Source organism: Euleptes europaea, chromosome 6 (assembly GCF_029931775.1).
Source record: "Euleptes europaea isolate rEulEur1 chromosome 6, rEulEur1.hap1, whole genome shotgun sequence".
NCBI lineage: Eukaryota > Metazoa > Chordata > Lepidosauria > Squamata > Sphaerodactylidae > Euleptes > Euleptes europaea.
Window position 1 is genome coordinate 109,181,723 of NC_079317.1, and position 72,089 is coordinate 109,253,811.

Here is a 72,089-nt window from a genome sequence, read left to right on the forward strand (position 1 = left end):
ACTGTTATAGTCTTTGTCTTTCTGACTGGATCATTTCCCCCTCCCTCCCCCAAAGCCTTCCGAAGAGCACTGGAGACAGGCAATAGTCCCAAGGCTCATCTCTACCAAGGGTTCAGCCTCACCCCACACCTCCTACACAGCTCTAGGGAGGCAGAAGAGGGGAGAAGCTAAGGAAGGGGGAAGGAGCTCAGGCTATGGCCTAGAGGGGTTCCTTTTTTAGATGGGGAGGTCTGGCCGGGGCCTGGCCAGGCTGGCAGGAACTCGCGAGGGCTTTGCCCTTTCTTTACTATTGAAAGGTAGCAGTTCCTCAGCAGAGAACTGAGGAGCAATTTCTACCTATCTTGTCAGGTCTTATGGCTGTTCTGGTAGTCAGGAACTACCCTGGGCTTCCCCATTCCTCCCTCCCCAGTGATGGGGAATGTGAAGAGAGTGGAGGCAAGGAGGTGAGACAGAGTTGGTGGGGGAGGTGCTGAAGCCAGCAAGTAGGGTTGCCAACCTCCAGGTGATGGCTGGAGATCTCCTGCTATTACAACTGATCTCCAGGCGACAGAGATCAGTTCACCTGGAGAAAATGGCTGCTTTGGAAAGTAGCTTCTAGCTTATATCAATCAATCAATCTTTATTAAAAACAGTCATAGACTAGCACAGCTCTTCACAATTTACCTCTATGACATTGTACCTCTCTGAAGCCCCTTCACTCCCCAAACCCTGCCCTCCACAGGCTTCACCCCCAACATCTCCAGGTATTTCGCAAACTGGAGCTGGCAGCTCAGGGTAGTGGGGAGAGGAGCAACAACTGGCAGTAGGAAGGAGGCCCTCTGGAGCTGGAAGCAAATGGGGAAGATGGAGGGTAGGGGAAAATGGGGTTTCCTTTCACCTGCAAGCCCTATAGCCCTTCCTGTAAAACAATATGCTGATGAAAATGAGTCCTCACTATAAAAGAAATGGGATAACTCTGAATTTCTTTGATGAGGCTTTCAATATTAGCATGAATGGCACAGGAAGGGATAGCATGACCAAAGAAAGCTCAGGAATTCTTCAAACAGCCATCACAGGATAACAGCCATATTTCTTCTGCCCCAGGTCAGTGAGAGAGCAGAATACAATGGTTTATATAAATGAGCCCATGCCTTCTTTCCTTACAGGTATTTGTCAACATGAGGGAATACAGAGCATTAACGGACCGGTTATTGTGAAACTGAACTGGAAAGGGACAGATTTCAAAGTGGGGTCCTGGGGAAAGGATTCTGCCTTGGGGACCAAATTACAAGACCATTACTGGGTTTTCCCAGCCAACAAAGACCACCGTACACTGGAGACATTCCGCCTCTATGCCTCCTACAAAAAAATGATGCTTTATTTTCCCATTATGGAATTTAATCTTAGAGGAAAGAAAGATGAATGTGAGAACTGTGGGCAAGGGGGTGGGGTGATCTTCTATAATGGTTCCTTCTTCTACAACTGTTATGATAGCAGAGCCCTGTGCAAAATGGATCCAAACACCATGCGACTTTTGCGCAAGGATTTAGAAGCTAATGATCCTACTTCCTTTAATGACATCTTCTCCTATAAGGGTGTCAAATATCAGGACATGGACATGGCAGGGGATGAAAAGGGCTTGTGGATGATTTACGGCTCTTCAAAGGACAATGGAAATGTGGTCATTAGGAAGGTAGACCCTAACAACTTGAAAGCTGGAAGACTTTGGACTACAACACAGCCAAAGAAAGAAGCCACAAATAGTTTCATGATCTGTGGAGTGTTGTATGCCACCCGAAGAGTGAATGCAACACACGAGGAGGTATTTTACTACTATGACACTAACACAGCCCAGGAAGGCAATATGCGAATCTTCATAGAGAAATCTCTGCCTACTGTGCAGAGCTTGAATTATAATCCCAACGATGAGAACCTCTACATGTTCAATGATGCCTACTTGGTGTACTACAATGTCACATTTAAGAATCACATGCCTGTAATCAGCAGGGGAGGACAGGTTGCTGCTACTGCAGAAGGGCAGAATTCTGCAAGAATGGGGGAGCAAAATGTGGTAAACAACCAAGTGCAGGCTGATGCTAGCAAGCAAGATCAGATTACAGATTTAGTTAGTGAAGGTGGCAGCAATGCTAATAATAAGATAGGGCATAAGACAGGGCATGCTGTTGTCCGCAGATACACCAAGTGGGAGTGAGAACAAAGTGCTGCTAGTAAGGAAGGGTAGGCACAGCAAGCAATAGCAATAGCAAGGCAAGTGAGTGAGCAGGAGGGTGTTCAAAAAAGAAGCAGAGGTTTCCCCCTATTTGCTCGTTTCGGAAAAATGTGGCATATAACAAATAAAACAATTAGAAATTGCACTCCCTGAAAAATGTTGTCATATAGCAGAAGAGAATGTACGTGTTAGTGAGATGGAAAGATACTGTTACTAATACTGGGATGAAAGGCTGATCTACATCAGCGACCTAATGGGCTACATAGAAAAGAGGTGAAGAGCCTGTCTCACTCAAAATTCACTTGACAACCATTCCCAGTGCTCAGTGCTATATTGTTTAAAGCAGTGGTTCCCAACCTTTTTTTGACCAGGGACCACTAGGACTTTTTAGTTCGGTGCAGGGACCCCAAGGTTCAAAATAAAAATTCCGAGAATTTGAAAATAAACTTTAATCATAACTGTTAGTTAAACATTAAGCTTAGAATAATATTTGAATATATATTTTTATAATAGAGAACTTTTAATTGAAAATATTAATTTATTATGGGTTTATAACTTTGTTTTGTGGACCTTAATTTAGCTCTCGCGGACCCCTGGGGGTCCACGGACCCCTGGTTGGGAACCAGTGGTTTAAAGCCTTCCTTTTCCTGTTCTTTAGCCAGCATGGTGTAGTGGTTAAGAGCGGTGGTTTGGAGCGGTGAAGGCTGATCTGGAGTACCAGATTTGATTCCCCACTCCTCCATGTGAGTAGCGGAGGCTAATCTGGTGAACTGGATTTGTTTCCCCACTCCTACACATGAAGCCAGCTGGGTGACCTTGGACAAGTCACACTCCTCCAGCCCCACCTACCTCACAGGGTGTCTGTTGTGGGGAGGGGAAGGGAAGGTGATTGTAAGCCGGTTTGATTCTCCCTTAAGTGGCAGAGAAAGTTGGCATATAAAAAACAACTCTTCTTCTCCTCCTCCTCCTCCTCCTCCTCCTCTTTTGTAGAAATAGAATGATGAAAAGCATTTATCTTGAATCCAACAGTGTTCCCTCAATTTTCTCCCCAAAACAAAGTGCTACCACTAAGGCTGTTGCTTTCTAAACCATCCTGTCAGGAATAAAGCCTTCCCCTTAATTCTTCCTGAACTGATTCACTCCTTTTTTGAATTGCATTTTCCTGGCTCCAGTGAAAGAATGTTAACAGCTGTTGCTCCTGCTCCTTGAGTAAGTGAGAAAAACACAAAACACGTTTGTGCGTATAAATCACAACTCACCTACATGCTTATATGTACAAATGATCACCACAACAGCTCATCAACAGCAGATCTTGGCATTGTTTTCCATTCCTGCCCTAACTTTAGTTGACAAAGCTGGGATTGAGAGAAATTACCCCAATAGAATAGAAAAACATGGAAGAAAAGAACCCCACATTGGGATTGCTCTGATTAGCATTGCTACTGGGACTTCCATACAGGGATCACAATATTGGAGACAAAAGGAAACAGACGTTTTGCATAGTATGGGATTGGTTGCACAATGCAGCATGACCACATCAGCCCCCGGAATTCTGGCTAAAGAAAACCTTTACTGCAGAAGCAAGAGGGGAGTCACCACCTTTGTATATCTGGCCTCTGCCCTGCTTTGTTATATGTTTACAGTCAAGAGAAGCACCACAACTGTTCAAAGTACCAAGCCCTAAAAGGACATACATACAGATGTGCAGACAATTGCCTCTTTTTTGGACTTCCAGTGTTTCTAAGGTTGTGTTGCAAGCAGATATGATTGCTTTGAACACAGCTCCTGAAATACCAAAACATGCCAAACTGGGAATGGACCACATTTGTTTACATTGCATCTCTCTCAGCTTGTAGCAGCACATCACACATAGTATTTGAGGGAAAGGAAACCACTGAAAACATTTATCATGGTCCCTGCCCTACTTGTGCTTTAGGCTGTGCAGTCTGCCTAAGTGGCTGCCTTCCTCCAGCATTTCCCCAGCCCTGGGAAAATCATGTGCACAGAAGCTGCTGTCCAGCAGTTACCAGTGTGAGAAATGGGGGGGGGGGGGCGTTGTAGCTGTGTTATTGGTGCAGTTCAGCACCTGGAAGGGTCAAAGACACCGCACAGAGAATGTGACATGCTATTCTTTTCCTTCAGTCCCTATAGCGGCAAACGCAACAAGCAGGGTCCCAGCAGATGGCATGAAAAACCTCATTCTGTGCTCTGAAAAATGCCAACACATCCACGCTGTATAGGTGTGCAAAAAAAAAAAAAATCACTAATTTTCGGGTTTGGGTTTTTGGGCCCATTTTTTTGGGGGGGATACCTGAAATAAGCTGAATACTGGTAAATATGGGCATTTGACTTATTTTCGGGTTTCCTGAAAAAATTTGGCCCTGAGGGGGGTGTCATTTTTTGAGTTAGAGCCCCCAAATTCACAGCGTAGCTTGAAGAAACTCTCCTTGCATGTCCCCCAAACTTTGGTGAAGATTTGGTCAGAGGGTCCAATTTTATGGGGTTCAGAAGGGGTCGCCCCCTCCTCCATAAATTTTTTTTCAAAGTTTGCAATGATTCTCTGGGGATGGGGGGCCGACCCATTTCAGATCCCATAAAATTGAAACCCCTGACCCAATCTTCACCAAACTTTGAGGGTCATGCAAGGAGAGTCCTTTCAATCTTCGCTGTGAATTTGGGGGCTCTACCTCAAACAATGCCCCCCCCCGAGAATTTTAAAAATACTTACATTTGAGACGTAAGTAATGCCCACTGTCTGCTTCCTCCCTCAAGACACTAATTTTCCCATGGTTAATTGCAGGGTTACAATCGATCATGGGAAATTGAGTTTTCCCATGACTCTTAAGAAAGGAAGGGCCATTACAATTGTGGGAAAACTCAATTTCCCATGATCGATTGTAACCCTGCAATTAACCATGGGAAAATTAGTGTCTGGAGGGAGGAATCAGACGGTGGCCATTACTTAAAAGTAAAGGTAAAGGTCCCCTGTGCAAGCACCGGGTCATTCCTGACCCATGGGGTGACATCACATCCTGACGTTTACTAGACAGACTTAGTTTATGGGATGGTTTGCCAGTGCCTTCCCCAGTCATCTTCCCTTTACCCCCAGCAAGCTGGGTATTCATTTGACCGATCTCAGAAGGATGGAAGGCTGAGTCAACCTTGAGCCGGCTACCTGAAACCAACTTCCATTGGGATCGAACTCAGATCATGAGCAGAGCTTGGACTGCAGTACTGCAGCTTACCATTCTTCGCTACGGGGCTCTTGGCCATTACTTACAAGTCTAAAATTTAAGTATTTTTAAAATTCTCCGGGGGGGGGGCATTTTTCAAGGTAGAGCCAACAAATTCACAGCATAGCTTGAAGGGAGTCTCTTTGCATGACCCCAAAGTTTTGTGATAATTGGATCAGGGGGTCCAATTGTATGGGGCCTGGAAGGGGTCGGGCCCCCTTCCTCCATAGAGAAATATTGCAAAATTTGCAATGATTCTCTTTGGAGGGGGGACCCCAAAAAATCGGACCCCAATCTTCACCAGACTTTGGGGATCATGCAAGGAGAGTCCCTTCAAGCTACGCTGTGAATTTGGGGGCTCCACCTTGAAAAATGCCCCCAGGATCCGAAAAAGCCGAATAATTATTTGCCTTTTTCCGGAATTGCCTATTCAGCTTTCGATTTCTCCCCAGGTTTGTGCATTTGGTAAACCTGAACTGGAAATTTACCGAAATGGCTAATTTCAGGTTTATTTTTTATTTGGGTTTATCGACATGCACATGCTGTATAGAGAAAAAAGTGTAATAGAGACTTAACTATTAATTCCGAACACTGAAGTGGGTGGGTGAGATTGCTCCCATAACTCCCTTTGGGTTTGTGTTTTGTTTTGTTGTTTTTTTGTCTGAGATTGGGACCAGAAAGGTTGGGTGGCAAAGATCTGCTGGCAATGCTCCAAATCACATTCTTCCTTTGCTCTTCATTTTCTACAAGAGTTCACCTGCTGAAATCTCTTCCCGCAGCAGACAAGCTCTCTGGAAGGGAAAGACAGCGAAATGCAAAGGTCAAATAGGCTTCATCTCCATCCCTAGCTAACCTGGAAGGGGGTGCCAAGAGGAGAACACAAAGACACACACCTGTACACTTCAGAGAAAACAATTATCTATAGAGAGTGACTTAGTGCTGCTGTGAGCTGCATCACTAGCCCTGGTCCCTTACCTGTAGCCTGATGCACAGCAGCAGCAAAGGGGAGAAAGAGCAGGTTGGCTCCATTTTTCTTATCCCTTAATGGCACTGCTCCCCCAAGTCCCCATGTAAGTCTGTGGGGTGCTGAAACTGAGTGGACTTCATCTAAGCAGCACCTGGCTGGTCAATTTCACTCTTATGGAAGACTGGAAGGGTGTTGCATTGTTTTGGGAAAGATGGGGTAAAAATCTCCATGAATATTAGATAAATGTAGCTTCCCCCATATCCTTCAGCCCCCCTTCACTTTTATCCTTTTCAGCAGCTCCTTGTAGTAGTGGCTGAGGCCAGGTGGTGTTTCTCTTAAACCAAGTACTTGCAAGAGCAAATGCATCCCAACTTTACTCAGGGACTTGGCCAGTTCTGCTAAGTCATCCCATCCCATAAGTTCCTGGGCTAAACTCCAAGGAACAAATCTGTTAATGTTTCGTTTATTCTAAGATGAAAGTATATTCACCAGCAAAGTGCTCCCCCTAAAGAGACCAGATACAGACTGAGTGGGTACATATTGCTGCTTTTATAATTCCTTATCTACTCATCAAGAAGATTCAGCCAGCCACAGGTGAGCCAGTAATGGTGTGATGGGTAACAGTGGCCCAGAACAAAATGATCTTGACTATCTTGAGCATTGATCCGGAAGAGGATTCACTGTTGCTTTTGGGAACACCGGCACCGTGCCCACATGCATCTGTAAGTTGGTATTTTCAAAACATCCCCCCCCCATAAGGCAGAAGGTTGGGTGTGATGATAAGCAGTCTGTCTTCCACAGGTGCTTACCATTCATCCTGCTTCTGTTGGTTCCAACTCACCAGCCTCTGCCTCTTGAGCTATGCTGATCTTATCCTGCCCTTCCAAGCTGCAAGGAAGTGAGCGTAATAAACAGTGATCCTTGAAAAAACATTTTTGCTCCTCCTCCATGATGCTAGTGGAGAAAGTGAGCTTGCACATTTGGAAGGGTTCGTTTACAGCATCTATAAAGGTTGATGAGTGCACAGGCCTTTGCTCCGAGCAATATAGCAGGTGGGATTAGTGAATTTCTTGGCTTAGATCCTGAGGAATCTGTGTAAGTTTCAGTTTTCACTGGGTTGCTTTAACTGATGCCAATTCCCAAGAAAGGAGACATTAAAGATTGTAGCAACTATCAAACCATCACATTATTTCTCACACAAGTAAAATGATGCTCAAAATCTTACAGCAAAGGCTGTTACCATATTGGAGCATATGAGAGAATTTCAGAAGAAAATCAGCTTGTGTTTCATAGATTACAGCAAAGCTTTTGACTGTGTGCATCATGAAAAGCTGTGGCTGGTTTTAAAGGAAATGGGTGTGCCACTACATCTGATCGTTTTGATGCGCAACCTGTACTCTGAACAAGAAGCCACAGAACAGAATATGGAGAAACTGATTGGTTTCCAGTTGGCAAAAGTGTCAGACAAGGATGTATTTTATCTCCCTATCTCTTCAATCTATATGCAGAACATATAATTAGGAAAGCTGGATTAGATTTAGAGGAAGTTGAAGTGAAAATTGGGGCAAGGAACATTAATACTTTGAGATATGCCTATGACACTACATTATTGGCAGAAAATAGTGAAGATTTGAAATGACTACTGCTGAAAGTTAAAAGAGAAAGTGCCAAAGCTGGACTACAGCTGAACATCAAGAAAACAAAAGTAATGCCCACAGGAGAATTACACAACTTTAAGGTCGACAATGAAGAAATTGAAATTGTTCAAGACTTCCTATTTCTTGGCTCCACCATCAATGAAAAGGGAGACTGCAGCTAAGAAATCAGAAGATTGAGACTGGGAAGGGCAGTTATGAAAACATTCTTAAGTGAAAGGATGTGTCACTGCCACCAAAATTAAGTTAATTCATGCCATCGTATTCCCTATTACTATGTATGGGTGTGAGAGCTGGACATTGAAGAAAGCTGATAGGAAGAAAATAGATTCCTTTGAAATGTGGTGTTGGAGGAGAGTGTTACGGACTGCCAAAAAACCAAATCAGTGGGTTATGGATCAAATCAAGCCTGAACTGACCCAAGAAGCTAAAATGACTAAACTGAGGCTATCGTATTTTGGTCATATCATGAGACAACAAGAGTCACTGGAAAAGACAGTCATGCTAGGAAAAGTGGAGGGCAGCAGGAAAAGAGGAAGACCCGACAAGAGATGGATGGACTCAGTGAAGGAAGCCACAACCCTCAATTTGCAAGATCTGAGTAGGGCTGTTGAAAAAAAAAAATTCAGTAAAATTTGGATTCAGCAAAAATCAGCCTGTTTTGATTCAGGAAATGCTGAAGTCCGAACTCCCCTGATTCGGATCCGTTCAATTCGGCGTGAGATTCGGAGTTTGGGGGAAATTAGGCCGTTTAAAGCCATTAAAAACACATTTGTTCCAGGGGGGGGCATATTTGGAGGTAGAAATACCAAACTTTCAGCATAGCTTGAGGGGACCCTTCTTGCAAGAACCCCCAAGATTTGTGAAGATTGGGTCAGGGCCTCCTGAGATATGGGGCCCAGAAGGGGTCCCCCCATCTGCCCATTGCAATAAAGCCATTACAAACACATTCGCGGCTTTCCGTGGCTTGGGGGGGGGGCTTTTTGGAGGTAGAAGCCCCAAACTTTCAGTGTAGCTTGAGGGTACCCTTATTGCAAGAACCCCCAAGTTTGGTGCCGATTGGGGCAGGGGTCCCGAGTTATGGGGCCCGGAAGGGGTCCCCCCTCCGCCCATTGGAATGAATAGAAATAAATAGACCGTTTGGACTCAGAGTTTGCAAACCCATGCAAAGCAACACGTGACGCCACCTTGGGAGTTTGCAAAAAATGGAAAGGGACAGAGGCATGCTAGCTATGCATAAGGAGCAGGTGGGGTGGAATTTCCCCTTTTGCATCGGACTCCGGAGTCAGGACCGGGCAAATGCATTCTTTAAGTCACAATTTGAAAACCAGTTTTGAGTGAGCATCAGACCATGCAAAAATGGCCCCAGAGTATTTTCTGCCCTACAGCGAGGGTTTAATTGTGAGGGCCCTAGGCCAGACGCCGCCTAACCGATCTTATGAATGAGGGAAAACCTGAAGACACACAACTGAAGCCCCTCCTCAAACCAGGGAGAGAGAGACGCGAGAGGGCACACACACACCCAGGCAGAATGGGCGAACCCCCCCTCTCAAACCAGTACAGCTCGGCCCCAAACGGGGAAAAAACCAAGGAGGAGGAGGCGCGGTTGCCCAGCGGTGCCGGGGGGAGACTCATGTCAGGCATGGGTCTGAGAAAGGAATGTTGTGGTTTCCCCAGATGCCTACCAAGGCCAGCTCCATGTCTGTAAATAGAGTGTTTAGACTCCCAGTGTATGGGAACTCTCCTAGCACCTCCTGGCACCTCCTGCCAGCTCCAAGGAGGGGGGGTTGCTATGGTATCCAGATCTCCCCGATTTGCCCTGTGCTTTTCAATATATGCTCTATGCTGTTCCCATAGCTTTTACTAGTGTCCATTTGACTCCTGGCTTCTGCTATCTGTAGATTTTCTAATAAATCAGTTTTCTTTGGACTGCTTGTCTGCTGAAGTCTGTTTATGGGATTATCACGGAACTAGAGCTCACAGAAAGCCACACCGTCGCACTCAACCCCAGGCTATGGGCAAAAACCAAAAGCAGAGCACAGCACACACTCCCGCAGAGGGGAGCGGGCACACACCCTCTGCAGAACGGGCGAAGCCCCCCCTCAAACCAGTACGGCTCAGCTCAACCCCAAACAGGAAAAAACCAAGGAGGAGGAGGCGCGGCCCGAGTGCCGAGCGGAGAGACTCACTAGCCGCCGCACAGACTCAACTTTTAACTTTAAAACTTTAAAAGCAAACCATCCAGGCTGAAAATCTCAAACCCCTAGAATTAGTGCAATTGAAATTTTTAAGGGCACTATTTAACACCCAAAAAGGCACATCAAATGCGATATTGAGACAGGAGGCAGGACTCAATGGGTCCAAAGAGCAACAGAAAGATAAAGAATAATAGGACTGGATCCAGAACAACTTTTAGAAGTAGGATTAAAAAGAGCTAAATGTGTGGTCCACCAATGCTTTATTGATATCGAATTACAAACAGAGCATGCCATCTTACCCCTTTTTTACAACCACCTGAATCCCGGGTTCGGGTTTGGCTCCAGCTTCATACTTGGCCTATATTTCCAACCCAAACCATAGATGGGCCCTATCAAGGGCAAGATTTGATGCCTTTCCCTCCTCGCTACTATATGGCAGATTCCACCATACTCCCCGCTCCATGAGATTCTGTCCCTATTCAAGCGACTCCATAGAGACAGTTTCTCATGTATTATTTCATTGTGATTGGTATGCCTCGGAGAGAAAGTGATTAATTGAACCATTTACACACCGTTTTAACCAAACCGGAAGTTTTATATATCAACCTGAGGGTTTTTTAGTAAAATATTTCTTGGAGGACAAAAACATGGAGATTTCACGTTCAGTAGCAAAATTTTTGTTCATTGCATTTACTAAACATAAGGCAATCATAAACGATCTGGGTCCCTCACTGACTGCTAGTCATTCAGACCTTTGATGTACGAAAATTTATGTAAGGTCTCTATGTCCTATAGAATGTCAGCTATAAATGATCAGGTTATTAGTTGTGGATTTTATATATTCCTTTTAAACTTTAATGTCTTTCTGTATTTGTACATACTGTCTGGTCGCTGACCATTTTAATAAACTGACTGACTGACAGGGTATCTTTCAGGGACTTTCCTTGCATGAACCCCAAACTTTGGTGAAGATTGGGTCAGGGAGTCCAGCGTTATGGGCTCTGGAGAGGTTGCCCCTCCTCTTTCCATAGAAAAGCATCCGCGAACTCATGAAGGAAAGGAGAATCTCACTGACTCTTACCTTCCAATGCATGTCAAAGTAGGCGGGGGGGGGGAACCTCTTCCAGACCCCATAACTTCGTATCCCCTGACCCAAGCTTCACCAAATTTGTCGGTTCTTGCAAGGATATTCCCTGCAATGCATTAGCCCTCTCACAAAGCAACGGAGAATCTGACACTTACTTTCCAATGCATGTCAATGGACGCGAGAGGTGGCAACCCAGACCTCAAAACTTCGGACCCCCCAACCCAATCTTCACCAAACTTGAGTGTTCTTGCAAGGAGAGTCCCTGCAAACTACCCTGCAAGTTTGGGGGCTCTACCTCAAAAAATGCCCCCAGATCCAATTTTTTTCTGGAAACCCAAAAATAAACCAAATTCCCATATTTACTGGTGTGAGAATTCAACTTATTTCGGGTTTCCTGAAAAAACTTTGGCCCAATAAACCTGAATTTTACCAAATTGTTTTTGTTTTTTGTTTGCACACCCCTATTAGGGGAGGTAATTGTGAATTTCCTGGATTGTGCAGGGGGTTGGACTAGATGACCCTGGTGGCCCCATCCTGCTCTATGATTCTATTTGTTTACTGCAGGGTTGAAAGTATACTCTGCATTTAGTTGGAATACAAGTGTTTTTTTAAAGCAGGGTTGCAAATGTATACTCTGGTTTTAGTTGGAATATATGTTTTGTTTAATGCAGGGTTGCAACATATACACTTTAGTTGGAATACTAGATTTATTTAAATGCATGGTTGTAAAGTATACTCTGCAATTAGATGGAGTACAAGATTTATTTTAATATGAGGTTGCAACATATACTTTTGATTTAGTTAGAATACAAGATTTGTTTAAATGCAAGGTTGTAAAGTATACTCTGGATTTAGTTGGAATACAAGGTTTGTGTAAATACAAGGTTGTAAAGTATACTCTGGCCTTAGTTGGGTTCTCAGGAGTTCTCAGGAGGCCAGGAAGGGGCTGTGCCGGTGTTGGGGGCCCCCACGCTGGTGTCCAGGCCACTTATGCCACTGTAAGGGCCCCCAATGCGGATCTCCTGATACTGCTGCAGCAGCACCACCCTGGAACACCGACGGGGCCTTCCAGGGGGCATTCCAGGGGGTATTCTGGCATCCCCGGGGGCGTTCCCAGGGTGTGTGTGGGGGTGACATACCTAGTACATAACACACTTCTTTCTTTTAATTGATAAGAACACAGGTTAGACATTATGAGATGGATCTACGTTTCCTCAAACAGCAAATTCATAGACTAATATCCTTCCTCAGCAGCCCCCCTGCATCTCTAAAGACCTTCTGCTGAGGGTAAGGGAACCCCCCAAAACAATATGCCATATGGCATATTGCATCAAGATGGAAGAAACTGGCCATGAAGTAAACAAATAACTGTCTCTTTGCTGCAGCCTCTCATGTTGCATGTCGTAGCTCTGCAAGGTCCCTGAACTTCATTACTGGGTTTTCGAAAGATGCAGGGCACAGCTGAGGGAAAACAGTACAAAAATCATTTCTGTACATTCATTCCATTCATGGAAGCCTTTGGAGCCAAACCCAGTGGTTGCAGCTGTTTCTCCCTGTGTGCTGTGGGAGTCATGTACTGTGGGAAGAAGCACTCCCAGCTCTCCAGGCCATAAAGAAAAGGTTCTCTTTTTGAAGTTAATGAGCAGTTCCATTGAGAGCAGCCCTGTTCTGTTAATGGTTCCATGAAAGCAATGCTTCTTGCAATGAGTACCTCTTAGCCTGGGCAACAGAACAAGCAGTCCTTCATGCTCCCAAGATGCGTGGGGAGTTCTTTTCTTGCATGAGATATCGATTCAAGGTAGGGAATAATGAAATAACAAGCAACAATGAGCAAGAAAAGGACTCTGAATATAAAGAACCTGAGAAGAAAATTTGTTACAATATCATTTGGAACCATAAGATCTTAAGAAATGGAAGAGAACGCTGATCAGTCCCAAAAGTATAACATGACAGTGTTTGTTAACTAGGTTTCGTAGTTTGGTATTAAATATTGGTGTGAAAGTTGGACAATGAAGAAAGCTGACATGAAGAAAGTAGATTCACTTGAAATGCGTTGTTGGAGGAGAGTTTACGGATACCGTGGACTGTCAAAAATGGGTTCTAGATCAAATCAAGCCGGAACTCTCCATACAAGTTAAAATGACTAAACTGCAGCTTAGGGAGTAGCTTAGGGAGCCAGCTTTCACCATCCCCCTAGCTCCACCCATTCCCCCTCGAGCGCAGAAGGTTTGCACCTGTGGTGCTTCGGTGAGGGTCCACAGCATTACTGCTCAATTATGAGAAGACAACATTATAAGAAGACAACAATCACAGGAAAAGACAATAAAGCTAGAAAAAGTTGAAGGCAGGAAAAGAACCAACAGGACATGGATTGATTCTATTAAGGAAGCCTTGGCCCTCAGTTTGCAAGGCTGTTAACAATACATCACTTTGGAGGACATTAATTCATAGGGTCATCACGAGTCAGAAGCGATGATAGCACTTAACTAACACACATTAAATGTTGACATTTCTTTTTTCACAATATGCAACATATTTAAAGATTTATTTTAAATATTATAACATGCCTTTCATCCAACTGATGTCCAGGAAGGTTTACAATTACAAGGAATTTCCAGGTCAATTAGACTCCTTTTTTGCAGCACAATCTGGGTGGTGATGGTGGGGGAGAACACTGAAGAAGTCAACCTCAGAGATATGCTGGCATATGTAGTCTACTCTCAGAGATAGGCTGGCATATTTTCAAGAAACACCAGTGTATTACCCCACTGCTGCTGGGCAATGGTGCAGTAATGCTGTGGACCCTCACCGAAGCACCACAGGTACAAACCTTCTGTGCTTGAGGGGGAATGGGTGGAGCTAGGGGGATGGTGAGAGCTGGCTCCCTAAGCTACTCCTGCTTGGAAATGCCCCCAGAACTGACATAAAGGTACACCCACAAAAGCCATGGTGCAGTCCAATGCAGTGGGGAAGCTCAAGTGATCCCCTCAGCTGTGGTCTCATCCACAAGTCCCAGGATAATTTAAGATGCCAACTACATTGCGACCCAATCACACACCACCAGGGCCAGGCACACCCTTCCCCCTCATCCAATCATACACTCCACAGTTCTACATAAAGCCCAGCTGGGATACCCAGAGCTCAGATTTTAGGGTGCACAGCACTGCTAACATCCACTCTCTTCCCATATCTGCAAATAAAATTCTGACATCTGTATTTCTATGTGCAGGGATTTTTTTATTTTATGGCATAGAGAAGTATTCAACAACATGCACAGTACCTGCAATATAAAGCAGTAGAGTTCAGAAGCAGATTTACCACCTCATCTGCTGTTAGTAAAAAGTAGATTTTAGATAAACTACTTTAGAACCAAAGATTAGAGAGAATTAAACATTAGAGGTTCACCCCCCCCCCATCAAGTGTAGTTTCAGTACATGCAAAATTTAAGACAACATGACTGCTCTCTGAAGTCCAGTTCCCACATTTCTGCTCAAAGCTCAGCTTCTAGTAATGTTGCATGGTATGGACTAGCTCTAGGAAGACCTGGGTGTTAGAAAACTTAGCTCCTTCAACCACTAATCCAATTAACACAAACAATTTGGCCTTTTATGGTACCTTGTTCTACTTTTGGAACTCCCAGGTATTTCCTACTATTCTCTTCTTCTTTTTTCATATTTTGTTTTGTTGGTTTATTAAATGAGGGGGTTACAGAAATTAAAAAGATATATTGGGGAGGGAAAATCATAAACATAAGCAAGATAACACAACCACCTGAAGCAATATTTTTAGAGTCCCTGCTATATTTAATACTTGGATATATTCTATCATTATTAAAAATTATTACTAAACAGAAAAAAAGTTCCACTATTTTGTACCAGTTACTGCATTAGTTTGAACTTTAAGTACAATAATGTCAGAGGTGGTCTTTGGTTTCTTCTTCATGATACCTGTGTTGTCCATACTAGTCGTGGTGGAGCTGGCTCGTACAAGCAGTCAGGCTCTTGACATGAGTTAGGGCCCTGTGAGGTGTTTACATTGTTGCTCTGCTGTTCTCACTCCCGGTTCCCCACCCCCACCCTCTACCTTGTCCTTGAGCGGCTAACAAACTGCAGTCTGTTTTGGGTTGCTTCGCTCTCCTCTCTACCAGACATTGTTATCAGTCCCTTTCCTGTTATCTATCCCTTTCCCAAGCCTGTTAGTGTGCGCACCTGTGATGTAATCATGTAACCATGCCTTAAGTATTATCCTGTAACCAAGCCCGCCATTAGCAGCTTTGAAACCTGCAAGTTATCTTAGCTGTACCTGATGCTTCTACAATAAAGTTTACCTGCTGTCTGAGCGAGTGGCTTTTTGGGAATTGCCCAGGTTGGCTGGAGAGCCTGACACTAAGCTGCTAATCCACGTGCTCCGGATCTCGCTCCCATCCTAACATTGGGGTGGCTATGGCGGGAGACTGGGATGACAAAGCTGAAGGGGACAAGGCGACACCGGGTGAGCCCGATCCTAACGTCCTGAAGGAGAAGCTGGTGGGAGAAAAGCCGGCAGGTGAGAGGCCAGCCGGAACAGGCACTGGGGCCAAACAGAAGGTAACCCGTCTCAGTACCTGGCTGGACTCCCCTCCCTCCTGGGCCCCATCGGGGGTTACGATCACCCAACGGAGGCCAGCAATCTCCGGGTTGGAGGACCTGGAGGGGGATGCAGTGCGACTGGAGTCTCTTCTACGGCATGAGTGGGAAGAGGAACGTCGGCACAAACAATATGAGAGACAGGAGATGTCTGACCGAATTGATGCTATGTACGCTGCGATGCAAGACATGGCACGGGAGGTGAATGACTTGCGACAGAGACCGCCACAGCAACCCCAGCAGACCTTAGGGGTAGGCCAGCCGGTTGTGCCTGCGCCGCCCCCAGGGGACCACCCCGCTCCGGCTCTGCTGCACGGATGGAACTTGAAGATAACGTTCGATGGGTTGAGTGACCTGCTGTCTTACTTTTTGATCCAAGTGGATGGGTTCATGCGGGTGCAGGGGGACACCTTTCCCTCTGATGAAAGCCGGGTTCAGTATGTTGCTTCACTGCTGCAAGGTGAGGCCACGGCGTGGATGGTGCAGCAATATGAACTCCGCTCCCATATTTTATGTAGCCTGGATGACTTCATGGTCGCTCTCCAGAACCGGTTCGAGGATCCGCACCGGGGGGAGTGAGCCAAGACTGCTCTGCTACAACTGCACCAAGGGACTAAGTCGGTGGTGCAGTATGCAAGTGAGTTCCAGTTACTTTCCAGTAAAATCCTTGACTGGAGTGAAGCTACCCGAGTGCAATATTTCCGTGAGGGCCTCAATCCTGAGTTACAACACTGGGCCTTTATGCAAGGAAACCCCCCTGATATGGAGGGGTGGGTGCGTCATGCGGCCGACATCGAGAATCGCAGGCAACTCCTGCAGATTTCCAAGCAACGCACTGCGTGAGATGCCAAACCCCGTGGAGACAAGCCTGGGACTGTTGACTTTTGCCCTGGCCAAGGAGGGGGGCAGTCTGTGGCAGAATGCCGCAAACGTTTCGAGAGTGGGGCTTGTCTCGTTTGCAGGGGTTTAGGGCATTTCGCCACCCATTGTCCTTCCCGAGCCAAGAGACCAAGTCCTTCCCAGCCCACAGTCGGAGACACCGAGAGAGCACTCACCGAAGTTTCGTCCTGTCACCGGAGCGGCTTGCCAGGAAGGCGGAGTACACCCTCAGCACTGCAGGCACAGCTCGACTGGGACCAACCAAAAGCAACCGGCCCATCGGAGTCGCGGATTACAAATTCTGATTCCCTCTCCTCGAGTGACGGGGAGGAGGGGAGACTGCTGGCAAAAAACGCCATCGGTCTGCTGTAAAGGGAGCTCCTCAGCAGACCATACCGGACCGTGAGCAAGGGGCTCCATTTATGGTAAGCGAACAAGAGGATAATGTGTATGTTGAGGTAACCCTGACGTTGCCTAGAGGAAGACCAACAATGCGGGTGGCAGTGCTGGTCGATTTGGGCTGTGCTCGGACTTAAATGAATGAAGAGACAGCCCAGGAGTTAAAAGTGAAACGGGTTGAGCTACCCGAGCCCGTTAAATTTTCCCAGATGGATGGAAGTGACTTTAAGGGTGGTCCAGTCACTCATAGGACTGCACGGGTCGCCTTGGGTGTGGGAGAACATTTGGAACAACTCCATTTCACCACAGCTTCTATACAATCCCCCATTGTGTTGGGTATGAACTGGTTGCTTGGTCACAGTCCCATTATAAACTGGAAAGAACGCACTCTAATGTTCTCGCAAGCTCAGTGTGACAGGCATAACCGGGTCTGGGTCCTCAGAGCGTCAGCAGCTGCGGTGGTAGAGCAGCCGCTGGGGAAACCATCCCTGCTTCCTAAAAAGTATGCTCAGTTTGCCGATGTGTTTGACTTTCGCGAATGTGACGAGTTACCCCACCCACCAGGATACTGACTGTGCTATTGAAGTGGTGGGGGATGGAAAACTCTCGAAAGGAAAAATTTACCCTATGAGTCCTAATGAAAAGGCGGTTTTAAGAGACTAATTTGGCAAGAGGTTTCATACGTCCTTCCAAAGTGCCTTACTCAGCACTTGCATTCTTTGTGAAAAAAAAGACTGGTGATTTAAGACTTTGTATAGACTTCCGCAGGTTGAACGCGGTCACACAGTCTAATGCTTATCCCCTTCCTCTCATTCCAGACCTGCTTGCTCAGTTAAAGGAAGGCCGGATTTTCACTAAAATGGACTTGGTAGAAACTTACCACCGCATCAGGATTAGGGAAGGGGATGAAAGTAAAACTGCTTTTTCCTGCTGCTTTGGAATGTTTGAATATTTAGTCATGCCATTCGGATTGACGGGGGCTCCTAGTGTGTTCATGCAAATGATTAACGAAGTACTCACGACTTGCTATTCAAAGGGGTGATTGTTTATTTAGATGACATTCTTATTTACACGAAAACCATAGAGGAACATGTGGCCCTGGTCAAAGAAGTTTTAAAACGTTTGCGCGCCCATAAACTGTATGCGAAAGTATCCAAGTGTGACTTTCATCAGTCGTCTCTAACTTTCCTGGGTTACATTGTGTCACATCATGGGTTTGAGATGGATCCCGAAAAGGTTTGAGCGGTAGTGGAGTGGGAAGCTCCCACTACTAGCAAGCAGTTACAACAGTTCCTCGGGTTTGCTAATTTCTATCGGAATTTGATTCCTCATTTTGCCCAAGTTGCCTTACCCCTCACCTCTTTGCTACAAATGAAAGGGAAAGGGCCCGAAGCCCTGAGTGTCAACAGGCGTTTGATACTCTTAAGCAGTTGTTCACATCTGAACCGGTACTGCAACATCCTGATTGTGAAAAACCTTTTGTTGTGCAGGTAGACACTTCTGATGTTGCAATGGGGGGGGGGGCTAATGCAAAGAGACAGCAATGGGCATTTAAAGCTGTGCACCTATTTCTCAAAGAAGTTTTCGCAAACGGAGCTTAACTGGGTCATTTGGGAAAAGGAGGCGGCCACTGTGAAGCATGCCCTCACAATTTGGAGACATTTCTTGGAAGGGGTTGAAGTGCCCTTTGAGGTCTGGACCGCTCACAAAATCCTAGAGGCCCTTAAGGGAGCAAGAAAATTGTCAGCAAAACAAGTTCGTTGGGCTCAATTCTTTGCTAAATTTCGGTTTGTGTTAAAACATGTTGCAGGAAAAGACAATTCCTTGGCAGATGCCTTGTCTTGCCTGCCCCAATACCGTGGGCAAGTCGACTGTCCCGTGGACTCCCTCTTCACCCTGGAGCAGCGGGGGGAGGTGTCAGGGCTGGCCGTGACAACCCGGGCTCAAAGCCGGGCAAAGGATTCCATCGCATCCAGTAAGCTCCCCGAGGTTTTCAGAGTAAAACTATGCAAAGCGTTGTGCCAAGAAGAAAGCAGTCAGACCCTCCCCCAAGCTCTTACTCATCAGGGGGACTTGTGGTTTCATGGAGATCAAATGTATGTGCCTGTAACTGTCAGAAAGGACCTTTTAGAAATGGTTCATGGGGCAAAAACGGCTGGACATTTCGGGTTTGTCAAATCTTTACATCTGTTGCGTCGTCAGTTCTGGTGGCCGGGAATGAGGGCCGATGTGGATCTATTTGTGTGCAGTTGTCCAATTTGCACAACTTCAAAAAAGCTTATGGGCAAGCCCCCAGGCCTTCTCAAACCCTTGGAAACTCTGTCTGTTACCTGGGAGGTTGTAGCCATGGACTTCATTACTGACCTTCCCCCCAGTCGGGGGGAAACTGTGTTGTGGGTGGTGACGGACCTGTTTTCCAAAGAAGTACATTTTGTCCCCTGTTCAGGTTTACCATCTGCCCAAAAGTTGGCACGCATGTTCGTTACACATGTGATGAAATATCATGGGAGGCCACGTAAGGTGGTCTCCGACAGGGGCCCCCAGTTCGTGGCGCAATTTTGGAGGGCCTTCTTAAAGTTAATGGGGATAGAGCAGAGGTTGTCTTCGGCTTACCACCCTCAAACAGATGGACAGACAGAAAGAGTCAATGCTGTGATCGAACGTTATTTACAATGTTATGTGAATTACCATCAGGATGACTGGGTTGATTTGTTGCCTTTTGCTGAATATGCCTATAATAATGCTCCTCATTCGTCCACAGGATTCAGCCCCTTTCAGGTAGTGTATGGCCCTTTTGGAGTTCGGCCCTTTTGGGGACGCTTCCTTTTCCCCGGAGGGGGAGGGAGCTATGGAAATCTAAGATTGGGTGCATATAGTACAAACCACTTGGCCTTGGCTTCAAAAGAACTTGGAGCGGGCCAAGGCCAAGTATAAGGAGCAAAAACCTATGCTGAAATAGTTTAGTTATAATGATAACAACAGCACAAGGTCTCTTTATATGTATGTCACTTTACTGTGGGAGAATATAATGGAAAGAATATCATGTAGAATACTATGCAAAAACATCCAAGAATTGTATGTGGGTCGTTACCCGATCACTAGAGTGATCAATGAAGTTGCGGTCGAGCTGGCGCTCCCCAAAGCTCTTAAAGGGGTGCATCCCGTATTTCATGTAAGTCTCCTCAAGCCTCACACTGCGGCCCCCCACTTCCATCCAGAGCCGGGTCCTGAAGTTCCTACCGTGGTGGTGGTGGGGGGGGAAATGCATTTGGAAGTCGCTAAGATACTGGATTCCAAACTGAAGAGGGGGAAGTTGTTTTATCTGGTTCGATGGAAACACCTAGGACCAGCCCAGGATGAGTGGGTGGCTGCCCCACATGTCACGGCCCCCCGCTTGGTTCGCAAGTTTCATGGGTCTTACCCCCACAAGCCTCGACCGGCCACTGATGTGGGAGGGGGGCCTTAAGGGGGGCAGAATGTCAGAGGTGGTCTTTGGTTTCTTCTTCATGATGCCTGTGTTGTCCATACTAGTCGTGTGGAGCTGGCTCTTAACATGAGTTAGGGCCCTGCGAGGTGTTTACATTGTTGCTCTGCTGTTCTCACTCCCGGTTTCCCCAGCCCCCGCCCTCTACCTTGGCCTTGAGCGGCTAACAAGCTGCAGTCTGTTTTGGGTTGCTTCGCTCTCCTTTCCACCAGACATTGTTATCAGTCCCTTTCCTGTTATCTATCCCTTTCCCAAACCTGAAGTGTGCACACCTGTGATGTAATCATGTAACCATGCCTTAAGTATTATCCTGTAACCTGGCCCTGTAACAATAAAGTTTACCTGTTTCTGACTTGGCTGTCTGAGTGAGTGGCTTTTTGGGAATTGCCCAGGTTGGCTGGAGAGCCTGACAAATATCATATTATTGTCGAAGGCTTTCACGGTCAGAGTTCATTGGTTCTTGTAGGTTATCCGGGCTGTGTAACCGTGGTCTTGGAATTTTCTTTCCTGACGTTTCGCCAGCAACTGTGGCAGGCATCTTCAGAGTAGTAACACTGAAGGACAGTGTCTTTCAGTGTCAAGGGTGTAGGAAGAGTAATATATAGTCAGAAAGAGGTTGGGTTTGAGCTGAGTATTGTCCTGCAAAAGTATTGTCCTGTAAGTATCAAGATAATGTGCTAATGAGGGTATGGTATGTTAATATGGAACCATTGTATCCTGAAGTGATCTGTTAATGTGTGTAATCCAAAGCTAATCTGTATGGCTATTGTTGAATGTTGTCTTTGTCTGGAGGTTTTTCAGGGCAGGAAGCCAAGCCTTATTCATTCTTAAACTCTCCTCTTTTCTGTTAAAGTTGTGCTGATGTTTATGAATTTCAATGGCTTCTCTGTGCAATCTGACAAAATAGTTGGTAGAATTGTCCAGTCTTTCAGTGTCTTGGAATAAGACCCTGTGTCCTGTTTGTGTCAGTCCATGTTCAGCCACTGCTGATTTCTCAGGTTGGCCAAGTCTGCAGTATCTTTCATGTTCTTTTATCCTTGTTTGTATGCTGCGTTTTGTGGTCCCGATGTAAACTTCTCCACAGCTGCAAGGTATACGATATACTCCTGCAGAGGTGAGGGGGTCTCTTTTGTCTTTTGCTGATCGTAGCATTTGTTGTATTTTCTTGGTGGGTTTAAACACTGTTTGTAGGTTATGTTTTTTCAAAAGTTTCTCCATCCTATCAGTGACTCCTTTAATAAATGGCAAGAATACCTTTCCTATGGGAGACTGTTTTTCTTGAGTTTTCTGATTTTTGTTTGGTTTAATGGCCCTTCTGATTTCATTCTTGGAGTAGCCGTTTGCTAGTGTGAGAGATCCCCTCTCTCTGAGTTTGCTTCTCCAAATCAAATGTTCAGACGGTGGTAAAGAAACAAAGGATTTATTGAAGACATCAGGAGATGAGACAGGCACAGGTAGAAAGTTGCAAGTGAGGGGCTATTCGGGTTTACAGAATATATTGACTCCAGGGCACTGGGGCACTGGGGTTCACACTTATTGTTATGGGAAGTTACAAGCTTGGCATAATACAAAACATCAGACGAGTCCCAGGAAGTCTGGTGAAGCTATCACACTTCCAAGGCCGCATCGGCCTGAGGGAGTACTGACAGGAAGAACAGCGGGGGGGAAGATACATGGGGCAATCAGGCCTGGCGCCTGAGACCAGAAGGTGTGAACTGCTTTTACGAGTTCACTGATAACAAAGCAGGTGATGGGAAGCAGAGACACATAGACAGAGACCCTCACATTCTGCCCCCCTTAAGGCCCCCCTCCAGGGTCCTCGAGAGGGCGAGGCTTATCGGGATAAGCGAGGTGGAATTCTCGGATCAAGCGAGGGGCCGCCATGTGGGGTGCGGCCACCCACTCGTCGTGAGCGGACCCAAGGTTTTTCCAACGAACAAAGTAAAACAGTTTCCCTTTCTTCCATTTGGAATCTAAAACCTTGGATATTTCCAAATGGGTATCCCCCCCTACCACGGTAGGAATCTCGTGTGCGGGAGGGGGGTGGAACTGGGGAGCTGGCACATAAGGTTTGAGGAGGCTTATATGAAAGACTGGATGGACCCCCTTGAGGGTTTTTGGGAGTTCCAGTTCCACGGTAACCTCGTTGATTACTCTGGTAATGGGGAAAGGTCCCACATAACGGTCGCTCAGTTTTTTGCAGGGACGAAGAGAGCGGAGGTTTTTTGTGGACAGATAAACTTGCTCCCCCACCTTAAGTTCCCATCCCGGAGCCCGGTGTTTGTCTGCCTGTTCCTTGTACTTGCTTTTTGCCCTCTCAAGATTCTTGAGCAGCCATGGCCAGGTAGATTTGACTACCTGAATCCACTCCTGAAGATCAGGGGTGGACTGGAGATCTGGCGTGACGGGAGCGGAACCGAAAGGACCGAATTCCGTCCCGTATATTACTTGGAAGGGACTAAAGCCGGTAGAGGAATGAGGCGCATTGTTGTACGCATATTCGGCAAATGGCAGCAGGTCGACCCAGTCGTCCTGGTGGAAATTTACATAGCAACGCAAATAACATTCTACCACCGCGTTTACTCGTTCAGTTTGACCATCCGTCTGGGGGTGATAGGCGGAAGAAAGACCCTGTTCCTCCACCCCCATTAGCTTTAGGAAGGCTCGCCAAAATTTGGCAACAAACTGGACCCCCCGGTCGGAGAGGACCTTCCTCGGGATCGAGTGTAGCCTGAGGACGTGTGTGACGAACAGTTTAGCCAAGCCCTGGGCAGAAGGAAGACCTGCACATGGAACGAAATGGACCTGTTTGGAAAAGAGGTCCGTGATTACCCAGAGAACCGTCTTTCCCCGACTTGGAGGTAGGTCGGTGATGAAATCCATGGCGATGACTTCCCAGGGACGGGAGGGGTTCTCAAGCGGTCTGAGAAGCCCTGGGGGTTTTCCCATCCGTCTTTTAGCTGTGGCGCAAGTGGGGCAGCTGCGCACATACAGCTCTACATCGGATCTCATACCGGGCCACCAGAACTGCCTCCGTACCAGGTGAAGAGTTTTTATGAAACCAAAATGACCCGCCAACCTGGCACCATGTACAAGTCCCAATACCTCTTTACGGAGGGAGGATGGGACATACAGTTTTCCCCCTTGCACCCACCAGGTGTTGGTTCGTTCCAAGCCAGTGGGGAGGAGATGGTGCTCCTCCTCCTGTAAGGAGGCGTCCTGGAGCCGCTGTTGGAAGGCTTCCGGGATACCTTTGAGCGTAGGGGGGGTCTCTGGTTGTTGGGCTTGGGACCGGGTAGTGACGGCTAAGCTAGGAACCTCCCCACGCTGCTCGGGAGTGAACAGGGAGTCGACTGGGCGATCGAAATCGTTGCGATACTGGGGAAGTCGTGACAAAGCGTCGGCTAGGGCATTTTCTTTGCCAGGGACATGCTTGAGGGTGAACCGGAATTTTGCGAAGAATTGGGCCCACCGAATTTGTTTGGTGTTGAGCTTTCTAGCTCCCTTGAGAGCCTCGAGATTCTTGTGATCGGTACACACTTCAAACGGCAGTTCGGCACCTTCTAAAAAGTGCCTCCATATGGTGAGGGCATGTTTGACCGCCGCCGCCTCCTTCTCCCAAATAGCCCAGTTGATTTCGGACTGGGAAAACTTTTTGGAGAAGTAGGCGCATGGCCTCAACCGCCCCCCTTCATCCCTCTGCAATAGGGCCCCGCCCATGGCCACATCCGAGGCGTCCACTTGCACCACAAAAGGCTTGGTGCAATCCGGGTGAGCCAAAACGGGTTCGGATGAAAAAAGCAGCTTTAAACGTTCAAAAGCTTGCTGGCACTGGGGGGACCATTGCAAACGGGCTGAGGGAAGCGCGGCGCTAGCCCCCTTGTCCTTGGTACGCAACAGGGCAGTGAGAGGAAGCGCAACTTGGGCAAAGTTGGGAATGAAGTTTCGGTAAAAGTTAGCGAATCCCAAAAACTGCTGAAGCTGGCGGCGGGTAGTGGGGGGTTCCCAATCCCGCACCGCCTGGACCTTTGCGGGGTCCATTTCTAACCCTTGGTGGGAAATCACGTACCCAAGAAATGTAATGGAAGGTTGGTGGAACTCACATTTGGACACCTTAGCATACAGTTTGTGCTCCCGCAGCCGCTGGAGCACTTCTCGCACTAGGCGCACATGTTCTTCCATGGTTTCAGAGTAAATAAGGATGTCATCGAGAAATACCACCACCCCCCGGAACAGCAAATCATGTAAAACCTCATTAATCAATTGCATAAACACACTGGGAGCCCCCGAAAGTCCGAACGGCATGACTAGGTATTCAAACATTCCAAAACAGCTGGAAAAGGCCGTTTTGGGTTCGTCTCCTTCTTTAATGCGAATGCGGTGGTATGCTTCCACCAAGTCCAGTTTGGTGAAGATTCGGCCCTCCTTTAATTGTGCTAGAAGGTCGGGAATAAGAGGGAGAGGGTAAGCGTTAGACTGGGTGACCGCGTTTAGCCTACGAAAGTCAATACACAGTCTTAGATCTCCCGTTTTTTTCTTCACAAAGAAGGCTGGGGCCGAATAAGGAGCTTTGGAAGGGCGTATGAAACCCCTCGCCAAGTTGGCATCCAGATAGTCCCGTAACACCGCCTTCTTACTAGGGCTCATGGGATAGACCTTCCCTTTAGACAGCTTGCCTTCCCCCACAATTTCGATGGCACAGTCCGTCTCTCTGTGGGGAGGTAGTTCGTCACATTCTCGAACATCAAAGACATCCGCAAACTGCGAGTATTCTGTGGGCAGTTGAGGAGGAACGGAGGTTGGGGTGGGGGACCCTACCAATGCGGCGGCCGGAGTCCTGAGTACCCGTTCCTTGTCATGCAACCCACAGGGGCTTTCGGGAAACGAGAGCACCCGTTTAACCCAGTCGATGGAGGGGTTGTGTCCCCGTAGCCAGTTCATCCCTAACACCACTGGGGTTACAATAGGGGCGATGGTAAAATACAAGCGTTCCCAATGTTCTCCCACAGACATAATCACGGCTGCAGTTCTGTGAGTCACTGGGCCCCGTTTAAAATCGCTCCCGTCCATTTGGGAAAAGCGGAGGGGTCCCGGAAGCCGCTTGCGCCGGACTCCCAGTTTCTTGGCAGCTTCCTCACTAATCATGGTGCGGGCACACCCCGAGTCAACCAAAGCGGGGAATTCTAAACTGGGACCCCCTTTGGGTAGGGACAGGTGAACACGCACATACACATTGTCCTCTTGGGCGCTTACCATCGGTGGAGCTCCTTGCACAACGACAGGGACGGTCTGCTGCGGAGCCCCCTCTACAGCAGACCGACGGTGTTTTTTGCCGGCTGTTCCCACTCTTCCTCCTCGCTGGAAGAGGGGGACGGAGTGGTGGCGTTCGGGGATCCGTCCAAATCAAAAGTAGTATTTGTAATCTGGGACCCCGTTGGGCCTGTAGAGGTGGAGATCACATCCTGGGGGCGCGCATGGAGAGCGGAGGGTGCGCCGGAACGCCGGCCCGCTGGTCCGCTCCTGCGGCGGGGCTGGTCCTCAGCGGCCGCCTTCTGCGGTTCGGTCGGGGCCTGGCAAGGGAGGTTGGGACGACCCGAACGAGAGGGGCATTGCGACGCAAAGTGTCCCTTTCCCCCGCAGGTCAAGCAGACACCGGTCTCAAAACGCTTGCGGCGTTCAGCGGCCGAGGGACCCCCGCTCCCTCCCGGTCGGAAGTCTCGGCCCCGGTCACTCCGGGGTCTCGGGTCTCGTCCAACACGTTGTTTGGACAAGGTCAGGAGTTGTTTGCGATTCTCGATGTCGGCAGCGTGGTGAACCCAACCTTCCACATCCGGGGGGTTCCCTTGCATAAAAGCCCAATGTTGGAGGTCCGGGTTGAGGCCCTCCCTGAAACACTGTACCAAAGTGGCCTCACTCCAGTCCAGGATTCGGCTGGCCAGTGACTGGAACTCACTTGCATACTGCGCCACCGATTTGGTCCCTTGGCGCAGTTGCATCAGGGAGGCTTTAGCCCGCTCACCCAGAGTCGGGTCCTCAAAGCGGTTTCGGAGTGCTACCATAAACTCGTCCAGGGTTCGCAGCACCGGCGAGCGGAGTTCATACTGCAACACCATCCAGGCGGCCGCCTCTCCTTGCAGTAAGGAGGCCACGTACTGCACCCGGGACTCCTCGGAAGTGAAGGTTCGGCCTTGTTCTCGCATAAAAATGTCCACTTGGACCATGAAAAAGGTCAACTGGTCCCCGGAACCGTCATACGTGACTTTCAGGTCCCGACGGGACGGGAGGCTAGGAGGTGCGGGAGGGGCTGCCGGTGCCCCGTCCGGGAGATTGCCGGCGGGCGGTTGCACTTTCAGTGCGTCAAGGGCCGCTGCCATCTCACCCATCACACGCTGCATGGTCTCCATCTGCTCCTGCATAGCTTGGCGATCCTCCTGCCACTGCTTGCGTTCTTCCTCCATCAGGGCCTCCTTGCGTGCCGGGTCCCCTTCGAGTCCCGTGCTGGGGAAGGCTAATCGGCGATCCTTCGCCGCGGTTCGGGAGAGAGACCAACCCTTGGGGGAGTCCAGCCAATTGTTGAAAAGTCCTCGGGGACGTCCGTCCCGGCCTTGGTCGGGGATGGGATCCCTAGGTTTCTTTGGCTTGGCACCCTCCTCCTTGGGGTCCGGTTTCTCCGGCACCACCGGTTCCTTCGGTGCCACAGGGGTAGTAGGGGTATTTTCCTCGTCGCCTTGCATTCTGTCCCAAAAGGTACAGCAGCAGTCCGAGAGGCAAGGACTTGCAACTTAATGTGAGAGATCCCCTCTCTCTGAGTTTGCTTCTCCAAATCAAATGTTCAGACGGTGGTAAAGAAACAAAGGATTTATTGAAGACATCAGGAGATGAGACAGGCACAGGTAGAAAGTTGCAAGTGAGGGGCTATTCGGGTTTACAGAATATATTGACTCCAGGGCACTGGGGCACTGGGGTTCACACTTATTGTTATGGGAAGTTACAAGCTTGGCATAATACAAAACATCAGACGAGTCCCAGGAAGTCTGGTGAAGCTATCACACTTCCAAGGCCGCATCGGCCTGAGGGAGTACTGACAGGAAGAACAGCGGGGGGGAAGATACATGGGGCAATCAGGCCTGGCGCCTGAGACCAGAAGGTGTGAACTGCTTTTACGAGTTCACTGATAACAAAGCAGGTGATGGGAAGCAGAGACACATAGACAGAGACCCTCACAGCTAGCAGTGCATGATTTAGATGATTAGTTTCTTCCTTGAGAAACTGTGGTTCACAGATCCGTCTTGCACGGTCCATTAATGTTTTGATTATTCCTCTTTTCTGTCGGGGGTGGTGGTTGGAGTTTTTGTGTAAGTAGCGATCTGTGTGAGTTGGTTTCCGGTAGACCTTGTGACCTAACTGAAGGTTTGATTTACGGATGACAAGGGTATCAAGAAATGGGAGTTTACCCTCAATTTCCTTTTCCATGGTAAACTGAATGTTTGGATGGATATTATTAAGATGGTTTAGAAAGTCCATTAATTTTTCTTCACCATGGCTCCAAATGGTAAATGTATCATCTACGAACCTGAACCAGACTGTAGGTTTGTAAGGTGCTGATTCTAATGCTGTCTTTTCAAAATATTCCATGTAAAAGTTTGCTATTACTGGACTGAGTGGACTTCCCATAGCTACTCCATCAATCTGTTCATAAAATTCTTGATCCCATAGGAAATAACTTGTTGTCAAACAATGGTGAAATAAGGCTGTTATATCTTCTGGAAAGAAGATATAACAGCCTTATTTCACCATTGTTTGACAACAAGTTATTTCCTATGGGATCAAGAATTTTATGAACAGATTGATGGAGTAGCTATGGGAAGTCCACTCAGTCCAGTAATAGCAAACTTTTACATGGAATATTTTGAAAAGACAGCATTAGAATCAGCACCTTACAAACCTACAGTCTGGTTCAGGTTCGTAGATGATACATTTACCATTTGGAGCCATGGTGAAGAAAAATTAATGGACTTTCTAAACCATCTTAATAATATCCATCCAAACATTCAGTTTACCATGGAAAAGGAAATTGAGGGTAAACTCCCATTTCTTGATACCCTTGTCATCCGTAAATCAAACCTTCAGTTAGGTCACAAGGTCTACCGGAAACCAACTCACACAGATCGCTACTTACACAAAAACTCCAACCACCACCCCCGACAGAAAAGAGGAATAATCAAAACATTAATGGACCGTGCAAGACGGATCTGTGAACCACAGTTTCTCAAGGAAGAAACTAATCATCTAAATCATGCACTGCTAGCAAACGGCTACTCCAAGAATGAAATCAGAAGGGCCATTAAACCAAACAAAAATCAGAAAACTCAAGAAAAACAGTCTCCCATAGGAAAGGTATTCTTGCCATTTATTAAAGGAGTCACTGATAGGATGGAGAAACTTTTGAAAAAACATAACCTACAAACAGTGTTTAAACCCACCAAGAAAATACAACAAATGCTACGATCAGCAAAAGACAAAAGAGACCCCCTCACCTCTGCAGGAGTATATCGTATACCTTGCAGCTGTGGAGAAGTTTACATCGGGACCACAAAACGCAGCATACAAACAAGGATAAAAGAACATGAAAGATACTGCAGACTTGGCCAACCTGAGAAATCAGCAGTGGCTGAACATGGACTGACACAAACAGGACACAGGGTCTTATTCCAAGACACTGAAAGACTGGACAATTCTACCAACTATTTTGTCAGATTGCACAGAGAAGCCATTGAAATTCATAAACATCAGCACAACTTTAACAGAAAAGAGGAGAGTTTAAGAATGAATAAGGCTTGGCTTCCTGCCCTGAAAAACCTCCAGACAAAGACAACATTCAACAATAGCCATACAGATTAGCTTTGGATTACACACATTAACAGATCACTTCAGGATACAATGGTTCCATATTAACATACCATACCCTCATTAGCACATTATCTTGATACTTACAGGACAATACTTTTGCAGGACAATACTCAGCTCAAACCCAACCTCTTTCTGACTATATATTACTCTTCCTACACCCTTGACACTGAAAGACACTGTCCTTCAGTGTTACTACTCTGAAGATGCCTGCCACAGTTGCTGGCGAAACGTCAGGAAATAAAATTCCAAGACCACGGTTACACAGCCCGGATAACCTACAAGAACCAAATATCATATTATTTGAATTTTAAAAAGTTCTGCCTTTCTGCATCTATATTTGTACCTAAGTATAACAAAAATGAAGAAAGCTGATAGGAAGAAAATAGATTCCTCTGAAATGTAGTGTTGGAGGAGAGTGTTACAGATACCCTGGACAGCCCAAAAAACAAATCAGTGGGTTTTAGCTCAAATCAAGCCCAAACTGACCCTAGAAGCTAAAATGACTAACTGAGGCTGTTGTACTTTGGACATATTATGAGAAGAGAAGAGTCACTGGAAAAGACAATCATGCTAGGAAAAGTTGAAGGCAGCAGGAAAAGAGGGAAGACCTAACAAGAGGTGGATTGATTCTATAAAGGTAGCCACTGCCCTCAGTTTGCAAGATCTGAGCAAGGCTGTTAAGGATAGGACACTTTGGAGGACATTGATTCACAGGGTCACCATGAGTCGGAAATGACTTCATGGCACTTAACACACACATAACAAAAACCTTCTGCTGTACATACTGTATCTCTCATTTCAGTTTCTGTTACATATCTTTCCATAATTCATTTATTTTCTTTATTTCTTAGTAAATTCTCATTTTTATGTTGTAGTATTAATGTTACAATGTTATATTTCCTTGTTTCACCTCTATATATTACTAACATCATAATTCTCACTATTAGTATTCTCATATTGATTCTCTTAAACAAGTTATCAGTCTATGCAATCATTTAACTATAAATATAGGACAAAAGACTCCTGACTCTAATCTTCTTATCTAATAGATCACTAAACACATTACTCTGAATCTAAATAATTGTATAAAATTCTATTGGTTGATATAAGTATAATAATAACTCCATCTCTCTTGAAATTCTTCTGATTTATTAAATTTATTTATTTATTAAATTTGTCAGTTTGGCCATCAACGCATATTCCACTAACTTGTCTTTCCAGTCTTCTGCTGTTGGGATCTCTTGTTGTTTCCATCTCGATGCCAGGCAAATTCTTGCTGCAGTGGTGGCATATTTAAAAAGTTATATGGCCTGTCTTGGTAATTGAATCAGAATAGCTCCTACCTACCATTCTCTTCTTAAAGATCTGCCAAAATTTATTTTCCCCCAAGATCTTCTCCATTGGGGTGCTGGTTGTTCTGCTTTGGGGAGAACTCTGGTTCTCTCCTCTCCCCCACCTTACTCTATCAATGCAATTATTTAGTTCTGACTGCTCAGTGTGGAGTTTTGTATTCCTGTCCACCACTCCATTACCAGTATTTCAGTCAGGCTTTTAAAAACTGGCATATTTATCCATTTGATACTTTTTCACCTTAAACTGCTCTGGACAAATGGGTGGGGTTGGGGGGGTATGGCAAAGTGCCTTTGTGTTTGGCAGAGGGGCTAGTCATTCCAAACAGTCCAGTTTCTCCTAGAGACTGGAGGAATAAGTTGCTCTTGGGCTTGGTCACAATAAGTCTTATGCAGGATTCAAAATTATAAAGCACACTTACCCAGTAATATATTCCCTACAAAGAAATAAACTGGTAGATTAAACCAGTGGGACAAATTTGCCTAGATTTCACCAATAATGTAATGTTTGTGGATTGTGTATAATTGCCCAAAAATATGGTGCACAGAGCTGGCAGTGATTAATACACTTTTATTTTCAGGCTCATGTTTTGTGCCCCAAAGCCTGGCAAGGAGGTCAGGATCATGGTAGACTATGACATTCAAAATCATTCTGTGCATTCTTTTCTTTCATTGTGGTCTGAAGGGAAGCAGAGGAGGCAGAAAGCACAAGATGAGTACTTGTAGCCTACATGTACATGGTTTACTTTTATCTGATTAGATATGAACACCTCCTCTAAGAGGAACTTACATGTACAAATGAAACCAATTTTGGAAAGTTCATAACATCTAGTCCAATCCCATCTTTATGGAAATTCCACTCTGGATCGTTATGTTCCTTCCCCCGGAGCCTTCCCAGTTATAAAGTGGGTTCAAAAAAGCCCCCCACATAGACGTAGCAAGCTCCAGAAACAATGACTATGCCTTTGCTCCTACTATGCTTCATTGTAACTTCCTTGGTGAGTATATTGCTCAGAGAAGAGATGCTGTTGTGATGGTCAAGGTGAGATAAGCTCTGACTGGAAGCCAAATGCATGAAAAGATGAATGACTCTCCCTGGGCTTTGGTACAGCAAACAGGGATTTTAGGCATCATCATAATAGATGATGCCTCTACTGCTGATGGAAGCACCTACGCCTGCAGTGATATAATGAACAGAAGGGTAAGCTATGATCAGAGAACCCAGAAAAGCACAGCAAATAGAGAGGCCATGACAGGGGAAGCTGTTTCTGACATGCAGAATGTTAAAATAGGGAAATGAAAATGGAATAATATGAGTGGATATGCCCACTTTAAGGCCACAAATTCCAGGTTCCCTGCATGCAGGTGATAATTTTTCTCTGCTGCTGTGAGTGTTGAACTATATCCAGTAACTTGAAGTTGCCCTTCCTGCTGTTGATAAGAGAACTGCACCAAGTTCTTCATTGGAAGCATCCACACGTCAAATACACAATAATGACATATTTGGATATGCCATTACTGGAGGCCATATTAAGTGGTCAAGTAGTTCATTTAATGTGCTCTGGTTGTCCAAGTTATTGGTTGTGTGAAAGCTAGATGTCCAGAAGTAGGGCTGTTGAATTAAAAAAAATTCGGTATAGTTCAGATTCGGATGAATTCGGCCTGTTTAGATTCGGCATATGCCGAAGTCCGAACTCCCCCACTTCGGGTCCGTGCAATTCGGTGGGAATTCAAAGTTCGGGAAAAAAATTTGGCCGAATAAAGCCATTAAAAACACAACCGTGCCTTTCCGCGGCTCTGGGGGGGGCATTTTTGGGGTTAGAGGTCCCAAATTTCCAGCGGAGCTTCAAAGGACCCTTCTTGCCAGACCCCCCCAAGTTTTGTAAAGATTGGGTCGGGGGGGCTGAGATATGGGCCCCAAAAGGGGTCCCCCCTCCCTTAATGTGCATCTCTGAGCAGAGCTTGCCGCCCACGCACAAAGCTCCCAGCCCCGACAAACAGCTGAGAAGTTTGCAAAGCAACCCAGCTGCAAAGCAACACAAACAAGTAAAGCAACACCTTTGCAACTGTGCAAAGCATGGAAAGGGACAGAGGCAGCTAGCTATGCATAAGGAGCAGGAGGGGGTGGAATTTCCCCTTTTGCATCGGACTCGGGACCAGGCAAATGCATTCTTTAAGTCACCATTTGAAAATCAGTTTTGAGCAAGGATCAAAATAGACCTAACAAATCTTATGAATGAGGGAAAACCTGAGGATACACAACTGAAGCCCCCACTCAAATTCAAATTCAAAAACCTTTATTGGCATAACAAATTGTACAAGGTATTCCAGAATTTGGCAAATGATAAAACATCAATATTGCAATCTGCAGCAATAGATATGAATAAAATGAGGTATGCCGGAGTACAGTGGATATAAGGTATATATAGAAAACTAGTTTCTACAAGTAACCGGAATAGCAGCTATTATATTTTTTGTTTGATTTTTATCATTAGAGCTTGCTTCAAAAACATGGCTACTATTTCTGTAGTTTCTGGATCATACCCGTTCAGTAAAAGTCTGATCAGAGAGTGGGGGGGAGAGTTCCTATCCAAAATTGATGGCATTAAAAATTTAGTACGTAGGTCCGCTAGCATTTCACATTCCAATAAAATATGATAAATGGAGTCTATCTGGTTTAAGCCACAGCTACAAATTCTCTTTTCCAAAGGGGTACCATTAAATCTCCCGAATAGAACTGCCGATGGAAAGGCGTTTAGTCTAGCTAGCATAAAGGCCCTGCGGAGGGAAGGATCACTTAGAAAGTAGAAGTAATCCTGGAGGAGTCCAAAATTGGCAGAAAGACCCAATTTGGATGAAGAACAAGATAAAGGAGTTGCAGGCAAGATAGGGGTTGATAGGCTGGTTGATAGGGGATCAAATACTTATTTCCCTCATTATAATGCACATCAATCTCTGAGTTTTGTCTCCTGGGTTTCTGGGGGGTTTCCTGTTGTTATTCTGTTATTCTGTCTCTCACAGCTACAACAAACTTACCATTAGGTCATTTCTTCATCAGAGGGCAAATGGGCAAATTTAGCAGGGGATCAAATACTTTTTCCCCTCACTGTCCCTCCGTATGGGACTTAATGAGCCCCGTCTTTTTTTTAAAAAAACCTTTATGCTTGATCCAGATTAATCTACTGAAAGTTGATGATTGGTCAGACCAAGTTGGCTCCAGTTACATGACCTCTACTTCAAAAGGATTCACCATTAGGAAGACTTCTTTAGGGGCCATGTGAGAGGGCTAATGCACACAGTATATACTACGTTTATAAAAACTTGTTATCCATGTTAGATCGCACCTCAGACCTCCCATTTTGACTTGGAAATGTTTTGGAAGTGCCAAATATCCGTGTTTTCCCAAAACACCTATACCACGATGTTTTTTTTTATGTCATTTCAAAAATGGCAATCCAAGGGGTGTGTTCAGTTACATACGCTATTCAGTTCTCCTCCCCTCTTGCAATACCCAATGAAAAGCCTTTCTCCTCCCATCCCACCTTCCCCCTCCCCTCCTGTTTGCATCCACCAATCAATGAGGGGGAAGGAATGAAGGAAGGCAAGGGCTGAAAGAGCAGTGAAATTGCTGCGAGCGGCAGATGGGGGAGGGGGAAGCAGCAGGAGGAAAGAGGGAGAGAGACTGAGAGATAGAGAGAGCACCTGTGTGCACACACAAGTCAGGGTTCTCCTGCTGGCACAAAGCTCTTCCCCGCCTGTTCCTCTCTTTCTCCCGCTGCCGGGGTTAAACATGGCTCCCTGCTCTTAATTTTTTTTTTTATGTGCTTGTCCCAGTGAAAGAATGCAAGATGGTTGGACCAACATACGAAGGGATGGCAGCTCTGTAATTATCACTGTGCAAGGAATGATTCATTTGGGGGGGGGTTGGAAGAGTGCCTGCATAGGATGTGATTAGGGTTTCCCTGCTGTGCAAATGAAGCAATTTTTAATAGCATACAGTGCTCCTTCGGATCAATGATATTGCACGTGCGTGAAACAAAGAAAGGGGGGGAATATCAGCAACATCAAATGACGCAGTGCTCCCCCATGCTCCTCCTCTAAACTTTTTGGACTATTACTTTGGAGGTGCGATCTGTCTTGGGAGCAGTCTTAACAGGCACGGTGCGATATGGAATGAAGAATATGCATCCGAAACACACACACCGAGCACAATGCTATAAATTGTTGGTACGTTAGACCTCTGAGTTCTCATAATCTAGAGTTTCCAAATCTAAACCAAGAAACCTTATCAAAAGAGACTTTGATGACACATATAACATGGCTCAGTCTAGTAATAGAGGGAAATTGCTGGTTTAAGAAGGTGGTCATAGTTCTTGGCAAACCATTCTGACTTTAAAGTTTAAAGGTTGCTGATGAATTCACAAAAGAGGCCTAAACTGCCCATTTGCATTTCTGAATTCCAGGTTACTGCAGATCACATCATCTTCCATGATGCAGCAACATCAAATGATGTGAATGATGAATGTCTCTGCAGTGTGGAGCTCCCTGACACTGCCTTTCCTGCACATATGGTTGTTTTCCTGCAAGATGCCTATGGAAATTTAACCTTTGATATTGAGAATGAGGAAGAAAAGGTAAGAGGTCGTCCTGTAGCTGTTTTATGCTAGCGATGTCGGGTATGCTATAATGTCTTGCATTCCAGGGGAAATAGTTTAAGAAGGCAGGGGTTACAAGACTTAAGTTAACTATTAAAATTTTGCCATGTGACTTTATATTACAAAATCACTTATGAATTAAATCCCTGTGAGTGTATTAGATAAGTTTGCAATATTGTGACATGCTCTGTCTCCTTGTCTGAGTGGTAAGAAATTCTAGGGTCAGTACTTACTTGGGCCTGGTTCCCTTTGGAAGGGAAAGCAAGGGGGACTCAATATTTTTATGAGATCTGCTTTGCCTACAACTAAAAGCAGAGCAAAGGCCATTTCTGTACAGATTATCTGCCCTGGGTTCAATGCTGGGGGGAAGCTCGTTTTTTCTATGGGCCCCTGAATAAGGTGCCCAGCCATCTTCCATTGTTTCTTGTTGGGGAAGGGAGGGGTTCCATGTTTCTCTCCAGGGCAATGAATAGCCAAAAACACAAGTACAAGTGAACCAACCACTGGAAAGAAACCTCAGAATACAAACAGAACCAAAAAAACCCCACAGAACCAATACAGAACCAGGGATCCCAACAGAGTCATGGGGCTATGTGGCAAGCCTAACACTTCATATGTCAGAGAATCCAAGCCAAACTGATTAAACAAGGAGGGATGTACTAAAATGAATGCCAGGATTGCCCATTGAAAAAAAGGGAGATGCTGGAATGCCCACTGGATATAATGGGAGCCAGAAATGCCAACTGACTTGCATAGGCTCCATTGAAATCATTACAGCACCTAAAGGTTGCAATGAAAATGCAGAATGGATTTGCAGTGAGGGTATCTAGGCCCAGGTAGACTGATCTGGGACTAGAATGACAGCCCCTGGGAGTAGCATAAGGGCTCTGGGACTGGAATGTCAGCCCCCAGTGTGGAGTGATGGCCCCTGAGACTGGAATCAGTGTTCTGGGTCTGGAAGGACAACCTCCAGAGTGGAATGACAGTACCTGGGAGTAGCAGAAGTGTTCTGCAACTTGAATTACAGGCCCCAGAATGGAATGACAGCCCCTAAGAATAGAATCAGTGCACTGGGACTGGAATGACAGGACTCAGACTAGAATGACAGCCCCTGGAAAAAGGTTAAAACTGCTTTAGGACTGGAATGCCCAGAGCAGTTTATGTGGTTGCAGGGACCATCTTTCCACTCTGAGGTCTTTCCAGTCCTAGAATACTAAGAGGGGCTGGAGGAGGGGGAAAAACAATTTCTCCTCTCCTGATTTCCATCTTCACCATCTTCACTGTGTAGCTATTTTTCTAAGGGGGTTGTGGTGGATCAGGCTACGACTAGTCCCCCGATAAGCTGTGAGTTTGCTTTCGATCAGTATGTGGTGTAACTGTTTGACGGCTGAACAAGTTCATTGTAAAATTCATAGCTACCATAGCTTCAATTGCATTCTTTACAAAAGGATCAGAGCAAAGCAGAGGAAAACCTGAAAACAGGACAATTATATTGTGTGATGTTCCCCCCGCCAAAAAAGTGGAAGCCAAGCCAGATAAATCCCTCAGTGTGGATGCAGCCTGTAATGGGATGCTTCCCCTCCAAAGGATTTCCAAACAGAGAAAACTAGCAAGGAGCTGAACTGCTGAGCTGTCACTTGAACCCACACCCGCCCTGCAAATTCACCCCCACCTTCTATGCACATTCAAGCCCCACCTTCTATGCACATACCACCCTAGTTCTTAATCTCAGCCCATGGTTTTGACAAGATGGTTGATGAAAGAAACTTTTCATATCCTGTGAAGAGTGAAAACTGCAAATGTTTCTTACTTTTCTCTAGATTACAACAATCCATTTTAGAATTGTAGAATTTCAGGAAAAACTGGGAAACTTGTCTGATTTAATAACTAAGGTCGAAAGGAAAGGCTTTAAGGAAGACGCAGACTATCAGAAAGTTCAAGACGCTATTGATGAGTTGGACAAAATTGGCAAAGACCTGAGTACCATTCTGAATATAACTGATGTGGGGGTTGAAGATTTGCTCAACCAGGTAGGTGAAAAATATTCAGGGAATGCAATACGCCTGAATTCAAACATCACATTTAATCAAGATTCAGGTAGGATGTAATGAACCTGGCTTGTTACCAGGCTCATACTGGCATCTGGCTGCTCCATCCATATCCTTCCCAATGAGGGACTGGAGGTCTTGAATTAATATTGGGGATAGCCTCCAAGTATCTGCTTCCTGCCCTCTTCAATGTTCTGGGTGCCAATCACCAGATCCAGTTGTTTAGGCACAGGTGGCTTCTGGGCACCAGGATTATCACGCCCCCATTCTTCTCATTTTTTCCATTATTTCCTTGTTTGCTGCTCTGTTAATATAACCTTTAATTTTAAAGTTGTTTTGTCGGGCATTTGTCATGCTGTGGGTTAGGGAAGGTTGACTTGAACTCTAACAGGCTCAAGGTGGTTTATAAAACCAGTCATCTACAGGTCCTATCATGGGGGTGCCTGTTCCTTACATGGGGGCATTATTATAAAATTAATAATAAAATTAATACTAGATAGCCCCAGGCTAGCCTGACCTCACCAGATCTCAGAAGCTAAGCAGGGTCAGCCCTGGCTAGTATTTGGATGGGAGACCTCCACGGTGTACCAGGGTCGTGACGCAAAGGCAGGCAATGGCAAACCACCTCTGAACATCGCATGCCTTGAAAACTCTACAGGGTCGCCATGCGTCAGCTGTGACTTGATGGCAAAAAAATGCAATTTACAATAAAAACACTGTTATGCAATTAAAGAAATAACAGCAAGAAGGCTAGCTTAGAATTCTTCTCTTTGGCCTGTTAGTTTTCTGTATGCAAGAAAGTTTTTTAAAAAATGGTAGGGCACTGGAACTCCCCTGCTTGAAGTGGTACCATGCCGAAAAGATGTGTAATGAGCTTGATTCTCAGATTAAAAGAGGGCAAGCTAAATAAGCAGGAGGGGAGTTCCTCCCTTCACACACCAACAGACTGAGGGAAAACACCCATTGACATCCAGTAAATACATTTGTACTGACAGAATAGAAGCTACATTTATATTCACACAGCTTCCATCAGAAATGGCCCATTTTTCTTAGCTTTGTGAACCAGAATGCTTGATCTGAAGCTGCCATTCATTCAAACTCAGGTTGTCTGTATTGACACTCATGGAAAGAAGATGATATTTTACATTTATTCAGTTTATCTATTTCTTCTCTATCCTAGAAACTCTTAGATTTACAAGTGTTTTAACTGGTATCTGCTAGATTTGCAGGAGTTCTATTTAACATTTTATTCCACCCTTCCTCCTAAGAGCTTAAGGTGGCATACATGATTCTTCCTGCCTCCATTTTATCATCACTGGAAACCTAAAAGGTAGGTTAGGCTGAGGAAGTAGACACTTTACTCAACCCTTTGCTTGTGTCCAGTCACTTGTGTCCAGTATATCCAAAACATACTTTTTTGCAACTTAAGATCCCTGGAAAGAGTGGGTATAAACTTTAAGGCACTATCCCATTGTTTTGGCAAAGTAGGACAATTTAGCTCCTCATTCTATTCATTCCTGAGGCTCTGCATATCACACTTATTAATCAACCTCAATTATTTATAGACAAATATTGTTTTCTGCATTGATTCAATTAGAGTTTCCAGGAGCAAAGAGGACTCTGAGACACTTAATGCTGCAGAACCATATTTAGATACCAACAGATGTTGCAACTGTAAATATTGCCATTCCACAGTAGTTGACAAGTCATATCTAGAGCTCAGCTATGAAAATGACAAAATCATCATCATACTCTAGCAATTGGTCCAATGTAAAATTGATTCATAGGGTCGCCATGAGTCGGAAACGACTTGACGGCACTTAACACACACACATAGTTGATTTTTAAGAAGTTTTTATCGCAGTAAGATGCAAACGCTAACAAAGATCGCTTCATACCTACTCCAATATCATGCCCTGAATATCATGCCCTGAAACTGATCTCTTATCATGTTCCCATTCTGCTGTATGCAAATGGTACTTTCTGATACTAGAGTAGGTGTGTGTTAAGCGCCATCAAGTCGCTTCCGACTCATGGCAATCCTATGAATCAATGTCCTCCAAAATGTCTTATCTTTGACAGCCTTGCTCAGATTTTGCCAACTGAGGGCCGTGGCTTCCTTTATTGAGTCCAACCATCTCTTGTCGTGTCTTCCTCTTTTCCTGCTGCCCTCAACTTTACCTAGCATGACTGTCTTTTCTAGTGACTCTTGTCTTCTCATAAAGTGACCAAAATACGACTGCCTCAGTTTAGTCATTTTAGCTTCTAGGGTCAGTTCAGGCTTAATTTGATCTATAACCCACTGATCTGTGTTTTTGGCAGTCCACGGTATCTGTAACACTCTCCAACAACACCACATTTCAAAGGAATCTATTTTCTTCCTATCAGCTTTCTTCAATGTCCAGCTTTCACACCCATACATAGTAACAGGGAATATGATGGTATTAATTAATTTAATCTTGATGGCCAGTGACACATCCTTACACTTCAGAATCTTTTCTAGCTCCTTCATGGCTGTCCTTCCCAGTCTCAGTCTCCTTCTGATTTCTTGGCTGCAGTCTTTTGGTTGATGATGGAGCCAAGGAATAGAAAGACTTCAACAATTTCAATTTCTTCATTGTCAACCTTAAAGTTGTGTAATTCTCCTGTAGTCATTACTTTTGTCTTCCTGATGTTCAGCTGCAGTCCTGGTTTGGCACTTTCTCTTTTAACTTTCAGCAGTAGTCGTTCCAAGTCTTCGCTATTTTCTGCCAGTAATGAAGTATCATTGTCATATCTCAAATTGTTAATGTTCCTCCCTCCAATTTTCACTCCGCCTTCCTCTAAATCTAATCCAGCTTTCCTAATGATATGTTCTGCATACAGATTGAAGAGACAGGGAGATAAAATACATCCCTGTCTAACACCCTTGCCAAATGGAAACCATTCTGTGGCCTCTTGTCCAGAGTACAAGTAGCGCAACAAAATGATCAGATGTAGTGGCACACCCATTTCCTTTAAAACCATCCAGAGCTTTATCCTCCCAAGGCAGGGGTTCTTTTAGATTTGGAGGCAATGAGTACACTGGTAATTGAAGGAAAATCAACAGTTTAATTATGAAACTACGCATTCAGCAGGCAAAACAATACAGCATTTATACCCTGCAAGAGTGTATCTCCCCTTCAGCTGCTAGAGGCCCCGAGTAGAGCAGCAGGAGATGCCCCAGGCCGTCAGTCGATTCACACAGCATCTGGATCTTGATCTGTGTTGCTTCTTCTCTCTTCTTCACCTTGGGTTCTTTTTTATGTTTTTTATTGCTTTTATAATTAAACACAAAAAGGAAAAAAATAAACAATAACAAAATCATAATCCAATGCAACAAAAAATATAAAATACACAAAAACATAAACAGAGCACTATTACATCCATTGCTAATATAGTATTTACTATCTTTTTGAGGGGAAAAAATTCATAGTGCCCAAACCACTACCACCCACCTATGACAGTATATAAAAACCTATTATAATTAATTAAAAAACACATTAATCTATAATTCATTAACTATACCTATAAAATCCGTTTTTGCCAATTTATCCCAATATGCGGCGGCCTTTGACCATGTTTGTTTAAATTCATCCATATCTTTACCATGTAAAGAATCAGTAATTTTGGCCGCATATACATCCATAACTTTTCTCTCCACTCTTTAATTGAAGGTTTATTTATTTGCTTCCATTTCTTAGCAATTATAATTCTGGCTGCAGCAAAGCTGTATTGACATATGACTCTATCACGTTTATCTAAATCTTTTTTAGGAATACCCAATAAACAAAAGGCAGGATTTTTTTTATTTTTGAATTAATCAGATTATTAGTTTCCTTTAAAAACAATCGCCAAAATCTCCTAATTTTTTTACAAAACCACCAAATGTGCATGAATGTACCTATATCCGTTCCACATTTCCAACAAAGAGCCTCATCCTCTTTTTTCATTTTACTTAATAATACTGGGGTTTTGTACCATCTATAGAACATTTTATATAAATTTTCTCTTATTTCATTAGAAATAGTAAATTTAAATTCCTTTTCCCACAAATTTTCCCATATTTCCAAATCTATATTATAACCTAATTCCTTCATCCATTTCACCATCGCTGGTTTAATCCTTTCCTGTTCTAAATTCATTTCTATCAATAATTTATAAATCCTTCCTATCAATCCTTTATTACCCTTAGATAATATGATCTCAAATTTGGTTTGATTTAAGCCCATCCTATTATCCTTGCTAAATATATCCCTTAATTTATAGTACATAAACCAATCTTTAATTTGAAGTACTTCTCGAGTTTTCAACATCTATATCCCATCTTTGTATTCTATCATTTCTCTATATATATTACTATCCAAATTTAAATGTGCACCCCTTCTCATAAAGGCTTCTATAGGATTAATCCAACCAGGAGTTTTACTTTCAAGAAAACCTTTATATTTATTCCACATTTGTAATAAACTTTTCCTAATAATATGGGAATTAAATTCTTTATTTACTTTCTCCTTTTCATACCATAAGTATGCGTGCCAGCCGAATCGTAAATTAAATCCCTCTAATTCCAATAATTTCGGATTCTCTAAAAGAATCCAACTTTTTATCCAGGTGAAACAAGCTGCTTGATAATACATTCTCAAGTCTGGTAATCCCATCCCTCCTGTTTCTTTCAATTCTACTAGATTATTATATGCTATCCTATGTCTTTCTTTACCCCAAAGAAAGCTCTGAATATCTTTCTTCCAGTCTTTAAATATCTGTGCACCTTTCACTATTGGTAGGTTTTGAAACAAAAAAAGCATTTTAGGTAATAACATCATTTTAATTACTGAAATTCGTCCCCACAATGATAATGGTATTTTTTCCCAACTTTTTAAATCCTTTACTATCTGTTGCCATTGATTTACATAATTATTTTGAAATAAGATTATTGTTCGATATCCATATCCCTAAATATTTAATTTTATGTTCAATATTAAATTCTGTCTTTTTAGTTAATATTTGTTGTTGTGAGAGAGTCATATTTTAACCAATATCTTAGTTTTATTTTTATTAATTTTGAAACCTGAAAGCTTTCCATAAACCTCCAAAATTTTGTTCCGTCTATCAATTTGCTCAATTGGATCAGTCAAAAAGCATACTAGGTCATCTGCATATGCTTTAATTTTATAATGATTTCTCCCTATTCGTACACCAACTACTTCATCAGTTTTTCTGAGATTTTTCACTAACAATTCTAACACTAAAATAAACAACAACAGGGAGAGAGGACATCCTTGTCTTGTTCCCCTTTGAATTTCGATCTTCGGTGATGTTATTCCGTTTATCAACAAATTAGCAGTTTGTTGAGTATATACACTTTTTATGGCAGTTTTAAAATTCTCGCTAAAATCCATAAATTCTAATATCTTAATCATAATCTGCCAATTTACATTATCAAATGCTTTTTCCGCATCTAAAAATACCATGGCTATCAGAGTTGTAACCTGTTCCACAGATTCTAAAAGGTCTATTACCACCCTTACATTCTGACTAATCAATCTTCCTGGTAAAAATCCTGTTTGATCTTCATGTATTATTTGATTTAATACCCTTTTCAATCTAATAGCTAAAATTGCAACAAATAATTTGTAATCATAATTTAATAATGAAACCGGTCTGTAATTTTTGACTTCCGATATATCAGAATTTACCTTTGGTATTAATACTATGTTTGCTTGTTTCCAGTTTGAGGAATAATACCATTTGTCAAACATAATTTCATCACATCCAATAAATAGGGAATTAACTGGTCTTTAAATACTTTATAATAAAATGCAGTAAATCCATCTGGCCCTGGTGATTTGTTTAATTTACTTTTACTTATTGCTTCTTCTAATTCTTCTGTAGTTACTGGAGAATCCAGTAATTCTTTATTTTCTTGCGTTATTTTTTCCCAATCAAGTTTAGTAAGATATTCATCCACGTCTATCTCTGAAACTGAGTTTTTTCTATATAAATTTGTATAATATTCCACAAATGTTTCTATTATTTCCTCTTTAGCTCATGTTATCTTACCCTTCCTTTTAATTTGGGTTATTGGAACTTTTTTCTCTTTGTGTTTGAGTTGCCATGCTAACCTTTTGCCCGGTTTATTAGCATGTTGAAAAAATCTTTGTTTATTAAAGATGATTTTCCGTTCAATTTCATCTGCTATTAAAAATTCATATTGATATTGCCATTTCCTAATCTTGTCAAGCTGTTCCTGTTTATAAATTTTATCCTGACGTTTTCTAAGCTGTTGTTCCCCTTGTCTTATTTCATCCAATATATGTTTTTTTCTTTGCCTCCTTTTCCTTATACCATCTTGTATTTTGTTGAATTAATACTCCTCTAATTACCACCTTACTGGCATCCCAAATGATGTCTTCCCGAGTACCCCTACCTGTTAAAATAATTCTGTACATCCATTTTCAATTTATTCACTATTTTAGTATTTTTTAGAAGAAATTCATTTACTATCCAAGGTTTATACTTTCTATTTTAATTTTTACTGATACCACATTATGATCTGATAACACCTTAGGTAAAATCTCTGGATTCTCCGATCTATCTATCAAACCTTTCGAGAGCCATAACATATCTATCCTGGAATGTGTAAGATGTCTCAGTGAAAAAAAAGTATATCCCTGCTTATTACCATTTGTCAATCTCCAGACATCATAAATATCCCATTGATCTATAAGAACATCAAAAATTCCAGGTAATTTTCCTTCATTTTTTGCTTTTTTCTTTTTACCAGACCTATCTAACTTAGGTACCATTACTCCATTAAAGTCCCCCATCCATATAATTTTTCTGTGGCATATTCTGCTAATATTATTGCTAAATTATCATAAAATATTTTTGATTACCATTAAGTGCATATATTCCAACAAGTAATATCTTCTGGAACCTACAAGTTATTTCCACCAACAACATTCTTCCTTCTATATCTTGATAAATAATTTTCTGTTCTAATAATAAGGGTAAATACATAGCTATTCCATTAGTTTTTTTGTTTTCATTGCATGACGTAAAAAGTTTACCCAACCTAGGTTGTTCCAATCTAAATATATCATTTGGGAGTATATGCGTTTCCTGTAAGCAAATAATATTAGCTTTAGACTTTTGTAAATGATGAAATGTTTTCTTCTTTTTGTTGGGAGAGTTCAACCTGTTAATATTCCAAGATAAAACCTGTAAAATATTAAAATTCAGTTAGATCCATTAACTTTTCCCTAAACCAAAATTATCCCATAACCTGCCCTCCTCCCTCCCCCACAATTTTTAAGTTCTTTGTTCAGCCATCATCAGTCGGAGACTCCTCTGGTGTGTCTGTTGGTAAGCCTCCACCACCAGATGCTTCAGACGCCTTTTCTTCTTCTGTATCTTCTTTAGCTGTAGGTTGTTTAGCCGGCTTAATAGGTTTAAGCAAATCCGCATCATATCTTCGCAAAAACTGTTCAGCCTTATCAACATCTGTGATCTTGAACCTTTTGGCCTTAAAGGTAAAAGAAATGCCTTGTGGAAATTCCCATCTAAATTGTATTCCACTGAGGCTTAAACGTTGTATAATCACTGTAAAATCCTTCCTCTTCCTCAGCAACCTTGCAGGTATTTCCTTCATCAGTCTCAAAGGCTCATCTTCAACTTTAAGTGGTGACTTGTATAAGATCACGATGACTTCTTCAAAAAAGTTGAAGCAGGCAGTCCCTTGGTACTTTATTTCTAGTTGCATATGCAGAGTTTATTCTGTAAGCTGTCACAATCATCCCCTCAACAACTTCTTCCGTTTCCTGTAAAAAATCCACCAAGAGACCTGTCAGATATCCTCGCAAATCTCGTTCTTCAATGTTTTCCTTCAACCCATGTATGCGTAGTGAGGATTCTTCGATCTTAAGTTCAAGCATTGCCATTTGGTCTTCTTGCTTCTCATCCCTTTCACTTGAAGCTGCTAATGACATCTCCAAGGTGTCCACCTTTTTCTTGATTTCTTTAGTCTCTTGTGTAGTTTTAGTAAGTTTGGCTTCGACCTTGTCTTGTCTGACAGTCAGAGATGAAATTGTGTCTTGCAGAGCAGCAATTGCAACTGAATTCTGAGATGTAGTAGCTGTATTTTGGGACAACTCCTGCTTCATTTCTGTGACATCTTGATGAGTCTTGGTTAACAGTTTAAATACAGAGTTCAGTGTCACTTCAGGTTTAGGTTTTGGGGTCATCTTTGTACTTACTGATGTAGTTGCTAAGGGTGAAGTTGTCTGTTTTGACGTAGTTGTGGATACAGAGGGTCTACGTGGAGGAAGCTGTACCACTAACTTTGTGCCTTTAAGTATTTCCTTGACGTGCTTCTCTTTTTCTCCCATTTAAAGGCTACGCAGAGTCCAACATTAATCCACCAAGAGGGAAGGGGGGGCAGAGTACTTCTTTTAATTCACCATCTTAAAAAACAAAACTAATTCAGATGGATCAGTTCAGTTTGGAGAAAACACATTCATTATGACATCTCAGTTGTTGTATTTCATGTCACTATGACTGTTTTCTACTCTTTTTCTCTGTTATAAGAGTCTTCCAATACTGAAAGTAAGTTTTCAAAGTGTGTCAGTCCACTAGCAAAAAGCCAAAAACCACTTAACACAGCGTAATAAAGTTATATATGGTCTGGATTTATCTCTTTGCTTATCACCTCTGCCAAACACCCCAGTTTAAAGTTTTGAAGAAAGAAAAAAAGACTGTATGCAACTTGCTTTTAAAATGGGCTCCCTCTCCCGCATCTTCCAGCTGTCCCTTTAAGATGGTGCTCGCTCTTCAACAGCTCCCGTCAGAGCAACCACTGCCAATTTCTCGGCGGCTATCGCTCGAATGACAGGGCAGCCACCGGCTCCCGATTTTGCATCCCCTCTTTCACCGAGGGGTGCTGCTTGCCGGTTTTGACAGGGGCGAGTTGAATGCCCCTGGGCAGCGGTCAGCTGGAGCTCAGCTCCGCACTTGCAGTGGGGGGGGGGTCGTCGACCCGGAAGTCACCTTGGGTTCTTATTACTCAGGCCAGGTGCCTTAACAGGTTGATTCAATGCACCTGGCATACCAATCATGCATCCTGAAACAACTTAGGCCATCTAATCGGTCTGAGATTACACCTGGGGCACAATACTCCCTTCTGACAAGGAAGGGGAAAAAAACAAACTATGTTTACAGAGGGAATATGGGGAAAATGAGACATGCCAACCTAAACTCCTCGCCATCTTCCGCATGTTTACACTACAAGCTTTTCGTGGTCCACACAGTCAAAAGCTTTGCTGTAATCTATGAAACACAAGCTGATTTTCTTCTGAAATTCTCTCATAAGTTCCAGTAACCAATGTGCTGTATATTTGCAATATGATCTTCCTTTTCTGAATCCAGCTTGAATATCAGGCATTTCTCATTCCATATATAGTAACAGCCTTTGCTGTAAGATTTTGAGCATCACTTTAGTTGCTGCAATGATTGACATCTCCTTTCTTGGGAATTGGAATGTAAATGGATCATTTTTTGTAACAGTCTTTTCCAAAAAGGGGAATAGTGCTCAACCTGGGAATAACAGAGCAGAGGATGCAACAGGGTAATTACAGCATAGTATAGACACTGAGATAGTACAGGAATACAGCAGAATGGAGGAGGGCAAATGTGGTCCCCATCTTTAAAAAGGGGGGGGGAAGAAATCCCAAACAATTATCTCCCAAAATATTGTCGAAGGCTTTCACGGTCAGAGTTCATTGGTTCTTGTAGGTTATCCGGGCTGTGTAACCGTGGTCTTGGAATTTTCTTTCCTGACGTTTCGCCAGCAACTGTGGCAGGCATCTTCAGAGTAGTAACACTGAAGGACAGTGTCTCTCAGTGTCAAGGGTGTAGGAAGAGTAATATATAGTCAGAAAGGGGTTGGGTTTGAGCTGAGTATTGTCCTGCAAAAGTATTGTCCTGTAAGTATCAAGATAATGTGCTAATGAGGGTATGGTATGTTAATATGGAACCATTGTATCCTGAAGTGATCTGTTAATGTGTGTAATCCAAAACTAATCTGTATGGCTATTGTTGAATGTTGTCTTTGTCTGGAGGTTTTTCAGGGCAGGAAGCCAAGCCTTATTCATTCTTAAACTCTCCTCTTTTCTGTTAAAGTTGTGCTGATGTTTATGAATTTCAATGGCTTCTCTGTGCAATCTGACAAAATAGTTGGTAGAATTGTCCAGTCTTTCAGTGTCTTGGAATAAGACCCTGTGTCCTGTTTGTGTCAGTCCATGTTCAGCCACTGCTGATTTCTCAGGTTGGCCAAGTCTGCAGTATCTTTCATGTTCTTTTATCCTTGTTTGTATGCTGCGTTTTGTGGTCCCGATGTAAACTTCTCCACAGCTGCAAGGTATACGATATACTCCTGCAGAGGTGAGGGGGTCTCTTTTGTCTTTTGCTGATCGTAGCATTTGTTGTATTTTCTTGGTGGGTTTAAACACTGTTTGTAGGTTATGTTTTTTCAAAAGTTTCTCCATCCTATCAGTGACTCCTTTAATAAATGGCAAGAATACCTTTCCTATGGGAGATTGTTTTTCTTGAGTTTTCTGATTTTTGTTTGGTTCAATGGCCCTTCTGATTTCATTCTTGGAGTAGCCGTTTGCTAGCAGTGCGTGATTTAGATGGTTAGTTTCTTCCTTGAGAAACTGTGGTTCACAGATCCGTCTTGCACGGTCCATTAATGTTTTGATTAATCAAAACATTAATGGACCGTGCAAGACGGATCTGTGAACCACAGTTTCTCAAGGAAGAAACTAACCATCTAAATCACGCACTGCTAGCAAACGGCTACTCCAAGAATGAAATCAGAAGGGCCATTGAACCAAACAAAAATCAGAAAACTCAAGAAAAACAGTCTCCCATAGGAAAGGTATTCTTGCCATTTATTAAAGGAGTCACTGATAGGATGGAGAAACTTTTGAAAAAACATAACCTACAAACAGTGTTTAAACCCACCAAGAAAATACAATAAATGCTACGATCAGCAAAAGACAACAGAGACCCCCTCACCTCTGCAGGAGTATATCGTATACCTTGCAGCTGTGGAGAAGTTTACATCGAGACCACAAAACGCAGCATACAAACAAGGATAAAAGAACATGAAAGATACTGCAGACTTGGCCAACCTGAGAAATCAGCAGTGGCTGAACATGGACTGACACAAACAGGACACAGGGTCTTATTCCAAGACACTGAAAGACTGGACAATTCTACCAACTATTTTGTCAGATTGCACAGAGAAGCCATTGAAATTCATAAACATCAGCACAACTTTAACAGAAAAGAGGAGAGTTTAAGAATGAATAAGGCTTGGCTTCCTGCCCTGAAAAACCTCCAGACAAAGACAACATTCAACAATAGCCATACAGATTAGTTTTGGATTACACACATTAACAGATCACTTCAGGATACAATGGTTCCATATTAACATACCATACCCTCATTAGCACATTATCTTGATACTTACAGGACAATACTTTTGCAGGACAATACTCAGCTCAAACCCAACCCCTTTCTGACTATATATTACTCTTCCTACACCCTTGACACTGAGAGACACTGTCCTTCAGTGTTACTACTCTGAAGATGCCTGCCACAGTTGCTGGCGAAACGTCAGGAAAGAAAATTCCAAGACCACGGTTACACAGCCCGGATAACCTACAAGAACCAATTATCTCCCAGTCAGCTTGTAGAGGCAAGCATGGTGTGTTTTATTTTTAATTCATAATCATGCCAAACCAAAAGTCACATAATCAGAGGCCTATGCAGAAACTAATTTTTATCAGATATACGTAACTTGCCAATTAAATGTTTTTAATCAATGAGAATTTAAGAACCACACTCTACTTATGTGCCCTCCAACAGCATGGGGTAGAGATGCTGGTTCAAAGGATGGAAAGGTCAAAAATCCCAGCAGGGCTTGCTAGATGTACTGTAGCTCCTTTCAATTCTAGCCAAGGGCTGTAATCCATAGACTATGATGCACACACAAGTCTCCACGAAAGGCAAGATATTCCTCCATCTGATGCTGAGGAATGTTTCATGCACACAACAGAACAGAACATATGGAGCATGCCACAAATCAAGTGAACGAGGCAATCCCTCATCAGATCTCAGCACTGAAATCACTGGGGAGGGAGGCTAAAATATGTAAACAGTGGCCTGCAAAACAAAAGACGTGCTTGCCGTTTTCTATTCCCCTCTCTCAATCATCTTGGCTGTTCCCCCTCGTTTGATTAGGAAAAGACACCAAGCAAACGCTGCCAGACTAAATCCAAGTACAATAAGGTTGGATGAAACTACTGAATAAAGCTCTGCTTCTTGTTTATTTCATTATGTAAAATGCAGATCCCACACAGAGTTAGTATTTGGGCTAAACTGTGTGCAGTTGCTCAATCTGAACTGGCAACATGAAAGACTAGTCCTTGAGAAAGATAGCAGATGAACAGCACTCTGGTGTGGGTTGAGAGTTTTTAAGGTTTAATGGTAGCATCTTCAAAGGTGGTCTCTCTAGCTTGACCTTGTTAATAGGAACCAAGGCTGTGTCCACACAGCAATGATTCTCCATGTTCCTTCCATTGCCACTGAAAATGCAATGCCAACAGGGGGTCCATATAGTAGTTTGTCTCATACTCTTCTTGTTCCAGACCCCTGTGACTGCCATTTCCCTGTGCCAGCAAGGGACCTTTTATTTTTCAAAAAATCAGTAGAGTGGATCCTACTCCTCTTCTGAGAGCCAGTATGGTGTAGTGGTTAAGATTGGTGAACTCTAATCTGGAGAACTGGGTTCAATTCCCTATTCCTCTACCTGAAGGCTGCTGGGTGGTCTTGGGCCAGTCATAGCTCTCAGAACTCTCTCAGCCCCACCAACCTCATAAGGTGCCTGTTGTAGGGAGAGGATGGGATTGTGATGTTAAGCCACTTTGAGACTTCTTAAGGAAGAGAGAATCTTCTTCCTATCACTCAACTGAGCACAGTCTGAAGGCTTTCTAACCTAAAGATCCTTCCTCCAGCTTAAGTGGCTCTTCCTCCAACAGAAGAGCCACTTACGTAGGAGAAAGGTTGGAGAATGGCTTATTGGAGGATGACTGGATCTACCCCACTAGCTGCCATATCTTAATGTATGTCAATTACCATTATAAAAGCCCTGCAGTAGTATGGGTGGGATGAATGGTGGCTGTGGGGCTGGGGCAAGGACAATGGGGCTGGTGTGGGTGAGAAAACATGTATTGTCTTGTCCATACAGCACACAAAGGCTGTAATTGGTTGCAATTTCCCCTGGAAGTCCGTACCAACCCAGATTTCAGAAAGATCACAATAAAGTGGAAGAAGCCATAAACCTGGATTCTCAAAAAAAGACCCCCCCATTTTAAGTGAAAACCAGAGCAACATACACCCTGTGAGGTTGGTGGGGCTGAGAGAGCTCTAAGAGAGCTGTGACTTGCCCAAGGTCACCCAGCAGGCTTCATGTGTAGGAGAGGGGAAACCAACCCAGTTTGCCAGATTAGTGTCCGCCGCTCATGTGGAGGAGTGGGGAATCAAACCCGGTTAGAGTCCACCACTCCAAACCACCGCTCTTAATCACTACACCACGCTGGCTCTCAATAACAGTCCTGCATGACTGGCATTTGTGTTTGGCAGTAATAAGAGCAGATGTGAAGCATCCCCCCACAACATTCTTAAGGCGATCCTATGCCCACACACCTCACTGAAAAGAGGTTCTGTCGTTCAATCTGCATCATAGAATCATAGAGTTGGAAGGGACCACCAGGGCCAACAAGTCCAACCCCCTGCACAATGCAGGAAATTCACAACTACCTCCCCCCTCCACTCCCCTAGTGACCAGAAGATGGCCAAGATGCCCTCCCTCTCATCATCTGCTTAAGGTCACAGAATCAGCATTGCTGACAGATGGCCATCTAACCTCTTCTTAAAAACCTCCAGGGAAGGAGAGCTTACCCCCTCCCAAAAAAGCCTGTTCCACTGAGGAACCGCTCTAACTGTTAGAAAATTCTTCCTAATGTCTAGATGGAAACTCTTTTGATTTAATTTCAACCCATTGGTTCTGGTCCAACTTTCTTGAGCAACAGAAAACAACTCAGCACCCTCCTCTATATGACAGCCCTTCAAGTACTTGAACATGGTTATCATATCCCCTCTCAGTCTTCTCCTCTTCAGGCTAAACATACCCAGCTCCTTCAACCTTTCCTCATAGGACTTGGTCTCCAGACCCCTCACCATCTTTGTTGCCCTTCTCTGGACACGTTCCAGCTTGTCTACATCTTTCTTAAATTGTGGTGCCCAAAACTGAACACAGTACTCTAGCTGAGGTCTAACCAGAGCAAAGCGATACCATCACTTCGCGTGATCTGGACACTATGCTTCTGTTGATGCAGCCCAAGACTGCATTTGCCTTTTAAGTTACAGCATCACACTGCTGAATCATGTTCAGTGTTTGGTCTACTAAGACCCCAAGATCCTTTTCACACACACTACTGCTCAAACAAGTCTCCCCCATCCTATAATTATGCATTTGATTTTTCCTACCTAAATGCAGAACTTTACATTTGTCTTTGTTGAAGTGCATTTTATTAGTTCTAGCCCATTTCTCCAGCCTGTCAAGATCATCCTGCATCTTGGCTCTGACTTCTACCATATTTGCTACCCCTCCCAATTTAGTATCATCTGCAAATTTAATAAGCATCCCCTCTATTCCTTCATCAAAATCATTTATAAAGATGTTGAACAACACAGGGCCCAGCACAGATCCCTGAGGAACTCCACTAGTCACTTCTCTCCAAGTGGACCAGGAACCATTAACTAGAACTCTTTGGGTGCGATCTGTCAACCAGTTGCAGTTCCATCTAACAATAGCATGGTTGTTATTCATCAATTGAAAATCAAGAAGGTGGCATTGGTTTTCAGAAAGTGGCTGCTTAAATCTGTTTCCCAGCTCCACTCCCAATGACTTCTGGCAGCTAGGAACTGCTTGAGGTTTTCCATGATCTGCTGTGGTGGAAAGGTGGTTGGGGCTGTTCTAAAAAATATGTGCCATATGTTACAGGTCAACAATGTCTCCAGCATGGTGTGGCAGTTGGAAACTTTTGATTCAAACAATGTGTTGGCAACACTAAGGGAAATTGACACACTCCGAAAACAACTGGCTGATTGTGAAGAAGCAGCTGGGAATCCCAATTTTGGCCTACCTCCTGCTGGCCTCACACGCCCTGAGATTGGTGAGTATTAGCAACATTTGGTGGTAAGAATTTGTTTGTATGGGCTGGAATTGAAATTATGTACACTGAGGACATTATGCTTGTTGTTGATGAAGAGGAACTCAGTTAAGCTGGTGGGTGAAAGGCTTGTGCTTCAATAGCATGGAACTTACAAAGAGATCTATTCCCATTAACGCACAGCTGTTTATCCTGCTAAACTCCCTGGCTTGTGGTGAATCTAATGAACCTACATGCATGGCCTGCATGATCGACCCACCCAATACCCGAACTTCCCCGGGTCTGCAAAATGCTGGTTTGCTGCTACTAAAATTTAAAGCCCCTCTGTAACCGTGAGAGCTTCCCGGAGTGTTTCAGCATCTGGGTGACACTCTTGCCGGAAGAAGCCTGTAAGGCCTGATGGCGGCGGCAGCAGCAGCAGCACCTCCCAACCCCATGCCCCCCTCTCCCACTCCCCCCTCCACCCAGCGCCAGCTTCCTCTAACCTCCACCATCCCCCACCAGCTTCCCCTCACCTCTGCCCGGGGATGGTGGGGTGGAGGCATGCGGAGCGGCTGCGGGAACCTCCCCCCCCCGCCGGCTTCTCCTTGGCTCTACCCAAGGACAGTGGGGTGGTGGCATGTGGAACAGCCATGGCAGCCCCCCTCCCGCTGGCTTCCCCTCACCTCTGCCCTGAGACAGCGGGGTAGAGGAGAGCAGAGAAGCGGCAGCTCCTTTCCCCCCATGCACACAGTTTTTGGGGGAAATTGTGCAACATTAGAGGGACAAAAAAATCTTCACACGCCCATTCATTAATGGCCTATGAATCTTTGCATATTCCATGCCATTGAAGTGCAAGCATTTCACCCACCAACTTAACTCGGTTCCTCTTCATCAACAACACACATAATATCCTCAGCATACATATACACCAGGCTCACAAAACCTTTTTGGTTACTGAAGTCTTGACTACATTCTAGACCTGTTCTTTTTACCTTTTCCTCACTATGCCAGTTCCCAATTGTACCAGTTCCTAACAAGAGGGGTTTCCTATTAAATGTGCCATTTTCACTTCCATGACTGCACAATTCTACATTTAAGACCTCCAGAAAGAAAATGCATACTAAATGACATGTTGATCAGGGCAAGGAGGAGGAGTTTGGCAATGTTATGCAGAAGTATCTTGGGGACAAAGAGGTCTGGGATGATCCAATCCTAGGTTGGTAGGATATAACCCTTTTCTAAAAGGAATGAGGTAAAACAACAGATCTTTGATACCATTCTCACAGAAAACAAAATGATGTGGTCAAGAGAAGCAGCATCATAGCAGCAGGCATATAATTCTCTTTCTGTTCCCTTTTTTTTTCCTGGCAGGAAGCTGTGATAACAAAGTGTTGTTGAATATTAGCAAGCCATTCATAGTGAAACTCAACTGGCGAGGGTTCAGTTACAAATATGGTGGTTGGGGCAAGGACTTTGCCTTGGGGACCAAGAATCCAGGCACATATTGGGTTGCTCCACTCAACACAGATGAACGTTTAATGGAGACCTATCGCATTTACAGCACTTATCATGACCTACTGTTATACAAAAACCAAGTGGAAAGAAGCCTTTCCCAAAGCATTGGGCTCACCTGGAACTATATCAACTGTGGACAGGGGAGTGGGATGATCTTGTACAACAACAGCTTCTATTACAACTGCTACAACTCCAGGAACCTGTGCAAGCAAGATCTGGCAAACAATCACATTAAACGTAGCAAAGTGGACAATGCTGTTTTCAACAACTGGTACTCCTACAGTGGTGTCAATTGGCAGGACTTTGATTTTGCTGGTGATGAGAAGGGCCTGTGGGTAACTTACTCCACAGAGAAGAGCCAGGGGAATTTAATCATTGCGAAATTAAATCCTAAGACTCTGAAGATAACGAAGACTTGGCAAACTTCACTGAAAAAGCCTGAAGTGACCAACACGTTCATGATCTGTGGGGCATTGTATGCCCTCAAGCGAGTGAGTGCACATAAGGAGTTAATATTTTATATGTATGACACCAATACAGACAAAGAAAGCATGTTAGAAATTACAATGGAGAAACTTGCAGATGTAGCACAAAGTGTGAGCTACAACCCCAATGATCAAAAGATATACATGTACAACAGTGGCTACCTGGTTACTTACGACTTGATGTTCAACTATCAGCTCCCAAAAACAACGCGCAGGGAAAGGGCTCTTCTTGTAGCTAGTGGAGGCAGCTGATAACTTGAAATGGTATGACAGAGAGTTAAGGACAGGCTTGCCTATAACTCATCTACTGGCAGTATAAAAATGTATGAATAAAACTAGAAACATATATGGCAAATATCAATAGTACTTATATGGGTGTACATAGTGGTGCACATTTAATCCATCTTTTCTAACAACAGGTTGGTTTTACGTGTAGCTGTTAGATAGAAAAAGGAACTGATGTTTTGCCTGGTGCCCACTTGGTTCTTCCCCTGTTCCCTAAAGCAAAGAGCCAACTGTGGATTTCTTCAGGTGCTTCAGAAGACCTCAGGAGGCACCACCTTTGGATTGGCACAGAGCACCCATTTGGGAAATGGCTGCTCCATCATAGGAGAATTCATAGCTTTGAACTGCCTGACTTTTTGTAACTGTCCCCCATAGCAACCATTTTGTTGTGCTGCCCACTAATATTTCTCAAAATTTCAAAGGTTCCCACAGGTTCATCAAGGTTAGAGACCCTTGGTCTAGCACATATTTTCACCATCCTCTCTAGGTTTTTTTTTAATTAGAAGAATCCCCTAGTACAACAGGGACAAAGTGGACTCTGCTGCTCCTTCCCCAACCCAATAGCATAGCTAGCCATCACTCCCACAGCTGTGCCATGCTGGGAGTAGAATCACCAGCACATCAATCCTCATGCGTATGACATCATGTAGCTTTTGCAAAACAATACGTAAATGTTTCAAATGTTCTTCCCAGGTTGAAGACATGATGGAGATGTCATCTTGGTAAGCACAAGCAAAAGATAAACTCTCCAGGACACGATCCATCAGTCTCTGGAAAGTCTTGCTGGCCACATTTAATCCAAATGGCATGCATGTAAACTGGAACTGTCCCAAGTGACAAACAAATGCTGGTTTTTTTAGTTTTTTTATTGCTTTTATAATGAAACATACAAAAAAGAAAAAAGAAAAAAGAAAAAGAAAAAAGAAGAATAAAATCATAATCCAATACAGACAAAAAAAACATAAAATGCACGAAAACATATACAGAGCACTATTACGACCAATGTTAATACATTATTATTTACTATCTTTTCTTTTAAAAAAAGCCTATAGTGCCCAAAACCCTACCACCCACCTATGTGCCCTTCACCACTGAACTTCTGGAGGAGTGTTATGACAATATATAAAAACCTGTTATTATAGTCATTAATTAAAAAACACATTGAACTATAATTAATTAACTATACCTTTAAAGTCCGTTTTTGCCAATTTATTCCAATATGTGGCGGCCTTTAACCATGTGTGTTTAAATTCAACCATATCTTTACCATGTAAAGAGTCTGTAATTTTGGCCATCCGCATATACATCCATAATTTTTCTCTCCACTCTTTAATTGAAGGTTTATTTGTTTGCTTCCATTTTTTAGCAATTGTAATTCTGGCTGCAGCGAAACTATATTGACATATGACTCTGTCACCTTTATCTAAATCTTTTTTCAAAATACCCAATAAACAAAAGGCAGGATCTTTTTTTATTTTTAATTTAGTCAGATTATTAATTTCATTTAAAACTAATCGCCAAAATCTCCTAGTTTTTTTGCAAAATCACCAAACATGCATGAATGTGCCTATATCCATTCCACATTTCCAAAAAAGAGCCTCATCCTCTTTTTTCGTTTTACTTAATAGTACTGGGGTTATGTACCATCTATAAAATATTTTATATAATTTTTCTCTTATTTCATTAGCAATAGTAAATTTAAATTCCTTTTTCCACAAATTTTCCCATAATTCCAAATCTATATTATAACCTAAATCCTTCATCCATTTCACCATCACTGGTTTAATCCTTTCCTGTTCTAAATTCATTTCTATCAATAATTTATAAATCTTTCCTATCAATCCTTTATTACCCTTAGATAATATAATCTCAAATTTAGATTTGATTTGATTAAAACCCATCCTATTATCTTTACTAAATACATCCCTTAATTTATAGTACATAAATCAATCCTTAATTTGAAGTTCTTCTCGAGTTTTCAACATCCATATCCCGTCTTTATATTCTATCATTTCTCTGTATTTATTGCTATCCAGATTTAAATGTGTACCCCTTCTCATAAAGGCTTCTATGGGGTTAATCCAACCGGGAGTTTTACTTTCAAAAAAACCTTTATATTTATTCCACGTTTGTAATAAACTTTTCCTAGTAATATGGGAATTAAATTCTTTATTTACTTTCTCCTTCCCATACCATAAATATGTGTGCCACCCGAATCGTAATTTAAATCCCTCTAATTCTAATAACTTCGAGTTCTCTAAGAGAATCCAATTTTTTATCCAGGTAAAGCAAGCTGCTTCATAATACATTCTCAAATCTGGCAATCCCAACCCTCCTGTTTCTTTCAGTTCTATTAAATTATTATATGCTATCCTATGTCTTTCTTTACCCCAAAGGAAACTCAAAATATCTTTCTTCCAATCATCAAATATCTGAGCACCTTTCACTATTGGTAAGTTTTGAAACAAAAAAAGCATTTTAGGTAGTAACATCATTTTAATTACTGAGATTCGTCCCCACAATGATAATGGTATTTCCCCCCAACTTTTCAAATCTTGTTATCTGTTGCCATTGATTTACATAATTATTTTGAAATAAATTGAGATTATTATTCGATATCCATATACCTAAATATTTAACTTTATGTTCAATATTAAATACTGTCTTTTTAGTTAATATTTGTTGTTGTGAGAGAGTCATATTTTTACCAATATCTTAGTTTTAGTTTTGTTAATTTTAAAACCTGAAAGCTTTCCATAAGCCTCTAAAATTTTATTCCATCTGTCAATTTGCTCAGTCAGATCAATCAAAAAACATACTAGGTCATCTGCATATGCTCTAACTTTATATTGATTTCTCCCTATTTGTACACCAACTACATCAGTTTTTCTAAGATTATTCAATAACAATTCTAACACTAAAATAAACAACAAAGGGGAAAGAGGACATCCCTGTCTCGTTCCCCTTTGAATTTCAATCTTCGGTGATAATAATCCATTTATCAGCAAATTGGCAGTTTGTTGAGTATATACACTTTTTATGGCAGTTTTAAAATTCTCACCAAAATCCATAAATTCTAATACCTTAATCATAAACTGCCAATTTACATTGTCAAATGCTTTTTCCGCATCCAAAAATATCATAGCTATCAGGGTTTTATCTTGTTCCGCATATTCTAAAAGATCTATTACCACCCTTACATTCTGACTAATCAATCTTCCTGGTAAAAATCCTGCTTGATCTTCATGTATTAATTGATTTGATACCCTTTTCAGTCTAGTAGCTAAAATTGCAACAAATAATTTATAATCAGTGTTTAATAATGAAATTGATCTATAATTTTTGACTTCCGATATATCAGAATTTACCTTTGGTATTAATACTATGTTTGCTTGTTTCCATGTTTGAGGAATAATACCCTTTGTCAAACCTAAATTCATCACCTCCAATAAATAGGGAATTAACTGATCTTTAAATACTTTATAATAAGATGCGGTAAATCCTTCTGGCCCTGGTGATTTATTTAATTTACTTTTACTTATTGCTTCTTCTAGTTCTTCTTTAGTTACTGGAGAATCCAATAATTCTTTATTTTCTTGCGTTATTTTTTCCCAATCAAATTTAGTAAGATATGCATCCATATCTATCTCTGAAATTACAGTTTTTCTATATAAATTTGTGTAAAATTCCACAAATGTTTCTATTATCTCATCTTTAGCTCTTGTTATCTTACCCTTCCTTTTAATTTGAGTTATTGGTACTTTTTTCTCTTTATGTTTGAGTTGCCATGCTAGCATTTTACCCGGTTTATTAGCGTGTTCAAAAAATCTTTGTTTGTTAAACATGACTTTCCGTTCAATTTCCTCCACGATTAAAAATTCATATTGATGTTGCCACTTTCTAATCTTATCAAGCTGTTCCTGTTTAGATATTTTATCCTGAAGTCTTCTAAGCTGTCGTTCCCCTTGTTTTATTTCATCCAATATATGTTTTTTCTTTGTCTCCCTTTCCTTATACCATCTTGTATTTTGTTGAATTAATACTCCTCTAATTACCGCCTTACCGGCATCCCAAACTATATCTTCTCGAGTACCCTTACCTATATTTTCATTAAAATAATTCTGTACTTCCACCTTCAACTTATCCATTATTTTGGTATTTTTTAAAAGAAAATCATTTATTATCCAGGATTTATGCCTTCTATCTCCTATTTTAATTTTTACTGATACCGCATTGTGATCTGATAACACCTTAGGTAAGGTCTCTGGATTTTCTTATCTATCTATCAAGCCTTTCGAAAGCCATAACATGTCTATCCTGGAATGTGTAAGATGTCTCTGTGAAAAAAAAGTATATCCCTTCTTATTAGTCTCCAGACATCAAACATATCCCATTGATCTATAAGGACATCAAAAACACCCGGTAATTTACCTTCGTTTTTTGCTTTTTGCTTTTTCCCAGACCTATCTATCTTAGGTACCATTACTCCATTAAAATCCCCCATCCATATCATTTTTTCTGTAGCATATTCAGCTAATAGTGTTGCTAATTTATCATAAAATACTTTTTGATTAGTGTTAGGCGCATATATTCCAACAAGTAATAACTTCTGGAACCCACAAGTTATTTCCACCAACAACACTCTTCCTTCTATATCTTGGTAAATAGTTTTTGGTTCTAATGATAAGGGTAAATATGTAGCTATTCCATTAATTTTTTTATTTTCATTGCATGACGTGAAGAGTTTACCCAAACTTAGTTGTTCCAGCCTAAATATATCCTTTGGGAGTATATGCGTTTCCTGTAAGCAAATAATATTAGCATTAGATTTTTGTAAATGGTGAAATATTTTCTTCCTTTTGTTGGGCGAGTTCAACCCATTAATATTCCAAGATAAAGCCTGTAACATATTAAAATTCAGTTAGATCCATTAACTTTCCAAAGCCAAAGTTGTCATCCATGTCCCATAACCTGCCCCCTCCCTCCCCCACAATTTTTAAGTTCTCTGTTCAGCCGTCAGTATCATCAATCAGAGACTCCTCTGCTGGATCTATTGGTAAGCCTCCACCCCCAGATGCTTCAGTCCACACAAGGTGTAGGATAAGGATCCAATTTAGTGATGCTGTTAAGCCTTCCATCATCAATGCACAGTCTTTATTCAGGTGGATCTTCTTCACCCAATTTCTTTTTCTACACAATGACAATAGGAGCACTCCATTTACTAGTTGACTTTTTGATGATCCCCCATTTCTACATCTGTTGGATCTCAGTCTCAACCACCTCTTTTAAATTGCCATTGATTGGATATAGTCTGGACTGAATAGGTGCATGAGTGTCAATGTGATGAGAAATGACACGAGTCTTACCAGGCACTTCAGAAAACAATTGTTGAAAACACATTAGGACTTGGCACAATTCTTCCTGCTGTTTTGCTGTCACACTCTCAGAAAATTATACATCCTGCAAACTGTTTGCACATTCAGGTGTCATTTCAGGAACTTCACCGTTCTTTTCTTGAGCTACATTAAGAGGAAAAACCACAATGGCTCTATCTTTGTACAGTTTCAAATGATTAGCATGCAGCACTATGGGCTTTTTGTTGGAATCCAGTTCTTTAATTGTCATGCTGCAAAACTTGTACAATCTCAAAAGGTGTGCAACTGCTAAGTTAGTCACAAATGTTCAGGTGTCAAAACAAGAACTTTATCTTCAACCACAAATGATCTGGGTCTGGCATGTTCACCATGATAGGCCTTCTGTCACTGATGTGCTTTTTCCAAATTGAGACTGGCTGCTTGCCTGGCTCTTTCCAAAGTGTCCTTTAACTTGCTCAAATAGCCACATTTCTAGGACATTTTTCAGACAGCACTCCTTCCCATCTGTTTAAGAATCTTCAAAGGCCCCCTTGAAGTGGATCGATACCATGCTTGGTGGTTATGATTATAGAAGTTATAGCTCACTAAGAGATATGATATCTTACTTAACGTAACCACATCAATTAAAGACACAACTCATTTGAACCTTTTCAGTTCTTTTTATTGCTAAAGCTTCAAAATAATATATGTAACATAAGAGCAATTAAATATATGTATATATGAAATATGAACTGAAGAGCCAGGCTAGGTTACATGAAAGATTCTAACAAATTCTAACAATCTGAATACAATGTCTTTCAAATAATAAAATAAGAGTTTATATACCCCATTACAGCATATAGAAATACCATACTGTTCTGGGAGTATTCTCTGACAGACAGAGGGTCTGGACAGAAAATCTCCAAATTTTATACCTTTTTAGAGTTAAGCTTTCATAGGAACATTAAATCATTCAAAAGCTTGGTATACATTAAAGAAAAAAACATTTATATGGGAACATCTTTCTTTTAGATAAAAACATATTTTCTCCCAAGAAGCCTTCATCACTAATCTTTCCATCCTTTGTAACTCTTGTCTGAGATATCACAGATAAAGATATGATGTAAAATACTTGGGGGGGAAAATTCATTACCAAGACATGTTCCCAATGACTTATCTTACTTCAAAAGTCTTAATATGGTGTGCTAGATGAATTAACACTACATGATAACCACAAAAATGAATATTTCTTAACAATTATGCAATAATATGACATTGGGAGCATCTTTAAAAGTAAGAACTGCCCCCCACACTCAAGCCTCAATTTAAAAGTGCTATAATTCCCCCCCCCCCCGAACTTTGAAAAATCAGAGGTGTTATCTGTATTTACATGAGGAAGTTAAATTTGGCCACTCTCCCAAAAGTATACTTCTATTAGGATTGTTTTCAGTTGGCTTACTTCCTAGACCTTCTGATATTATAGTTCTTTACCAACTCTCCTGGAGAAGTTCTACTCAAAGAGATACTGTTATTTGCTAATATATATGTATTTTAAGGTTTTATATGGCTAAGACCACAACACCCTGATATTTAGACCGAAAAGAAGTTCATTGGGTGAGTACCATAGGCTCTCTTCAGGCACATCTCTGTAGGCACACATGAGATATGGTACAGCTACATCCCACTCTTTATGTTCCATAGCAAAGCATTTCAGCATCTTGCCCAATGATTGAATCATTCCCCTTTAGCAGATTGATGATTAGCTAAGGAAAATGATCATTTTCTGTCAATTCACACAATTTAGCCATCAATTTGGACATGAAGTTAGCCCCTCTGTTTGTAATTAGGGTCTGGGGATATCCAAAGATGCTAGTAAAGTTCATGGCAGTCTTAGCTACACTCTGAGCAGAGATGTTACATAGTGGGTAGGCCATAGGATACCTTGTAGCATGATCAATAAACAAAATGATGTACTTTTTACCTGATCTTAGGGCTGTTGATTTGGTTTGAGCCGAACTGAAAAACAGCTGAATTTCCCCCGATTCGGCTGTTTTTCGGTTCGGACGAACCGAACACAAAACAGGCTCAAAACGGGGGAGCCGAATTTGCTGAATTTGGGGGTTCGGTGAATAAATTCGGCAGATTCAGGCACCCCCGCGCCTTCACGGGGCTTCCCATGAAGGCCAGCTGGGAGGCGCAGACCTGTTTAAAGGGCCCCCTACCAGCCCTGCCGGGAGTCCCGGCAGGGCTGGGGGGGGGTCTGGAAACCCTCTGCGCTGCCTGTGCGGACAGCGCAGAGGGTCTTGCCAGCCCCCACCAGGGCTGGGGGGGGGCTTTAAATAGATCCATGCCTCCCGGCCGGGAGGCACAGATCTGTTTAAAGGGCCCCCTGCGCACGTCAGGGAATCCCCCTGAAGGTGCGCGGGGGGCAAATTTCCCCCCGCACTCCGGATCCCCCCGAATTTCTACGGATCCGAAGCGGGGGAGTTCGGACTTCGGCATGGCCCGAATAAAAACGGGCCGAATTTTGCCAAAGCCGAACTATACCGATTTTTTTTTCAACAGCCCTACCTGATCTCTTAGCTGGAAGCGAGCCTAAATGTCGAGCCTGAGTATGTCAAATGGAGCACTGGTCATAGGAAAAGGATGTAACAAGGCCTTGGTCTTGTCCTGGGGAAATCTGATTTTCTGGCAGATGTCATAAGTTTTTACATACTCATGAACAGTTTGTGTAAGTCCATGCCAATAGAAGCTCCTCTGCACCTTGGCAATTGTTCTCTTTACTCCTAGATGTCCTGACAATGTCATGCGCTGTTCTGAGAACTTTCTCTCTGAAGATCCTTGGCATTAATAATTGATGTTGAGGGTCCCAGTCCTCAGAGCATCAATTAGGTATAAATTCTCTGTACAACAATCCATTGTGCCACACAAAATGACTAGGGTTGTCAAGTGTCAAAGGTTGATAAGCATTTGCTTGTTCTCTACAACTCTGCAAAGTATCATAGTCCATCTGTGCTTGTCTAAACGTTTGAGCTGTAGCGGAAAGGTTAGCATTGACTTGAGCTGAAAGGCTGTAAGAAGGAAAGTTCATGTTTCTGGCTCTGCCTGTGCATCCAATTCTCCTTGCCTGCCATCTACTGATCAAGAAGTGACACTGTACTTAGGCTGATTTGCAACTGCAATTTCATCCTCATTTTCAGCAAAGTTGGCTGCCTTCCTATTCCTGCCCCCTTCATGCTCAGACTCTCACTTTGGTTTTGTTGTTGTTATGATAGCATTCATACATGCACTTTGATACATGAGGTCTCCCCCCCTATAAAATCAAAAATTCCCTTTTGATGGATTAATACAAATCACTCACCTTCCCAATGATGAAACGTGACATGAATTTTAACCAAGGGGAGGTGCAAAATCTCATTTTCAAAGGGCTGCACTTTCAGTAAGCCTTTAGGCTTCCAGTCCATGTTTTCCAGCAACTTGCAATGGATTGATGACACATCAGCACCAGAGTCTTTGATCCCTTGAACTGTGAGCTTGTGATTGATAGTCACTGGCTGGGACCTCATCTGCTTCACCCACACATGCTGCTCTGCAGGAATTAACTCCTTAGTGTCCAGGATTTTAAGTTTGTTGACCAAGGCTGCAAAACTGACCTAATGTCCAAGGTACATCTGGACTAGGGGTGTGCAAAAAAAAAAAATCATAAAAATTCGGGTTTAGGTTTATTGGGCCCAATTTTGGGGGCAAAACCTGAAATAAGCCAAATTCCCATACCGTTAAATTTGGGAATTTGGTTTATTTTCTGGTTTCCTGAAAAAAATTCAGCCCTGTGGAAGCATTTTTTGAGGTAGAGCCCTCAAACATGCAGGGTAGCTTGCAGGGACTCTCCTTGCAAGAACCCCCAAGTTTGGTCAAGATTGGGTTGGGGGTCCAAAGTTATGGGGTCTGGAAGAGGTTGTCCCCTCAAACCTCCATAGACAAGCATTGGAAGGCAAGAGATTCGCTGTTCACTAATGGGCTAATGCTCGTCTATGGAAGAGGGAGAGGTGAACTCTCCATAGCCCACAACACATAGCCCCCTGACCCAATATTCATCAAACTTTGAGGTTCGTGCAAGGAGATTCCCTGAAAGCTACCCTGAACATTTGGAACCTGTACCCCCAAAAATGCCCCCACTGGAGTTTGGCAAAAAAAAAAAAAACCTTTGTTTCCTATTGTGGGAATTTTCCATTCTCCAACTTCCACAGGATGGGAATTTTCTATTAGCCGGATAATTACCTGGTTGTTTTTTTTCCCGAGAATGGCCAATTCGGCTTTGGCTTTCCCCCCAGGTTTTGGAATTCAGTAAACCTGAACCTGAAATGTTGGGTTAGGGTTAGGGTTAGGGTTAGGGTTAGGGTTAGGGTTAGGGTTAGGGTTAGGGTTAGGGTTAGGGTTAGGGTTAGGGTTAGGGTTAGGGTTAGGGTTAGGGTTAGGGTTAGGGTTAGTTTTGAATAGTTTTGAATAGTTTTGAATAGTGTTTATTTGCAACCTTTCTACAGAAAATACAATATCAACTATCAACATGGCCACAGTCCCAGCCAGCGCAGGGACAGAAGTGAAGCAAAAGGACATATAACACACCCTCTACCCCACTCCCCCCATCGTACATACAGCTAGGCCTAAGGCCACGAAGAGGAAGAAATACACAGCTACAAAACTACAAACACTACAAACACTACCTTCAAACTACAAAATATTGTTGCTAGTGTTACAAATTGTCCAATATTCCAACCCCTTGCCCTACCAAATGGTCCCATTGGGCAAGTGTGGCACTACTAGTACTACCAGTACCACTGGAACTACTGACGGCTTGGTCAAGAACCACCGCCACCACCACCACCGTCCTCATTTTTATCAGGAGCCTTAGGCTTGCCAGCCTCCACATCGGCTGCTTTCCCAGGCCCAGGCCCCTGCTCGGCTGTCCTAGTCCCAGAACCAGACCCTCTCCTAGTCCCTTTGATGGTTATACTCCAACTCCTCCAACTCCTCCTGCCCAGCAGGCTCAGATGCCTGCTGCTGCTGCTGCTGCTGCGGATGTTGAGAAGAAGGGCCTGTGAGCAGCACTGCCCACTCCTCATCTTGATCCAACTCCTCATTGTCTGAACCCTTTGACCACCCTGATAACGCTGACAACCCCTCTTCCGCCCGCCTGCTCCGCAGCTTGCCTACAATGTCCTGGTACTCCATCTGCAACACCTTGAACCTTCTGAACAATTGGCGCCGCCTCTCCTCTGAGGGCCAGTCTTCTGTCCCCCCCGAGCCGCTGAGGCTTTGCTCCACCTCCCCCACCTCCCAATTGGTGGAATGAACTACCGCCAGGAGATCTGCACTGCTCATAGCCCGCAGGCGGGCCCTGTACTCCTCACGCCCCCTGTCACATACCTGCCGTTCCTTGGCCAGCCTCCTCCTCTTACTGCCCTCACTCACCTTACTCCCCTTACTCCCCTCATTCCCCCTCCTCCTCTGGCTGTCAGTAGGGCCAGCCTCCCCCCGGTGTCAGGCCTGTGTCTCAGATAGTTTTGTTTTCTCACAGACTCCCCTTCAAGGACTGTTTTCCCAAAACTGCATTCCTGTTCCCTTTGAAGCTTGCAGATGTCCATGGGAGGAGTGGCACCTCTGTGCTATTTGTAATGTGTTTGAAATAATCTCATGAGACTGTACTGCTGAGTGCTTTTTTCAATGTTTTTATATTATCAAGTGCATGCCAGTTTTCCCCATTGCTGTCTTGGGTTCTCTATGCTCTGTTTGCCTTTGTTACCATTAAACCAACTTCTTTGGACAACTACATCTCCTGCTAGTGGTTCTCGATAGGGCAAGTGCTGACATTAAGACAGCAATCATTTCTCTCACCTGTCAGGCTGGAGCACCGGAGGGTTCGCCTGCCACTCGGATGGGAGCAGGGACGGTGCTCTCTGAGTGACCTACCCGTGGCTGGAGCCACTTGTGGTTCGCCCGGACCCGGCGAATCTGTCCCTTGGGTGACAGGATCCTGCTAGGAGCCCTGGAGGGCTTCCATCCGTGGTCCCTTCCATTGGGAACAGCGACTGATGACCCCGAACTCGTACGGGACATTATAGCTGAACTACATCGAACTGATGCGGACGTTAATCGCCTGACTGGACTTGTTCATGCTCAGTGGCGTTCTCTAGCCACGACGGTCCCCTGGACATCTGACATTGCGGATACCAGCACCAGCCAAGACCTCCATACCCTTGACTGGTTGGTGGACGATGCTCGGTTGGCGGCTGAGGATTTACAATTGTTGACTAGCCTGTTGGCCGGACATACTGCCTGTGAAACGCAAACAACTCTGACCGTGGTCCCGATCCGTTCTGTTGACATGGCGACCCCGGTCACACCACCCCTGAGCTCTGCCAAGCGGAAGCAAAAGAGGTGGCCACACGGGTGGCTGCCCTCTTCCAGGGCCACACTGCGGCCACTATTTCAGTGGCTGAACTCACAAAACATCTCACCCCTGACTTCGGTGCTGATGCGGTGGCCTTGGTGGTACAGATACAACCGATGTTGGATCTGGCAGATTGCGCTGAGCTCCTCTACACTTTGGAACAGGAGGCCCTTCCACTCATTACCACGGCACTGACTGCCAAACTGGAAGCCGACCAGACCCTAATGGAGCACAAGAGAGCGGAGGAGCAAGCACGGACAGCGGCTGAAGCCGCAGCAAAAGCTCGGGCTGAGCAGGAGGAGAGAGAACGCTTAGCCGCCGAATGGGCACGGAGCGGTGCACGCCCCCGACAGCCCGGGGGCTATGAATTACCCCCGTTCTTGTCAACATATGTCAAAGTTATGCCTAGTCTGCAGTTTGCTAAACAGATCATACTGATCAGAGTGACAGCTAAGTCATGTGATGATGCTGGTCTGATCCAGTTTGTACAGCCAGGAATGGGGATTTCCAGAATGACTCATCTCAGGTGAACTGTGATTGGTCATAAATGTGTATATAAGTCTGTGTAGTGAATGTGAGTTACTTCTTGCCTGAAATATACATGCTGGCGGAGCATGCTGATGCTCAGAGCTGTGAATGTTAACAGCCAAAGGACTCTGTGTAGATATTGTAAATAAACTGTACATAGCAGAACTGTGTGGTGTGAAGTTGCTACCAGGTGAACTCCTGAAGTCCAGACAAGCTGTGCGCAACAGGGTTATGGGCCCAGATAGACTGCACTGGGAGCTGGAGGTTCTATTGGAGTTGGTGAGCTACTGCCGTGAGTTGCTGCTGTGAGTGGTTTGGATGTCTACAGAGGCCAGCGACGCTGAGGACCTTGATGTACAGTCTGAAGACGGTTCAGTTGTTTCTGACAAAGAGTCGGAGCAGGAACCAGGGGAAGATAATCAGCTACTGCCGGTGAGCGAAGATATCATGGCGCAAGCTGTTTCTGCCCTGCTGGTTGATAAACTGACAGCACATAACTATGCCGTGTGGTCCCTGCGAATGGAGCATTATTTTAAGCGTGAGTCATTGTGGAAGTATGTGGATTCTCCCCCACAAGCTCCCACACCTGAGGAAAGTTTAAAAGACCAGAAGGCATTAGCCACGTTGATATTAAGTGTTGCTGATGACCAGTTGGTGCATGTGGCGGGACAGGGGTCAGCTAAAGATGCCTGGAATAGCCTCAAGGCTGTATATGTGCAAGTGTAAGCCCTTGGTCCAAATGAACCAGAAACCACGACATAGACAATTAGGTCCAAAGAAGCTGATCTTTACTGGTCAAATAGAATAACAGAGCATAAAGGAAAGGGTGACAGCTATGGGGCTGTCTTGCTGAAACTTGGTAATATAGATGCACAGGAAGGGTGAGAGATTACATATTGAAAACAAAGTAGGTTCCCAGAACTTCAAACAGAGAGTGGTAGGCATAACAACCCTTGCAACCTTGGCTGCGGTTCAGTAGGGATAACATTCCTTGAGTCTGGATGGCAGGATGTGAAAAAAGTGAACAACACTGATATGCCTGACATTCTGCCCCCCTTAAGGCCCCCTCCCGCCTTGTGAGGGGGACGGTCTATCCGGGTAGGCGGTGTGGAAGGCAGTTACTAAGTGCGGGGCGGAGACATTCCGGGCCCGCACCCATTCATCGTAGGCAGGGGGGAAGTGCTTCCATCGAATTAGATACTGCAAGGATCCATGTCGTATACGTGAATCTAGGATCTTTGACACTTCAAAATGCTCCTCCCCCCCCCACCATCACGGGCTGCTCAGGAGGTGGCTCCGGATGCCAGTCTGAGGAGGCGACATGAGGTTTAAGGAAGCTGACGTGAAAAACAGGGTGGATACTTCTCAGGGTTTTGGGGAGGGTCAGCTCCACAGTGACAGGATTGATGATCCGGGCAATGGGATAGGGTCCAATGTACTTGGCACTGAGCTTATGGCAAGGTCGGGTGGACCTTAGGTTTTTAGTGGAAAGATACACTAATTCCCCGACCTGGAAATCTTTGCTGGCGGAGCGATGCTTATCTGCCTGCTCCTTATATTTGCGCTTGGCTCTCTCCAGGTTGCTTACCAGTCAGGGCCAAGTGGTGCAGAGGGTATGTGCCCAAGAGGCTATATCGGAATCCCTCTCCCCCTCAGGTACTTCTGCCGGAGCAATAGGACCGAAGTCTTGACCGTACACAGCATAGAAAGGGCTGAACCCTGTAGATTGATGGACAGCATTATTGTACGCATATTCTGCAAAAGGTAATAGTTCTATCCAGTCATCTTGGTGGTAATTAACATAACAATGTAAATAACATTCCAACACAGCATTAACACGTTCGGTTTGTCCATCCGTTTGGGGATGGTAAGCACTTGACAACCCTTGTCGCAAATTATCTTGCGCGGATACGAGTGCAACCGGACCACATGTGACATGAAGAGGCGGGCCAACTTGGGGGCGGAGGGAATACCCGCACACGGAACCAAATGTACCTGTTTGGAAAATAAGTCAGTAACAACCCAAAGTACAGTTTTTCCCCCACTAAGGGGGAGATCCGTCATGAAATCCATGGCAATCACTTCCCAGGGTTTGCTGGGAATTTCCAGTGGTTGCAGTAGTCCTGGGGTTTTGCCTTGAGATCGTTTGACTGTGGCACAGCTGCGAATAAAGGAGTCCACATCAGAACGCATTCCCCCCCACCAAACCTTCTGCGCAACAAGTGGAGAGTTTTCAGAAACCCAAAGTGTCCTGCAGTTTTAGCTCCATGGGCTAACTGTAGAACTTCTCGTCGAAGTATTTTAGGCACGTATAGTTTTGAGTCTTTGTACCAACAACCCCCTTTCTCAAGTACACCTTGCGGCAAGGTTTGGGCAGTGCGCTCGGCTAGGCACTGAGTCCGAAGGGAGTCCAGGAAGGTATTGGAGATGATCACCCCCTCTCCTTTCATAGGAGAGGGTGAATCAGGAGTTGGTGGAGGTGGAGGGAGAGGGAGAGGAGGGATTGGTTGCTGCGGAGCGCTGGAAACAGGTGGCGCAAGGGGGGCAGGCGAGGGAGCCTGCTGGTTTGGGCTGGATACCTTGTCGGCTACGGTATGGTTTTCCTGCCGGAGCCGGGTTTGGGCTCGGGTTTGCACGACTAGCAGGGGCAGGGCTTCCCTTTGCGCCGGGGTAAATAAAGAGTCTGTCGGCCGATCACGTTTTATTGGGTATTGAGGCAACCGGGATAGGGCATCTGCAAGCACAGTCTGTTTCCCGGGTACATGTTTGAGAACAAAACGGAATTGAGCATAGAAGTCTGCCCAACGCTGTTGTTTCGCAGATAATTTATGGGTCCCAGTGAGGGTAGCTAGATTTTTGTGATCGGTCCAAACTTCAAAGGGGATCCCGGATCCCTCCAGAAATTGCCTCCACAGTGTAAGGGCATGGTGGACGGCTGCTGCTTCCTTTTCCCAAATGGGCCAGTTTAGTTGGGAATGTGCAAACTTCTTCGAGAAGTAGGTACAGGGAAGCAGGAGACTGTCCGGTCCTCTCTGGAGTAGCCCCCCCCCATGGCTACGTCGGATGCATCAACCTGCACAATAAACATTTGGTTCGGAACTGGGTGCTGCAGGACCGGTTCAGAAGTGAAAAGTCGTTTAAGGGCTACAAAGGCAGACTGGCACTGAGTAGTCCACAGTATTTTGGCAGAGGGCAATGTTGCAGAAACCCCTTTGCCCTTCATTTTCAGGAGGTCAGTGATTGGCAGCGCCACTTGAGCAAAATTGGGAATGAAACTGCTGTAGAAATTAGCAAAGCTCAGGAATTGCTGTACTTGTTTGCGGGTGGAGGGCGGAGTCCAGTCCAGTACCGATTGGACTTTAGCGGGATCCATGCTAAGGCCACGATGAGAGATTATGTAGCCCAAAAACGTTATCTGCTTTCGGTGAAATTCGCATTTAGACAGTTTTGCATAGAGCTGGTGGTTACGTAGTCATTGCAAAACTTCTCTGACCAGAACAACATGTTCCTCCATGGTTTTTGAATAAATAAGAATATCATCCAGATAAACTACCACGCCGCAGTACAGCAAATCATGGAGGATTTCGTTAATGAGTTGCATGAAGACCCCCGGGGCCCCCTTTAATCCGAAAGGCATCACAAGAAACTCATACATTCCAAAACAGCTAGAGAAGGCGGTGAGGGGTTCGTCCCCCTCACGAATCCGGACACGGTAGTAAGCTTCCACCAAGTCTAACTTGGAGAAAATGTGACCCTCCTGTAACTGCCCCATGATATCTGAGATCAACGGTATGGGGTAGGCGTTGGCTTGGGTAACTGCATTAAGCTTTTGGAAGTCAATGCATAAACGCAGGTCACCCTCCTTTTTCCGGACAAAGAACGCTGGGGCTGAGTTGGGAGCATTCGATGGCCAAATGAACCCTCGAGCGAGATTTTTATCCAAAAAGTCACGTAATACAGCGCGTTCGGAAACGCTCATGGGGTAAATTTTGCTTTTAGTCAGTGTGCAATCTTTAACTACCTCAATGGTACAGTCAGTGGTACGATGGGGGGGGGCAAGGCATCACATTCTTTAACATCAAAGACATCTGCAAAGTCTCTGTAGGCATCGGGCAAAGGCGGTGGCGATGCGGCATCGGATGTTAAAGCCGGAGTGGGTGGAGACATCACTGCGACTCCTTGTCGGTGCTGTTCGCACATAGGATTGGTAAAGGAAATAGTATCCGTTTCCCAGTCTATATAAGGACTATGGCCTTTAAGCCAATTAATCCCTAGGACAACTTCAAACTGAATGGGGGCTATGGTAAAGTCTATTTGTTCCCAATGGGAACCTATACCCATCGCTACTCCCTGTGTGCGATGATCGACTGGTCACCCCCTTAAAAGGGCTTCCATCCATCTGGGCAAATTGGATGGGAGCGGGTAATGCCTCGGACTTGACTTTGAGAGCTGCAAATGTGGCTTCACTAATTAAAGT

General features: G+C 43.9%; 2 protein-coding genes across 2 annotated transcripts; both read left to right on the forward strand.

The window, feature by feature from the left end:
* Nucleotides 1-1,126: 1,126 nt before the first annotated feature.
* Nucleotides 1,127-2,191, forward strand: LOC130479662 (olfactomedin-like). Its single transcript, XM_056852055.1, has one exon. The coding sequence runs from the start codon at nucleotides 1,127-1,129 to the stop codon at nucleotides 2,189-2,191; it is 1,065 nt and encodes a 354-aa protein (XP_056708033.1).
* A 14,545-nt stretch (nucleotides 2,192-16,736) lies between these two features.
* Nucleotides 16,737-55,249, forward strand: LOC130479663 (olfactomedin-like). The gene is made up of 7 exons (XM_056852056.1): nucleotides 16,737-16,813; nucleotides 16,937-17,172; nucleotides 19,063-19,250; nucleotides 35,459-35,629; nucleotides 37,471-37,680; nucleotides 52,847-53,018; nucleotides 54,369-55,249. The coding sequence occupies exons 1-7, from the start codon at nucleotides 16,737-16,739 to the stop codon at nucleotides 55,247-55,249; spliced, it is 1,935 nt and encodes a 644-aa protein (XP_056708034.1).
* Nucleotides 55,250-72,089: the final 16,840 nt, after the last annotated feature.

Excerpts from the sequence above, each read along its gene's own strand:
- LOC130479663 (XM_056852056.1), top strand. The coding sequence starts at position 16,737 with ATGGAGGGGTGGGTGCGTCATGCGGCCGACATCGAGAATCGCAGGCAA. Across the intron at positions 16,814-16,936 it reads ATTTCCAAGCAACGCACTGC|GGGTTTAGGGCATTTCGCCA; the intron begins GTGAGATGCCAA and ends TCTCGTTTGCAG. Across the intron at positions 37,681-52,846 it reads TTGAAGATTTGCTCAACCAG|GTCAACAATGTCTCCAGCAT; the intron begins GTAGGTGAAAAA and ends CATATGTTACAG.
- LOC130479662 (XM_056852055.1), top strand. The coding sequence starts at position 1,127 with ATGCCTTCTTTCCTTACAGGTATTTGTCAACATGAGGGAATACAGAGC.